The sequence below is a fragment of the Amphibalanus amphitrite genome, unplaced genomic scaffold (assembly GCF_019059575.1).
Source record: "Amphibalanus amphitrite isolate SeventyFive unplaced genomic scaffold, NRLGWU_Aamphi_draft 000068F_arrow, whole genome shotgun sequence".
NCBI classification, from domain to species: Eukaryota; Metazoa; Arthropoda; class Thecostraca; order Balanomorpha; family Balanidae; genus Amphibalanus; species Amphibalanus amphitrite.
Window position 1 is genome coordinate 292,428 of NW_024881564.1, and position 71,350 is coordinate 363,777.

General features: G+C 46.2%; 3 protein-coding genes and 1 long non-coding RNA gene across 12 annotated transcripts in view; all 4 read left to right on the forward strand.

Annotated features, from left to right (window-relative positions):
- The first annotated feature begins 15,456 nt into the window (after positions 1 to 15,456).
- On the forward strand, positions 15,457 to 32,778 carry LOC122378960 (lysine--tRNA ligase-like). Of its 2 annotated transcripts, XM_043360678.1 has the most exons (11): positions 15,503 to 15,686; positions 16,814 to 16,977; positions 18,328 to 18,475; positions 18,838 to 19,080; positions 19,829 to 20,032; positions 20,256 to 20,341; positions 25,066 to 25,225; positions 25,490 to 25,652; positions 26,115 to 26,587; positions 26,966 to 27,109; positions 32,549 to 32,778. In XM_043360678.1, the coding sequence occupies exons 2-11, from the start codon at positions 16,814 to 16,816 to the stop codon at positions 32,633 to 32,635; spliced, it is 1,872 nt and encodes a 623-aa protein (XP_043216613.1). In that variant the 5' UTR covers positions 15,503 to 15,686; the 3' UTR covers positions 32,636 to 32,778. The 2 variants fall into 2 exon arrangements, with proteins under 2 accessions (XP_043216614.1, XP_043216613.1); XM_043360679.1 differs by lacking the exon at positions 16,814 to 16,977 and having other exon boundaries at positions 15,457 to 15,686.
- A 1,213-nt stretch (positions 32,779 to 33,991) lies between these two features.
- LOC122378962 (general transcription factor IIF subunit 2-like) lies at positions 33,992 to 36,644 on the forward strand. Of its 7 annotated transcripts, none has more exons than XM_043360682.1 (3): positions 34,228 to 34,312; positions 34,825 to 34,826; positions 35,281 to 36,644. In XM_043360682.1, exon 3 carries the CDS (start codon positions 35,335 to 35,337, stop codon positions 36,103 to 36,105), a length of 771 nt encoding a protein of 256 aa, XP_043216617.1. In that variant the 5' UTR covers positions 34,228 to 34,312; positions 34,825 to 34,826; positions 35,281 to 35,334; the 3' UTR covers positions 36,106 to 36,644. The 7 variants fall into 7 exon arrangements, with proteins under 7 accessions (XP_043216619.1, XP_043216617.1, XP_043216623.1 ...); XM_043360688.1 differs by having other exon boundaries at positions 34,254 to 34,271; XM_043360683.1 differs by having other exon boundaries at positions 34,299 to 34,552.
- Positions 36,645 to 39,724: 3,080 nt separating this feature from the next.
- LOC122378956 lies at positions 39,725 to 46,692 on the forward strand. Its single transcript, XR_006256105.1, has 3 exons — positions 39,725 to 40,315; positions 41,283 to 41,415; positions 46,506 to 46,692. It is a non-coding gene; the product is annotated as an uncharacterized LOC122378956 (long non-coding RNA).
- Positions 46,693 to 53,637: 6,945 nt separating this feature from the next.
- The window catches only part of LOC122378926 (paramyosin, long form-like), a 26,534-nt gene continuing 8,821 nt past the window's right edge, over positions 53,638 to 71,350 (forward strand). Inside the window, exons 1-3 of one of the 2 annotated variants that reach the window (XM_043360601.1) lie at positions 54,030 to 54,493; positions 68,185 to 68,220; positions 70,652 to 70,708. In XM_043360601.1, the coding sequence (XP_043216536.1) occupies positions 54,380 to 54,493; positions 68,185 to 68,220; positions 70,652 to 70,708 (207 nt within the window). In that variant the 5' untranslated portion in view covers positions 54,030 to 54,379. Of the gene's footprint in view, positions 54,494 to 68,184; positions 68,221 to 70,651; positions 70,709 to 71,350 lie in introns of both variants that reach the window. The other variant, XM_043360602.1, reaches the window with a different exon arrangement.

Sequence of the window (71,350 nt, forward strand, 5' to 3'; positions counted from 1 at the left end):
TCTGACCCTAGCTATCGAATGCGACCATCAGAAATCGGATCGGAGGATCGGTGTAGAAAAAATAGGGGGACTCAAAATTTCAATCCATGATTTGACCTTTAAGGTCAAATATTTTTAATAAGGTATATATTAGGGAATTCGAGATTCTGACCCTAGCTATCGAATGCGACCTTCAGAAATCGGATCAGACGATCGGTGTAGAAAAAATCGGGGGACTCAAAATTTCAATCCGTGATGTGACCTTTAAGGTCGAATATCCGTGATTTGACCTTTAAGGTCAAATATTTTTAATAAGGTATATATTAGGGAACTCGAGATTCTGACCCTAGCTATCGAATGCGACCATCAGAAATCGGATCGGACGATCGGTGTAGAAAAAATAGGGGGACTCAAAATTTCAATCCGTGATTTGACCTTTAAGGTCAAATATTTTTAATAAGGTATATATAAGGGAACTCGAGATTCTGACCCTAGCTATCGAATGCGACCATCAGAAATTGGATCGGATGATCGGTGTAGAAAAAATAGGGGGACTCAAAATTTCAATCCGTGATTTGACCTTTAAGGTCAAATATTTTTAATAAGGTATATATTAGGGAATTCGAGATTCTGACCCTAGCTATCGAATGCGACCTTCAGAAATCGGATCAGACGATCGGTGTAGAAAAAATCGGGGGACTCAAAATTTCAATCCGTGATGTGACCTTTAAGGTCGAATATCCGTGATTTGACCTTTAAGGTCAAATATTTTTAATAAGGTATATATTAGGGAACTCGAGATTCTGACCCTAGCTATCGAATGCGACCATCAGAAATCGGATCGGACGATCGGTGTAGAAAAAATAGGGGACTCAAAATTTCAATCCGTGATTTGACCTTTAAGGTCAAATATTTTTAATAAGGTATATATTAGGGAATTCGAGATTCTGACCCTAGCTATCGAATGCGACCTTCAGAAATCGGATCAGACGATCGGTGTAGAAAAAATCGGGGGACTCAAAATTTCAATCCGTGATGTGACCTTTAAGGTCGAATATCCGTGATTTGACCTTTAAGGTCAAATATTTTTAATAAGGTATATATTAGGGAACTCGAGATTCTGACCCTAGCTATCGAATGCGACCATCAGAAATCGGATCGGACGATCGGTGTAGAAAAAATTGGGGGACTCAAAATTTCAATCCGTGATTTGACCTTTAAGGTCAAATATTTTTAATAAGGTATATATTAGGGAACTCGAGATTCTGACCCTAGCTATCGAATGCGACCATCAGAAATTGGATCGGACGATCGGTGTAGAAAAAATAGGGGGACTCAAAATTTCAATCCGTGATTTGACCTTTAAGGTCAAATATTTTTAATAAGGTATATATTAGGGAACTCGAGATTCTGACCCTAGCTATCGAATGCGTCCATCAGAAATCGGATTGGACGATCGGTGTAGAAAAAATAGGGGGACTCAAAATTTCAATCCGTGATTTGACCTTTAAGGTCAAATATTTTTAATAAGGTATATATTAGGGAATTCGAGATTCTGACCCTAGCTTTCGAATGCGACCTTCAGAAATCGGATCGGACGATTGGTGTAGGAAAAATCGGGGACTCAATTTCAATCCGTGTTTTGACCTTGAAGATGACCTTGAAATTTGAAATGAATACGATATTCGGAATCAGCGTCCCAAACTGCACCAGATAGGTTGGGTTTAGTTGAAATTCGGACTCGACGCTGAATCCGTCGCGGAATACGACGCTAACTTCACGCACGTTCCAACATGAGCATAAACTCATGCGCATCACGGTACATAAGTAACCGATAATTATGCTGTCACAACCTTCTTCCGCTCATCACTTTATTGTTTCAAACAACATCAAAGACAACGCGAGACTAGGGCACACCTGTGTCTTCTGCACAGCTTCGATGCTTTTTTTTTTTGCTGTCGCTTAGTTTTCCTTGGCTTGCAGTCAATGCTGGAATATTGTGCACAGTAAGCACACGTGACCCAGCAGTCACAGGTGCGCGAGCAGCCATTTCATGCAACATTTGTGCGCTACGTTTCAGGATCTTTTTACTATTTCCTGTCTTCGCTAGTGCCGCTAAGCAGGCATGATTGTCCTTCTGAATCGCTGAACGTGCGAACAAGTAGTTTTCTGCAGTGTGTAGAATGCACTGTATTTTGAGATGTTTCTCTAAAATTTATCTTTCAATTTAAACTCTCGAAACTTATTTTGGTTGATTTATCAGAGCCTATGTGTGTTCCCGACCGACTCAACATTGTATACAGCCACGTAGTACGCCCCTACCAAGCTTTTTATTTTATAAATCAAATAGAAGCATTCACTAAAAGTGCTTTTCACCTAACGTGGATAAAATGATTGTTTTTATCGTAACCCTGAGCTCGTATTTCAAAATCTCCCAAAGCCGAGCTCCTTTCTAAGAAGGAATGTTCAGACTCAAACCATCGGGCCTCAAAATGGCCTAAGGTAGCTATTTTTACCCTACGCCTATAGCTGTGCAAGAAAATTTAAACCCAACGTTTTGATCATTTTATGTATGACAGCTTTAGTAAAAATTTTCATTTTAAGTGCAAGCACTAAAATGGAATGACGCATATAAGAAAAAAGCTAACACCATCGAAGTCTTCCGTGCAGCCCAGACCAAAAGGTCACCAGAGATGGACCGAACTTTGGCACGGTCCAGCGAGGACCGCCTATCGATCTGTCCAGCGCCCGGTGAGCTGAGCCAACAGTGTCTGTCGCTACATGCCACGCAATATCGTCACACGCCCGATAACCTGCGCCGCGGCCAGGTATTGGTGTGTGATAGGTTTGAGCGGCGAGCAAATGGCGCTGTAACACAGGTATCTGGTTGTACGGACGACGCATGGTGACTGTGTGTGAGGTAAATACATGTCCGGTCGTGTGCATGTAAAAGGTATCCATGATGCATCACAACGAGCTACAGCGTTAAATCACTACTTAGGCGATAGAAGAACCGTTAGCTTATGCTTTTTTACAACACTTGAAACTATAGCTGTAAACTATATAGCACGAAAAACAGCAACCATCAGAACCGCACAAGTAGACGTAAGCAAAGTGTCTGTTGCGCCCAGGTTGTTGCAAACCAAAATGTGCATAAGAAATATTGTTATCCAATTTTTTTATTTAAGTGATCATCCCACCTTCACATTAGTTTTGAGTTGAGATAGCCAAATTGGGGTCCCTGGCTTGCACTTACCGGTTTGAGCACTCACAACAGCGAGAAATGCCGCAAATAAAAAATATATAATTTCAAAGTTGCAGCACTTTGATATTCAGAGGGGCTAATGCATTGGAATGCCCCCTCTGAATGTGTGACGTCAGCGCAGATCTAACGATTTTAAATCTTTTACTAAAAAGTTTGGTAGCACGCGGTGGTATATGCTGCTTTGCGCGCAACAAGTGCCGCACTTTTAGCTGCCTAAAAAATAAGTCGCTAGGAACAGCGGAGATCCCAAAAAGTAAACAAAAGTAAAAGTCTAATATCTTGAGAACCGGTGAATATTTTTCGGTGAAATTTGGTAGATATTCGTTTTTGCTCTTTCTGAACCGAGCGACATGGCTTTCATGCCAATTCATTAACTTTTTGAAGGTGGGAGGGTCCCTTTAATGCTGAAAAAGCTGATAAATGGAACGCAAAGCACCGAAGAAGCATTGCAAGCCTCTCACAATCTTCTGCTGGGACAGCAATAGCATGGAACGCTGAAGCAGCGGAGGATATTCCTCCGATAACCCATCGGCCGAGATCAAGCTGTAGCACGCTTCCACTTCAACTTACCCTCAGAAATCGAATGGCCTTTTCGTCAGAGTCGCTCTCCCGCCTCAGGCAGGCACGCTCCTCGGCACTCATCCCGTCCGCGCGGTGGGAGTGCCGGACACTCATGCTGACCGCGCGGGCGGACGGACGGACACTCCGAGTGCAGGCTGGGTGCTGAGTGACGTGGGTCAGACGTCAGACAGTAGCTTCACCGTCGGATGAGTGCACTATCGAACTTACAGCAACTGTACATACTATCTATAAGGACATCAACTGCAGTACAGGACAACTTCTGCACTAGACTGGACAGCAACGGCACTACAGGACGGCAACTGTCAACTGCACTATAAAGTGCACGACATCATCTGCACTATCCGAACAGCAACTGCACAATCAGACAGCAGCTGCACTACAGGACAACTGCACCACAGAGTACAGGACATCATCTGCATTACCGGACAGTCACTGCACTAGAGAGCAGCAGTTTGCAGCTGCGCTTATGCAAGGCAGCAGCTTCACACATGGGGTGGAGATCCGTCAAAATTTCAGGGTGAGGGGTCCAGGCCGGGCAGATGGAGGCGGGCTGGATGCAGTACCAATTACCATTGACTTAGAGAGCAGTAATTCGTTTTCAGGAGGGGTCCTGACCCCCCCCCCCCCCGAGATCTCTAACTCTGGTTCCGTGATGAGAGAACACCTATACCCACACTATTGAACAACACATATGTACACTGTTACACTGTTTGTCTTGGAGAAGGCAAGGACTAATGTGGTTCCTAAGCATTAACAAGTAACACTTACCATTCACACGGCTCAGCAGCACTCACCTCACTCCGAAGTGTGCTCGTCGTCGTGGGCCTCATGATGCTTCTTCAGGTTTTAGGCGAATTACACTCATTTGGGGGCTACATAGTTGGACTTTTATGGTCAGAATTACCACTCATATATCGAAAACCGACCCACGTGAGCTCTGCGCACGGCAACAACCACTCGGCATCAGGTGTCAAACGACAGAGGCGCCGCCCTGGTGGCAGGAACTGGAACCTGGCACACCGACGACCCCTCGCCCACTTACCCCACCCTCAGGCCTCAACACTGGAGATAGCTAATGGAACGTGAAGTGTGGTTGTTGTTTGACGTGCTCTGAAAAACTAAGTGTGTTGGTTTTGTGATAAACTAGCTTTTGGGATTGACTGGCAGGTCATAGTGATTGGAAACTGACCTTAGTTTTCGCTTACCTACATGGGTAAGAAAGTAAGTAAACGGTCGGTGAATTATATTGGAGAGCTGGGAACTAACATATGCCAAGCGATGTTACGATCGTTTCGGTATACCTATTCCAGGCCAATAGCAACTTGGTAACCGAAGGTTTGTTGTCAATAGTTAAAACACTATTCGTTAGAATTGTGTTTTTCTATTGAAAAACAAATCTGAGTTCCCTGACAATTTGGCAATAGTTTGTGCATATGTCGAGCATTATATTACCAGCCCATGCTGGACCGGGGAGGGGAGCATTTGGACCTCCCCCATGGGGTGTTCCGCAAATATCTCAAAAACGTTTCGGTGATACACTTTTTGATGCTTTAAAAACAAAGACCTGCCATCTGACTGAGAATAACTAGTGGCCTATGCTATGAGTACATCATCCATTTTGTCATTGCATTCCACACAATCATTCAATGAAATTTAAATTCACTAACGGCCGTTCGCCGAACTTATGATAAACGAACATGATCGCCAAACGGTCGCCGAGTCGCCGCCGGCATTACATACCAAATGCCTATTATGGCGAAGGCCCTTCTCAAATGTGGCAGCACGCGGCAAAGGCAAATAAATTAAACAGCCATCGACACCAGGGCGGGCTCAGGGAAAGAACTCCCCTTTTCTCGCACATCATTTCACACTCACGTACTAGCGGAGAGAGGACGCTAGCTTTTGGCAGTGGCCCTCGTGACTGTCGTCATTAGCTCTCCAGACTGTCATCATTATCATGTCGCGCTAATTAATCTAATGTATAATACCTACCAGACATTGGCGGCTACACGCAGCGGTGACGGTGGCAGTGATGGTGATAGTGGTGACAGTGATGGTGTCGGTGATGGTGATGACAGTGATGGTGCTGACGCGGATCGAGTTAGTGATGCACGGTGACGTGATGGGTGGGCCGCGGGGCATGTCACACTGCCGAACACCGCCGATTCCTGGCACGGGTTCAGTGCGTGGTGGCTCGTGCCAAATGACGCGCACCACCACACCAGCGTCCAGCGACCAATTCATTTGCCGCGGACGGATGGGCGGGTGGGCGGATACGGCAGCGTCCCGGGCTGGTCACACAGGCGGAGCCAGCTCGGCCGGTCGGAAAATGGCTGATTCAGCTGCGGTCAGATGGTTCTGAAATGGTAATCCAGCCATTTGTTCTTCTAAAGAGACCCGTCGAGCCAGCAAGGTGAAAACGTAGCACATAAGTCATGGTGCAGTGCACTCGGCAGCGTCTTTCGCCGCATGAACGCTTGATTACGAAAGCAAAACCTTGTATTATTTGCTTGGCTTATTAGTTGCATTTCGCTGCCATTGTATCCACAGAGTCGATCTGATAGGCAGGAGTTAGATTGATGTAACATTATTTTTATCGTACGAACATCCAAGATGTTTTATAATTATTTTGTTTTTTAATGTAGGTAAATAATATATGCGTGGCGGATGCTAACGAGCTTTGCGTAGCAGCACCTCCTACGACAATGCTAATTGCAACCAATGCTCATTTTCTAGAAAATTGGATTACGGTACTTACATAAGCGTAGTATCACCGAACTATCAAATTCACAACTGTGCAGCTGGTATCCACTGTCCAGCCGGCCGGCGACTGTATGATGCTGTGCCGCGTCACACCGGTGCCCGGCGGTACAGCCTACCAGTCAGGAAGCCAGCCGACGAGACGCGCAAGGGAGGACGAAGCGCTGAATGGAGCTTGTGAGCGATGACCGAGGAGAGTTTGGTGTGTCGTCGCAGTTTACACATGCGGGACACAAGCAGGAAAGAAGGGCAAAGCCCCTAGCGATTTTTTTTCTCGTAAAATTATGTGCAACATTCACCCGTAACATTAGAAGACCTCTCCCACTTCCCAGCATAAAAGAACAAATGGTAATGTCGCCGAATGGTTCCAGCTTTCAGACACGAATTCTGTGTAAGGGGTCTGTCGTGTGCAAGTTTCCAGTCGAATTGATGTCTCCTAATTCTTAACATAAGTCTGGACGGAATGTCGGCTGAGTTTTGGCTGTCTTGAAGAACATGCATCTATCTCAGCGACATTATCCACAACTACTAGACATTAAAAAAAAAAAACATGTGGAACGAACAACAATGCCCAAACAACAACTGACCCGCACCAGATCGGGGCGGTTTACCGCCACAGCCCCCGAGGGAACTCACCTTTCCATCCGATATGCTCGATGAGACCTTCAGCGTGGTGTCAGCTGGAGGCTGCCACGAGCCGTCTCCCACATACATTGTCTATATCTTCGACTTGGTGGTCAAGCGCACAAGATCACATGTAGCTATCGTTTGGCTCCATTACTACGTAAGAGTCATTTTCAATTTAGATCAAAACTTTTCGAAAAACAACGTGCGCACACACGAGCGTCAACTGTTGACCGTTTATCTGACCGTTCTCTCGACGGAGGTGTGGTCGGCTGCCGAGCCTGCAGTGTTTCGGCGTCACAGACAAAGCTCGCCGCGGGCGAGAGGGACACGCTACAGCCCAGTGGCGGCGGAAGCAGGGGGGCAAGGGGGGCAGCTGCACCCTAAAGCTATGGAAAGGGGCGCCTCGAAAATTTGTAGAGGAGGCAGGAAGTTAAGAGGTGCGGCAGCCATAAAGCTGAGCAGTGCGAGGCGACACCGCAACTGATAAAGGCACTTGTGACACGAAGAGGGTGGCAATGAAGTGGGAAAAGTATCTTTTGATATGCTGAAGAGTGGAGGGCATCCTTATCTGAAACAAAGGCAGATGCTGCCGACCCTGTCGAATATAATCTTGCCAGGCGATAAAGGCTAGGAGGGCGCAGCTACTCGAGAAGCGCGCCATGCGGAAGAGGGGCGCCTGCATGCGAAAGAGGGGCGCCTGTGGGCGCCCGAAAAAGAAACATTTATGGAGACGTCTTTGAAGGCGATAGCCTCCGAACGCCAACACGAACATATGAGGGCTTATAGCGTTGCAGGCTCCATGCGACAAAAAGGGGCGCCTGATGGCCGATATGCGAGAGGAAATTAGTTTGTGTAACATTTATCGGGGGCGGTTTGCCGTTTACAACATATGAATGTTAAGGGAGGTCCGAGATTGGGGCCTGTAAAATTGCACTGTCCGTATGGGCGGTTACACCCCTAGTGCTAGGGGGTATTTTGCATTTTTTTTTTTTACTGGGGAGATGATTATGACCAGGAATAGCACTCTGCAAACTTCTATGGGCGCCTGTATAGGGGCGAAACTGATTTTCCAGTGCAGGGACGGCCATCGGCATGGTAAGGGGCGCCCAGCGGGAAGGGGCGCTTCAATATCGTTTGCACCCCTATCCTTGAATACCTTCCGCCGCCACTGCTACAGCCCGGCTCAGACGTCTGGCGCCGCTGGAAAGGCTTTCGGACGCCATCCACCAATCACGGCGCACTCTCTGGTGACGTCATCGCTCGCGGAGACGCCGTCCAAGGCTAATTAGTGAATCGGAGATCCATGGACGAAGGGCATTGACATTTCCTATCGTTAGACTGGCGCCAAGGCGGTGTAGTGGTCCGATCGTAATACATCGTGGCGGGAAAGGCGCTTTCACACTTTCTTCATACTCGACTTTTGGATTACGAAGCGACACGAGATAGGAGACTTTGTAAGTTGGAAATCTAGAGATAATGACTTCTAATTTGCAAAGTTATGGCATTGCAGTGAAATAAGATGGTGGGAAGAAGTTTTTTCTTGGAAAAAAATCATTAAAAACATATTTAAACTTGGCGTCAGATCGACAGCTTATTGGTCTCAAGGCTCAAAAAAGTCAAAAGACGAAATATAAGGTTTTCATGAAATGTGTTTTATTAAAATGTAACAAGTTTGTCGAAATAGATATTATTCCAAAAAATAGTATCATTATCACTGTCGGATCCAGACATAAGCGTATGAACAGGGGGGGGGGCATAGCCCTCCACTTTCAGCCATTTTTTAAAGTGAAATATTTAGTATTGATTTAAATACAAAACTAAGGGCAGAAAATGGCTCGGCAAGGTGAGATGAGCACACAACTTCAAAGACTTTCTTCATAGGGGTTGGGGCTCCCACAAAGTGGCATTGAAGTTGATCGCTGCCCCCACCCCACCCCCACCCCTCCCCCACTTTTCGTGAGGTTCCTACGCCCATGGATCCAGAAGGGCGGTCTTGGACTCTGCGGGGCATACCCCCCAAGAATGTTTTTTCAGTTTCCAAAAACTCCCTTGATTTCGATTCCTTACTCACTGCTGTGCGCTCCCCCGGATCCACCCTCCCCCCTGGATCCACCAGTGCTCTTAATATTCGAAACGTCGATCCGCAAATTTTGATACCTGGGAACGCCTGTGATACAATTGTTGTTTGTCATGCCAGCTATACTCGTGCAGCATTCGTTTTACAGAAAACTGTTGCTGGGAAACCACAAGACAGCCCCCAAATAAAAGAATGAGCACCAAATACAGGGTGTTTCTGAAAATGCTGACACATTTATTTCTCCTATATGTATCTCTCATGTTTATTGACGCACACACATTGTCATTGGCTACAACTAATCAGTCATCATTGGAAATCCACATCCATCGCCAATGATCACTATTTGATCCCCTTCCCGGAACCTAGAGCAGGTGCTCGAAGTGACCACTACTTCAAGCCAAACAGAGTTTGGCCCGACGGCGCACTGCTTCCAGAACTCGGCGGCGCTCCTGGGGCGTCACCGCCCTCAAGCACGCGCAGACCGCAGCCTTCAGCTCGGGAATGTTTCGGGGTTCACTCTTGTAGGCTCTTTCCTTGACATGACCCCAGAGGTAGAAGTCCGCCTGCGTGAGGTCCGGAGACCTCGGTGGCCACCTGGTGGGGGTGTCTCGGGAGATGAGCCCCCCCTCCCCCCCCCCCCCGAAGCGCTCCTGTAGCCACTGTAGGGTCACAGTGGCTGCATGAGCGGGGGCACCATCCTGCTACTCGTTGATGGTGTCCACACACCCGCTGGAGCGCAGTCCAGAACTTCTTGAGCACCTGCATATAGCGCTCTGCCGTCACTGTGAGGACGTCGCCCGCATCATCTTCGATCCAGATTGGGCTGATAATGCCCGTGCTGCTCACAGCGCACCATCCAGTGCATCGGGGCGGGTGCAGCTGATCTTCTGCGACCTCGTCCTGGGCCTTCTCACTCCAGATCCGGTTGTCCAAATCAGGATCCAGATCCAGATCCAGATCAGCGCCATTGTGTCAAAACAACTGAATTGGTTTCGAAGTAGAAATGCACTATCTTAGCCTTTTCCTTCGTGTCAGTAATACGGCGTGATGAATGAAAGCACCGATGCTCTCAAACAAATTTCCAAAAACTATTCTTTCGTCTCGTGTATTGAACACGTGCATTTAAATGCAGTAAATTCCTCCAAATATCAAAACAAATGTGTCAGCATTTTCAGAAACACCCTGTACTGGCTGTACTCCCCAAATATTCGCATTGGCGAATGGCCTCAGTGGGAAACCTCGTAATTTATCAGTATTAGCCCTGGATCAGCCGCTGTTTAAAATGGAAACGCTATTTCTCACAGCGTATGCTGGAAATTGGGACAGTCAGAAGAGAAATTTGGACAGGGGATAATAGTTTGCGCAATGCGCTACTTGTTTTTTAGATATTATCGAAAGTGTAAGATATGCGCAGATTATGCTCCTTTGCCTTCAGGAGGATTACCTAAGACTTTTGACGAATATCTTTAGAGGGCACTGACAAGTTGGGTTTAAATTTAGTAAATACCTTTGCGTTCATCCTCCGAACATGTTGACGTCCCCGGTCAGGTCATGTGTGTATGTACAGGGTGAATGAATGACATAAAGTTAGCCAAAAAAAAGAGCATATCATATATTTAAACATATAAGCTGCACACCGTTACAAAAAAAAATGGTTGGACATTTGACATAATACAAACGGAAGTCAGTTATCCCGCGCCGAGATTCCGCGCCGGCCGGGGGGGGGGGGTGTCTGAACACCCCCCCCCCCCAACTCGGCTCCTGGGCCACGTAGCGACATGCAGTAAGCGGCAATCGAAAGAAGGTCCAAAATAAGGACGAAAACATTTTTTGTCATTTTTTGGGTCAGGTCAAAGGTCAGGTCACCAGAGGTCGCCAAAGGTAAAATGCTGACTATTTCAATATTTTGAAAAATGCCGACGGCTATCTCGGGAACCGATAGAGCTATACAGCGCCTCGGAAAAGCGCATTCGATAGCCCTTTTACAGACCTTTCTGAGTATTGTTCTCAGATTGGACCTCAGGTCAACGGTTTAGCCTCCAGAGGGCAAAAACTCCAAAAATAGCCGTTTTTACGAAAAGTGTTTTTTCGGCAATAACTTTTGACTCAAAAGAGTCATATTACTTTTGCCAGCATCATGTTTCTCTCGTCGAGACGCGTCGAATGAACTATAATTTGACCTTGAAAGGTCAACTTGAAAATTTGACCGCAGGTCAAGGTCATGACCTGACCGACATAACGAGGGGCAGTTGCCATTTTCCGGTTCAGTGTGTCGATTTTACCTACATCTCGATGTTTGAGAGTGTCTAGAAAAACGTTCGTACAAAACAGACGCTTTTCAATTTTCTCACTTTGACTTATAGGTAATGGAGAGGTCGCAAAATTGACAAGACCTTAGGTCACCGATATCAAAATTCCGAGATATACATTTTAATCGTTCAGTCGGTGTTAGTATGACGAGCATTCTTATTTTTGCTGAGGTGAGGTCACTTGGCGTGACCTGGTGACCTGACCTAAGGTGACATGAGTCTGAAATTTTCACAACATGTGCGGAAAAGATGCACAATCAGGCGCCGCCGTTTTTGAGATATCTGCGAAAAACGCAGGAAGGGGTGTTCATGAACCCCCCCCCCCCCGGCCCGGCGCGGGTTATAACCCTCGCCCCGTTCGGCTCTTCAGCCATACGCGCCCTGCTGGGGGGGCAGATTCTGCCCCCCCCCCCCGGTCTAACTTCCGAACCGATGGTCGTAGAAAGACGGGGAAAACGGCAATCGAAAGCTCTCAACAAGGCGGATCTTAAGAGCCCAATTTTTTTTTGCTTAAGTAGGTGAGAGGTAAGGTCAAGGTCAGGTCAAGGGTACAAAATGCAAGTTTCTACATTATCCCGCGCCCCGCTGGGCTATTCAGCCATACGCGCCCTGCTGGGGGGGGGGCAGATTCTGCCCCCCTCCCCTCTAACTTCCGAACGTCGTAGAAAGACGGGGAAAACGGCAATCGAAAAGCTCTCAACGAGGCGGATCTTAAGAGCCCACATTTTTCTTGCTCAAGTAGGTCAGAGGTCAGGTCAAGGTCAGGTCAAGGGTACAAAATGCAAGTTTCAACAGTATCGGCCTTGCACCGTAGTTGCCGAAGAATAGACTGAGACTGATTGCCCAGTGCGAAGTTGGCACTTGGCGCAGACGCCCGTCGCTGCGCGTGATAACGGCCGCAACATCTGTTGGGTCAACAATTTAACCCGCGCCCTGATGGGGTCTGCCGAGCAACGCGGTCTGATGGGGGGGGGGGCCATTTTGTCCCCCCCTAAGATCTCGAGAACCACGCAACATATAGCGACAAGCGGTAAACGGCGTTGGATAGCCCCAACGGGGAACTACCTTGTGACCCAATTTCATTGACCTCGGTCAAACCGATGACGTCACAGGTCAGGTCAAAGGTCGAATTTTCACCGTTTACAGGCATTTCAAGAAATGCGTAGTAAAATCGAGTAAAATGCATTTCATTGAAAATCATCGATGGGGAATTATTCTTCAAACACATATTTTGCTATTTGAGGTCACCGATACCAGGTCAGGTCACAGAGGTCAGGTCACTGGGGGGGTCACATTATGAAAGTGTCGTGTGATACATGTTTTATGGTCCATTTTACATGACAAATGCGATAATGTGGGTCAGGCAGACTTTTGGGCCAGTTTAGGTCACGTTTTGGTCAAGGTCAGGTCAAGGTCAGGTCAAGGTCAGGTCAAGGTCAGGTCAAGGTCAGGTCAAATTAGGTCAAATTTCAAAGTTGATATTTTGCATAAATTGGGTATCGATTCGATGCAGCTGGTCACGGGGAGTTCAATGGTGGTCTCCGTTTTGCGCTACGAGGTCTAGAATTGCTAAAAAAATTGAGTTAAAAAATTTGACGTCATCAATTCTTAACAGTTTTTTCGCTATAACTTGGCCAAAAAAAAGAGGTATCGATCTAAAATTTGGCATGAATATCGAATAGCGCAGGGACTATCACATACCTATAGTCCGGTTTTTCGAAATTCTAAAATTTTTCGGATTTTTTTTAGTTTTTCTAATTTTTATTTTATTTTTTGGGGTCAAAATCCCAAAATTTCGAAAATCCGAGACAGCAGTTTTGTAGCGCCGTCTTTTCTCTACACAACTACATAAAGAACTTTAAAATTGCTTGTTAACTGTAGAATTGGTGAGCGTTTCAAGATGTCATGTTTTTTGCTCATTTTTACTCGAACATGACCTCAGTTTGACCTCAATAACTCCTGACTTGAGGTGACCTGTGACTTGAAATTTTGTGTGAAGGTGTCAAATTGATGCCCGGTAAGGTACCCAAAATTTGGCGGCGCTGCACGCTGCCGTTTTCTCGCTATTTAAGAAAAACGACAAGGGGGCCAAAATGCCCCCTCCCATCTTGGCGCGGGTTAATCACCATAACATTTCTCTCATCAAGGCGCGTGGTCTCCAGTTCATCAATGATATATAGGATGACCGAAAGGTCAAACTGAAAATTTGACCCCAGGTCAAGGTCACAACTTGACCCAAAAAGGTCATGTGCATATCAATTGATTAGTCTTAGCTAGTAAGATAAACACGATGAACTTGTCCTGGAACCTGTGTCTCGCTTCAATCCCGTGTTTCGGTGGCGGCCCCGGTAGCGGTTGCGCAAAAGGTTTTTTTTTTTTGCTTCCGCAACTCGCAACTCCGCAACTTTTTTGGGCTCGGTAGCCGATCCGTAACTCCGCTACCAAGAGGGTAGTCTGCAAGTTGCGGAGTTGCTGAGTTGCGGACTGAAGTTGCGCAATGCCCAGCTCTGCTTTTATGGGTAGGGGAGACCCGGGAGGTATGGGCCGGTTTTGTGAAAAGGCATTTTTCTTCCAGTGGGCAGTGGCTAGACCCGGTTTTTCACTCTGTGCATGTGAAATTGCCTTTCGCCTACAACGTGTGCCTGATATTAGGCATCTGGGACCAACTATTTTGTCTCGAGATAACTTTCAATAACTCATGCGCTTTTTCGATCCATCAAAATACACCGGGAGGTATGGGCCATGGCCCAGGAGGTATGGGCCGGTGCCATGTTTCATATTCTTTTCTCGACAATGAGAATATACTCGTAGCTGGTATCTACCTTGATCTATCTTAGAGCCCAGGAACCGCATAAGCGGCCAACAGCTTACTTCATGGGGGTCACTTGGGTCCATATGTATTTTGGTAAACTCAAGCATACACCATGAAATTAGATCAATAATATTTTTCTGTTCGAATGAAATTTGAAGTTAAATTTTCGACCTTGCGCGACAAAAATAAAACATGTTGACGGAGATATTCAATGAAATCAACATCTTTATTTATTTAGGATCAACGGGGGTGGGTGGCCCGAACCTCCCGGTTAGGACGCCAGAATGTGCGTAGCCTCTCAGCTCATAATCTTGCAAGAAAGCTTCAAATTGTCTATCCAGTCTTAATTTGCATGCTTTAAACTTTATGTTAGCGATGGTCTGACATCATAAAACGAGCCTGGTTCAAATTTATCACGAATTTTCTGTATGTACCGTATTTTACTCGAAGAGGGCAAAAACGCTTTATCACCGCTCATTGCCAAAGAAGACTGAGGAAGATTTTGAAAATCACGTGGGATGTAATCACTGAATGGCTGCTACCAGTTAACGCCGTCAAATGTGTAAAAATACGCAACACTTCTTCAAAACTGCGATGGCCCATACCTCCAGGGGGCCCATACCTCCCGGGTCTCCCCTATCAGGTATAAGGAGTGTGGGAGCGAGCGAAGCCTTATTACTTCTCAGCATTAGGCAGATTTAGCTATTGCATTAGGTTTATCAATATAGTTTTTAATTAGCTGCCACTTTTTCTTTTCATGCCGGCGCAGTTGTTACAATTCTAACGCATAGCTTTCATCAAAGCTATGTAAATTTTCATCCTTACTTCTATTCAAAATGATAATTGACGTCATTGGCTTTTTTCTTTTTTGTGTAAAATTAATTAAAAAACTGTGAAGCAACATTAGTGTTAGGTGTTTAAGGTGAAAATAAATTATTTTAAAGATAGTTAGCCCGGTTGGCTTCTTTGTTTTGTTCATCCAGTGATGTAACTTTTCATTTTCCACAAAAAGCACTAGTTTTACCAATGACGTCAATAATATTTACAGCTTTAATTTTTCTCACTAGCAATGCATTCGCTGATTCCGCTTTTCTCCCCCTTGTGTTTGTTGTATGCGATCTCTCCAAGATTCTCTGTGTAGTTTTGTGTGGGTTGCCATGGGTGTTATACTTGAGTGTTTTCATTTTATAATTTAATTTCGTTATTGGTTTTGCTTGCGCTTTAGTATTTATACAAGATGGGCGATCCAGCAGAGGGAGAAAAGCTGTCAAAGAAGTAAGTTGTGAAATTTAAGCCCATCATTTCCCTCGTTTTACATCAGAACCATATGTTGATCATGATGCATTCACATGATGTTCGATAGCTAAGTGCTTATGTTTATTATGTTTTGTCATTTTATCATAAGCTTTTGCATAAAAATTGAAGATTTTGTTTGGTTGGGTTGCGGTGTTATCCCATTCAGGGTATATTGTGGCGTCGCAATCATGTTAAGGTGATAAATCTATAAGTCAGAAATAATGTTGTTCAACTATACATAATGACAAAGTTTTTAATATCATATGACTTAATGACTTTGCATTCAGTGATCAAGATGTATATGTGATACCAAAGTCCTGTACGTTTGTGTGAGTGAATAGCATCGTAATTTTTAGACAACCTATCCATTGTGGATAACACGCAATTTAATTCAGAAGTACTTTTGGTCTCTGCTCAACATGGTCTGCAATTTAATTTACAATTTATTGATAATATTACTAAGTGCTCGAGCGAGGAACATATTAAATATAATTAGATAAATAAAAGATGTTGACCTTTTCCTCGACATCAAAAATGTAAAAAGCCGAACAATATATTTAAAAAAAAAAACGGTGAGCTTTCGGCCACTGGCCTTTATCAAACCAACGTGCTAACGTACAATTTATTGACATTAAGTTTACCTGCTTATTGATTTTGGTCTTGTGATGAACTTTCAAAGCTGGGTGTTTTAGCCAATAGGGGTACCTAGCCATGTTAGATGCTTTGAGAAAACCTTCAAGTACCTATAATTGCCAGCTCAAACTTTGCAAGCCATGAACTTTGTAGACAACTGACCTAAAACTAAACCTGCGGCATTGCCTAATGGCAGATGTGAACCATGTGACTTTTTGGAATGTCTATATTCTTACATTAGGACGGCTTTCTGATATTTTCAAAGTATTTTCCTTGATCCTGGCTTCTGAAATTTTTAGTGAAAAGTTCCAATAATTATTGGAAATCTGGTACCTAAAACAATTCTTAAGTCTAGGTATGGCAACATTTTTGTTTGTTATGCCTGATATTAGCATTGATGGCTACTATTGTTTGTTAAGCTTAAAAACACTCATAACACAGCCATAATCAGATCCCGTGATGGCGTGTTGCAGATGCCATTGAAAATGTCTTGCCGACTGGGGATGTCTACTTGGTGTCGCCTGAGGCAGATGCACAGGGTGGCTGGCTGGGGTCGGATGGTTGCGGGGTTGTCTGGCTCCACTGACCTGCATTGCCGCCCTGTTGACCTGCAGCGCCGGCTCCTGGCCACCACCAGGTGAGCCAGCAGCGGCAATTCGGCCCTGTTTTATGGCACACCATTATCAGATGTTGATGTTTTGGCTCCCACAGAAAGATGAGAAAAATTACCAAATTAAAAATTATTTGCTTGCATTTCCACCATAACAAAAATGCCAGACATTGTAGTGGCTTGTAGCGGTGTGCCGTGAAACAGGCAACAGGTCGATTTGTCAGCTGATTCTACAGACGCACCTGTAGGTATCCCGTACTCGGTTTTCGCTGCATTTGCTGGAATCTTCCGTACAGAAACACAGTTTGGCAAACCTTTGAGGCTCGGTTTCGTACATGTTTAGGGAATGCATTTTGTGGCTAGGAGGAGTTGTATTTTGCAATGATTTGGTCAGGCGGCGATCGGCTCTTCGGCTCATGCCAGTGACTGATAGTAGGAACATTTTCCATGTCGTGGCTCAGATAAAGGAGCATAAACCCGCTGGTTGTGAAAGTCGGTCCCGAGCAGCTGTTCTGGCGCTCGATATGCTATAGTCACCTCGGGGATGGTTAGCTGTTGGTGCCAGCAACCAGGGCTATTTTAGTCAGCTAATTGAAACGAGCTATGTCTGCCTTTGATTGGAATGCTAAACTTTGTCATCACATTACATACACATGATTCAGCCCGGGACCGGGCTGACGAAGGGGGCCGGGTCCTGCACAAGCTCTACCTCGCACGGGCTCGGGTTGTGTAATTCCATCCATTCAAGCGCTCGAGCTCACTTCATCAGTTCACCTTTACATCACTTCATCTTGTTATTGACTAAAATGTTTGTAGTGCAAATTTGCGAAGGTGAATGCCATGATTTTCAGTCAACCATGTCTCTGGTAAAGTTGATTTTCTCATTGTATCTCACATTTTCACATTCAGTCAGCCAGCGAATGGCACCTTCCCTCCCGGTCCCGGGTCCCACGTCTTCCCGGGACTGTGACCGCAAACCATCCGCCGTATCCGGCCCTCTCACCGCCACGTCAGTCGTCACGGTCGCCTGACCGGCGACTGAGCGCAATGAGCAAATCGATCGGATGTCAGTTGCGCTGTCGATCCGGGTTTCGGCTCACTTCGCTCTCTGAGCTGTGAATAAGCTTTCCCTTCTCTTCGCAAAACGAGATTTGATTCGCAAATCAAAGATGTGCAATGAATCGTGAACCATCACTGCTGACGGGCTGATGTCAATGAATTATAGCTGTCTTGTATTTAACAGTTAGATAAAAACATTACGCACCACGGTCCTAGCAGTAACAACTAGGCTGACCTTGACCATCGTTATTTTTGCAGCAGCATGGTAAGGTAATGCCTCCAAACCTAACCGTGCTTCCGACCCTCTCCGTCCGGCAGTGAGCTGAAACGGCGACAGAAACAGGCGAAGAAGGAGCAGGAGCGGCTGGAGAAGGAGAAGGAGCGGGGGGCGCAGCGTCCGCCGGCCGCCGCCGGAGCCGAGGCCGCCAAGTCGTCAGCCGCCGCCGAGGGCGAGCTCACCGCAAATGTACGTGTCCGGCGGTCATTAACGGGAAGCTTCCGCCGCTGCCGGTGGTAAAGTGTTCCGAGAAACATTCGGGAATGCTCCGAGAAGCGTTCAGCAGTGTTCCGGTGAAATACGAGCTTGTAGGATTGGGAGGAAGCGTAGTTGAGTTGCTAATTGGGCTTTCAGTCGCCTTATTCAAAAGTTCGTATATGGCTATGCGGTCCAAATTAACCACATAGGTGGTTTACGATATACAAATAATCGTGTATCACTGCAAGATGCATCCATAGATTACCTTTATTTCCGTGATCCTGGGCATCTTGTCTTCGTAGCTTAACAGTTCCGATGTTTCACCTTACGCTTCCGTCTCGCTGTGTCATCAGGAGTACTACAAGATGCGGGTGGCGGGCGTCACGACGGCCAAGGAGGCCGGCCAGAACCCGTTCCCGCACAAGTTCCACGTCACCACCAGCCTACAGGAGTTCATCAGCTCGTACGGCAGCATCGAGGACGGCTCGGTGGTGGAGGACGTCACCGTCTCGGTGGCCGGCCGAGTGCACTCCATCCGCGAGAGCAGCGCCAAACTGCGCTTCTACGACCTGCGCGGCGAGGGCGTCAAAATTCAGGTGAGCTGCTGGAGCGCAAGCGTAGTTTTCTTAGGATTGCGAAGTGGCTTGATCAATAAGGTGTATGGAACGAAGGTAAAATAAGCGGAGTTTGCAGATGCTGCGAAGCAATTGCCTACATTTCGGCTTACATCACAGGTACACAGAAAATAAGTTTCCATGATAAGTTGTAAAAAGATGAGAATGCGACCGAAACCAGTAATAGAGTTCGTTGCAGAGAACAGCAGGGTCTTATTCTACTAGCCCTCCAGACCTCGTGCCCGGCATCTGCCAGTAACTGCAGGCCCTAGGCGCGGTGGCGGACCGGGTCACCCCGGCCCCGCCGACCCTGGCGGCCTTCAGGCTATCAGAGGGTGACATCCTGGGTCGTTGGGTGCTGTGCAGCTGTCGTGTGGGTTGGTCTGTCACCGCTGACTGGGCTTTCCCGTATCAGTCGCTATAATTTATGGATACCATTCTAGGTGCCTTTGAAACGAGAAAGGCTTGCTAGAGCATGCATGTATGCATGGCTACAGGCTTGGATCATGTGCGGAAATCACTTCTTATTTACACCTATGCAATATGCATATTGCATTCCTAGGAACTTACCTACGTTGTTATAAGGAGGGGCTTTTTATAAGACGCAATGATTCTTGACGTAGACGTAAAAGATACTCAGCGTCTTTTTATCTGTATCATTCACAATAAGTATCAAAGCAAAGCTGATCGATAAGTTTCGCCCACTAACTCTGTCTTCTGCACACCCCAGATAATGGCCAACTACAAGCTGTACGGGTGTCCGGACGAGTTCGCTGCCGACACGGACAAGCTGCGGCGCGGCGACATTGTCGGCGTCACCGGCCACCCGGCCAAGACCAAGAAGGGCGAGCTGTCCGTGGTGCCGCAGCAGCTGCAGGTCCTCACGCCCTGCCTGCACATGCTGCCCTCCATGCACTACGGCCTCAAAGATAAGGTGAGAGGACGAAGCAATTGGCCGCACAATGACACCAGTGCTTGTCTGAAAGTAAGTCGTGATGCGCCTAAGTCACAAAGTAAAAGTGTTCCCTATTATTGGACTATTTTCATAGACGAGTCTCGTTTCCAATCCCTTGACAATTGTTTACCTTATTCGTGTGGTTATTGAAGCTCGTGTTTACGTTAGCATCCGACGATGATGGGTTTTGTTTACGTTCCAGGAAACGAGGTATAGGCAGCGATATCTCGACCTTATCATGAACGACGATGTGCGGAACAAGTTCTTTGTCCGAGCCAAGATCATCAGGTAAGTGATAAATGTGTTGGAAAATGATGATATTAAGCAGTAAGCACTATGCTAAATATGAATATCAACGTATTAATATTGAAATATTCTGATCTCTTACCTCTGTCTTGAAACGCTATTTCATGTCATTTATTCGGCAGTCAAAATAGGATGCTATTCATTGTAGGTATTGCGCCCTTGATTTCTTATACTAGTGTTGAGTATCCATGACAGGTTGGATGATGATGTAAATAATAAACCAAATTATTACAAATGCATTCAAATATATTCAAAAAGACACACAAAGCTTTCGGTTCATAGAACCTTGATCACTGTGCAAATGAGTATAACAATCGCTGTAACCGTCTAAAAATTCTTTGAAATTAATCAGCCGCGTGTTTTCTTCGTCTGCTGGTCTACCACCGATTTTGCTGCCATTGACGACCATGTGATAAATCCGCTCCTACTGTTAAACGTATCACGTGTGATGATGTGGGCTGCTTCCAGGACCTTCCTTGTACCTTTCTTTATATTGTTTTCTAATATCTTCGTACCGTCCCAGTCAGGTAAGTGGTTATACTTTTCTATATGCAGTACTATTGCATTTGATGTTCGGTGAAATTTTACATCGCTTCTGTGTTCCTTCAAACGAACTTCCACCCCTCTTCCCGTCTCCCCAACGTACGTTCTTTGGCACCCTTTGCATGGTATTTCGTAAACTACACTTTTTTCATCACTGGTATCTTTTTTGGTTTCATGGTGCTTGACTAAATCTTGAGTTTTCTTTCCTGTTACTGTAGCTACTTTGATATCTGACTTTTCAAGTGCTCGTACTATGATATCAATATTTTTCGAATTTGGGACCGAAATCCATCTCTTTCTTTTGTTGGCTTTTCTTCTCGTGTCATCTTCGTGTGCTTTGTTCGCACGTTGTTCGTCTCTTCTGTTGGCATCGTCGCCGTTTGCTTGGTTCGTACGTTGTTCGAGTCTTCTGTTGGTGTCATCGTTTTGCGCTTGGTTCGTTTCTTGTTCGTATCTTCTGTTTTGTTCGTTTCTTCGATTTTTTATTTTTTCGGCTTTTTCTTTTTGTTTGATTAAAAATCCTCTGGGATATTTCAGTTTTTCGAACGAAGTATAAATATGATTGAACTCTTCCTGAATGAATTCATCGCTGCAGATTCTTAGCGCTCTGAGAAAGAAACCGATAACTATTCCGCTTTTCGTCCTTTGACTGTGTGCTGAGTAAAAGTGCACATAATCCTCTTTGTTTGTCGGTTTTCTGTGGACTTTGAATTTGAAGCCTGAGGCTGACTTTACGATGCATGTATCTAAAAAGGCCATCTTTTCTTCTTGTTCTTCTTCAACTGTAAATTGTATGTTTGGATGAACAGCATTCAGTTTGATCAGCGTTTCAGAAATGTCAGTTTCTTTCGGAATGATTGCTAGTACGTCGTCTACGTATCTAAGCCAAGTAGAGTCGTCACCAATAATTTTGAGAAAATGTTCTTCTTCGAGTACTTCCATAAAAAGACATGCTGCTACTGGGCTTAATGGGGACCCCATTGCAAGCCCACTGTGTTGGACGTATTCATTTCCTTTGTATGAAAAGCAGTTGAATTTCATGCATATTTTGACAAGTTCTAGGTAGTCGTTTTTCGGAAGAGGTAGTTCGTCGTCGGCCATGCGTTCGACTACTTTTCCTATCGCCTCTAATGCATCGTCAACTGGGACATTTGTGAATAAAGACTTAACGTCAAAACTTGCTATCTTTTTGTCACTTACGTCTGTCACTTCACTAATTTTGTCCATCATCTCCGACGTGTTCTTGATGTGGGTGTCACTTATGGAACCAAGAGATCTAGAAAGAGGTTTGGCTAGCACTTTGGCTAGCCTGTGAGGTGCGCTTCCGATTCCAGACGTTATAGGTCGCATCGGCATCCCTTCTTTGTGGACTTTTGGTAAGCCTTTCATTTTAGGTAGAGTTGGCGCTTCTTCGAGTAAATGGTACAGTTTCTTTCCTCGTTCTGATTTTTTAAGGATTTTTCTCACATTTTTGTTGAAACTTTCTCCTTGGGTTTTGCCGTGCCCTGGTTTCATCTTTCTGTAGCTTGTTTCATCATCGAGCATTTCTTCCATTTTCTCGTCGTACTTTTTCGTGTCCATGATTATTATTCCCCCTCCTTTGTCCGCTTGTGTCACAACTATGTTTTTATCGTACTTAAGAAGCATGTACGATGCATGTAGCGATGCATGAAGCATGTAGCGAAAGCGTACTTAGAAGAAGCATGCTCTGAAATCAAAGATAATATATATATTTTAAACGAACAAAGAAGAGGGATACGACTGACGAAGACACACGAAGCGAAGCTGAAACGAATGAACACCGAACAACAAAAACGCCTACAAAGAAAACTGAACGATCTCTGCAAGAACAGCAAATGGAAAGACGCCGGAAACATCGACATTGTGCGAAACTTATCATCCCGACAACTCACAGACGATGAAAAAGAAGCTCTTGCGCTGGGACTCAAGTTCGATTCTGGTAAAGATAGGTATACATTGGCAGAACACATTGAACGTAACTATAAATTCAACGAAAGTGATGCTGATAAGGGCTTTATTCAAGGCGTGCTAACCTGTTGCAAGGCCTTAGCAGACAATGAGCCAAGCTATTTACCAAGAAGGTACATGAAAGCCTTGAAAGAGTTGGCTAACGATAAAAACATAGTTGTGACACAAGCGGACAAAGGAGGGGGAATAATAATCATGGACACGAAAAAGTACGACGAGAAAATGGAAGAAATGCTCGATGATGAAACAAGCTACAGAAAGATGAAACCAGGGCACGGCAAAACCCAAGGAGAAAGTTTCAACAAAAATGTGAGAAAAATCCTTAAAAAATCAGAACGAGGAAAGAAACTGTACCATTTACTCGAAGAAGCGCCAACTCTACCTAAAATGAAAGGCTTACCAAAAGTCCACAAAGAAGGGATGCCGATGCGACCTATAACGTCTGGAATCGGAAGCGCACCTCACAGGCTAGCCAAAGTGCTAGCCAAACCTCTTTCTAGATCTCTTGGTTCCATAAGTGACACCCACATCAAGAACACGTCGGAGATGATGGACAAAATTAGTGAAGTGACAGACGTAAGTGACAAAAAGATAGCAAGTTTTGACGTTAAGTCTTTATTCACAAATGTCCCAGTTGACGATGCATTAGAGGCGATAGGAAAAGTAGTCGAACGCATGGCCGACGACGAACTACCTCTTCCGAAAAACGACTACCTAGAACTTGTCAAAATATGCATGAAATTCAACTGCTTTTCATACAAAGGAAATGAATACGTCCAACACAGTGGGCTTGCAATGGGGTCCCCATTAAGCCCAGTAGCAGCATGTCTTTTTATGGAAGTACTCGAAGAAGAACATTTTCTCAAAATTATTGGTGACGACTCTACTTGGCTTAGATACGTAGACGACGTACTAGCAATCATTCCGAAAGAAACTGACATTTCTGAAACGCTGATCAAACTGAATGCTGTTCATCCAAACATACAATTTACAGTTGAAGAAGAACAAGAAGAAAAGATGGCCTTTTTAGATACATGCATCGTAAAGTCAGCCTCAGGCTTCAAATTCAAAGTCCACAGAAAACCGACAAACAAAGAGGATTATGTGCACTTTTACTCAGCACACAGTCAAAGGACGAAAAGCGGAATAGTTATCGGTTTCTTTCTCAGAGCGCTAAGAATCTGCAGCGATGAATTCATTCAGGAAGAGTTCAATCATATTTATACTTCGTTCGAAAAACTGAAATATCCCAGAGGATTTTTAATCAAACAAAAAGAAAAAGCCGAAAAAATAAAAAATCGAAGAAACGAACAAAACAGAAGATACGAACAAGAAACGAACCAAGCGCAAAACGATGACACCAACAGAAGACTCGAACAACGTACGAACCAAGCAAACGGCGACGATGCCAACAGAAGAGACGAACAACGTGCGAACAAAGCACACGAAGATGACACGAGAAGAAAAGCCAACAAAAGAAAGAGATGGATTTCGGTCCCAAATTCGAAAAATATTGATATCATAGTACGAGCACTTGAAAAGTCAGATATCAAAGTAGCTACAGTAACAGGAAAGAAAACTCAAGATTTAGTCAAGCACCATGAAACCAAAAAAGATACCAGTGATGAAAAAAGTGTAGTTTACGAAATACCATGCAAAGGGTGCCAAAGAACGTACGTTGGGGAGACGGGAAGAGGGGTGGAAGTTCGTTTGAAGGAACACAGAAGCGATGTAAAATTTCACCGAACATCAAATGCAATAGTACTGCATATAGAAAAGTATAACCACTTACCTGACTGGGACGGTACGAAGATATTAGAAAACAATATAAAGAAAGGTACAAGGAAGGTCCTGGAAGCAGCCCACATCATCACACGTGATACGTTTAACAGTAGGAGCGGATTTATCACATGGTCGTCAATGGCAGCAAAATCGGTGGTAGACCAGCAGACGAAGAAAACACGCGGCTGATTAATTTCAAAGAATTTTTAGACGGTTACAGCGATTGTTATACTCATTTGCACAGTGATCAAGGTTCTATGAACCGAAAGCTTTGTGTGTCTTTTTGAATATATTTGAATGCATTTGTAATAATTTGGTTTATTATTTACATCATCATTCTTATACTAGGCTGGCTGTCTTGCGGCCTCCTTACCTTTTCGTTTTCCGTGCAGCTACCTGCGGAGTTTCCTCGACCAGATGGGCTTCCTGGAGATCGAGACGCCGATGATGAACATGATTGCCGGCGGCGCGACGGCCAAGCCGTTCGAGACGTTCCACAACGAGCTCAGCATGAAGCTCTTCATGCGGATAGCTCCCGAGCTGTATCACAAGGTACACGTGAGGGATTGGGCGGGGAAGCCGGGGCTGGGTGTTGGGCTTTTTGGGATGAGTGAGAGCTTTGCGTGAGAAATCCAAGCCTGGATATCGTTCATCTACTTATGAAGAGAGCTGCTCTTTTTACATTTGGTATGGCGTATGCACTAATATATCTTCGTTAGAGCGTTTAAACTTGCCCATTCTCCACCCATAGCTCGCCGTCAGTGCCGCTAATGCACCTCGCTAACTAACAGCCCTCCGTGTCCGCCCCTTCCCCAGATGCTGGTGGTCGGCGGCCTGGACCGGGTATACGAGATCGGGCGGCAGTTCCGGAACGAGGGCATCGACATGACGCACAATCCCGAGTTCACCACCTGCGAGTTCTACATGGCGTACGCCGACTACAACGACCTGATGGAGATCACCGAGACGCTCGTCTCCGGTGGGTGACGTAACGGAGCAGTGCGGGCGAGGGTGCTGGAGATGCTGGGGAAACCCTTAGCAAAACAGGGAGGCGATGTCATGAATAATAACAGTAAATATATACATTGACGAGTAGTCGCAACTGATCCAGTAAGAGCAGTATGAGCAACAGCTCAGATTGGGTGTAGCAGCAAGGATTATGAAGTGGTCCTAGCTGGGACGTGATCTTCCAATCGGCACGTATTCTGTCCAATCTGTATAACCAGTTTCCTCACTCGATCACTAGGGGAGCTAGTTTTGCAAGCTAGGCGTGATCGCTGGCGTGACGTGCACGCACGGTGATTCGGATGTAGTCTTTCCGCTGCTATGCAGACAGGCGTCAGCTGTGTAATTATACCCAATTATGAAACTACTGTACTCTGTCTCTGACAGCTGCCTGGCTTGCCTCCCCGAGTAACCGCCGATCCGCCCTCACCCCCAGGCATGGTACGCTCAATATTCGGCGGCACCAAGGTCACCTACCACCCTGACGGGCCGGACGGCGAGGCATGGGAGGTGGACTTTGCGCCGCCATTCCGCCGACTACACATGATGCCCGAGCTGGAGAAGGCTCTTGGTGTCTCCCTTCCCGCCGCCACCGAGTTCAACACTGAGGCGGCGCGCGCGGAACTGGACCGATTGTGTGTGAAACACGAGGTGGACTGCGCGGCGCCGCGCACCACCGCCCGCCTCCTGGACAAGCTGGTCGGCGAGTTTCTCGAGGAGACGTGCGTACAGCCCACGTTCATCCTGGATCATCCGCAAATCATGTCGCCGCTGGCTAAGTACCACCGCTCGCAGCCCGGCATCACCGAGCGGTTTGAGCTGTTCGTCTGCAAAAAGGAGGTGTGCAACGCGTACACGGAGCTGAACGATCCGACCACGCAGAGGCAGATGTTCGCCATCCAGGCTAACGTGAGTGACAGGAGTAGGGTCTTGCTAGACGCTCTGCGAGGTGGGTTAGGAGTGTTATGTGGGGTTTTACGGAGTTTGATGGCATGTCTTTGTCTTCTGACATATTAGTAATTTAATGTTCGATCTATGTTTAATGGGTGCGGATACCAAAGAAGGCATGTGGGATGTTGGGCTTTTTGGCTTTTTGGATTCAATGTGTGTGTCACGTCATTGAACTCATGCATTTGCTTTTGGTGGTAGTTCATTTTTCTAACACACAGCAGTCCCTCGAGTAGTCCCTTTATCGGTTTGCGACGACTCTAAAGCCTGAAACTGCAACTTGCCTGGCCCCCTTGCCGCTTCGCCCCGGCCCGACTGACGGCTCTTCTTCCACCACAGGCCAAGGCAGCTGGTGACGACGAGGCACAGCTGATTGACGAGAACTTCTGCACGGCACTGGAGTACGGCCTGCCGCCGACCGGCGGCTGGGGCATGGGCATCGACCGGCTGGCCATGTTCCTCACCGACTCCAACAACATCAAGGTATGGACTCGGAGGATGCATGGGCGAGGAAATGATTGGTGGCGTGCGTGATAATGATTTGCTCTGATCCAAGGATGAGTTTTCTGCGTTTGATTTGGACTTGAGCTATTCACAAAGTGGCGTAAGATTTTCTGTACACGTGAATTTAGCTTCATATGATGGTTTGGTATCAGGTAGGTACAGTCACCAGCAGTTGCTACCCATCACCCCCGGACGGCGGGGGAGCAAGCTACCACCGCCCCTGCGAGACTAGCGCCGCCATGCGCCAAGAAGTGGAAACACCACGTGACTGAGGCCACGTGAGGGCAGGGTCACGTGATGGAGGGGCGGAGCATAGTAGCTTTTGCGCCCGACACTAACTGAAATGCGGCGCTGTGATTGGGCGCCTTTGCATGAATGAAGCCCCGGCGCCAGAATCAGCCGTTCGCCTTATATGGAAAGTGAGCCTTTGCGTTTCACTGTTCTGTATTGGTTTGAGAGCCACGGCACCATACGAATTGTGAGCCCCTTTGAACGGGTCACCGCCCGAGGCACTGAGGCGAGACGGCTGTGCCGGGCAAAGTCTAGCCTGGTGGGAGAGGTGGGCCAGGGAAAGTGCGATCGAGCAGCCACTGGGACGTGGATTGGTATTATCCAACCGCGACAAACGATGTCAGCAGCCTCTTCTCGTGTCATAGACAGTGACTATGAAAAGCTAGACAGACAACGTGGGCACTGGGCAGTGCCCAATCAAAAGCTACTAAACGATCCAGTTAAGAAGTTGGCGAGGTAGCCAGACCAAATAAAAAGTCTTTAATTCAATTTTGGTTGACAAATGACATACAAGCCCGCCGTGATGGACTAAAAAAGGAGCTGAACAGTTCATACAACTTCTAAAAGCTGAACGGTTTAAAAATTCAAAAGTTAAATGTTAAAATTCAGCCTGCATGTTTAAACTCTGGTCCGGCGCTGGCAGGAAGCTTATACACGTATTGCCACTTGCAATTCAACTACGTTGTAATATAACCAAGAGTTCTGTAAGATCAGCAACTGAAAGCCCCGTTGAGGGGGAGGGCGGCGCGAAACGGCCCCCATCTCCTTTTCAGTCGATAACTCCTAAAGTATAGCAAATGTTGCCGCCAAACTTTCAAGACCCCTCCGGGCATCATTTTTACACCTTGTGACCAAATTTTTCCAGAGCTCTTATGAAAGGTTAGTCACAAATGACGTCAGAGGGATGTCATGTTCTGTCATTTTCGACCCAATAAAAGGTTTAGCGGGAAGAGCTGTCACGCTTACAGTTTTGAAGATAACGAAACATATTCAAGATAAAAAAGATGTAAAATAAACAGCGCTACCAAACTGCTAACTCTTATTTCCAAACAAAAATTGATTTTGACCATCAAAACTATAGAAGTATAACACCCCGAAAATACCAACAACTTTCAAAATTAAAACTGAAATATATGTTATAGAACTATCTGCTCTAGATATGCCAATTTGCCAAACTTAAACTCGATAGCTCCATTTTTAGCAAAGTTATGGCAAAAAAAAACTAGGTAGGTACTCAAAATTTATTACGTAAAATTTTCAAATTCAATTTTTAGCCGTTACAGAACACACAGAGCAAGCCAAAGACCTCCATTGGATTTCCTGTGATGAGCTGCATCGAAAAGATACCTACCCCTTTTATGCAAAATATCAACTTTCAAAGTTGACCTTCTTTGATCTGACCTTGACCTGACCTCCACCAGAATGTAACCTAAACTGGCCCCAGTGGTCGTCTAGCCCACACCATTGAATTTTAAATGTATTGGCCATAAATTGGCCATAAAACATGTATCACACGACCCTAGCATAGTTGGGTCCATATTGCGACCCTTAGTGACCTGACCTCTGTGAACTGACCTGGCATCAATGACCTCTTTAGGCAACATATGCATTAGACAACCAACGCTCCATCGATGTTTTTCGATAACATGCCTTTTATTTGATGTGTTAACTGACTGTAACGCATTCCTTAGACTAAATCGGTGAAAAATGCGACCTTTGACCTGACTTGTGACGTCATGGGTTGCACCTAGGTCAACGAAACCTGGTAACAAGGTAGTTCCCTGGTGGGGCTATCGAACGCTCTTTGAATGTTCAAAATCGGTCGGTAATTTTCCGAGATCTCAGGTGGAAGGCGAAACGGCTGCGCCATCCGGTCAGGTGGTAGGGTCCGCCAATAGCCCAAGGGGGCGCGGATTATTTATTCACATACAGTGTCATTTATTTTGAGAACACCTTTCTCACGCCATGACATGGTCCTCGTAATAAAACGAGATGAGGAGAGTGTTTTCACGCCTCCTTATGCACGGCTCTAAGTGTCATTGAGCTATCAACTGTCAGCAGTTTTCGGACAATGAAGTTCTTAGTTCTTACTGAATCCAATTCTATTTCAAACGATTGTCACTGTGCTAGTTTTCTTCTTATACGTTTTTGAAAAAGCGCTGAAGAAGTCTTTGAAAGACGAAACCGGTCCGCGTATTCTTTTTCCAATTGTTTTTTGAATATATTCGCAGACTACTGGCTCTTTACTACAAAATTTGAGAATGTTTGGTATTACTTTGACCCGAACGATGTGCAGCTGAATTTTCCCTCTTGAATAATCATGGACAGCTCGCGAAATCAACTTCAACCTAAACTACCGACAAGCAGAAGAGTATCCGATACAAGCCCACCTCAATCCTCTCACCTTATTCAACCGTTGAAACGTTAAAGGCATTTGTTCAGTCCGAGTCGCTATGTCGACCACCCGCGCCGTGCTGGGGAAGGGGGGCGTTTTTACGACCTTCCCCCTCAGTTTTTCGCGAATATCTCAAAAATGGCGACGCGACGCGTAGCGTCATTCAAGGTCAGGTCACCTGGTAACGTCAAGTGACCACCTCAGAAAAAAATTCGAAAGCTCGCGTAGCTACACCGACTGAGCGATCACTTAAAGTTAAAACGTTCAGTTATTGCTAGGGTAACAGTATGTATAAAATGGATACCTCGGATTTTTTTATGTCTGTGCCTAGGGTCAGGTCAATTTTGCGACTGCTCCATTAGGTATAAGTCAATGGGAGAAATTGAAATGCGCCTCTTTTGGACGAATTTCGCTCTACACCCTCTCAAACATCGGTCCATAGGTAAACATGACACAATGAATCGGAAAATTGCACCTGTGACCCCTGTGTGTGCCCCTGAGGTCATTTTAGGACATAAAAGGTCTTCAGCAGTTTTTTTTTTACTTTTGACAGAGACGTGCTAGAGCGGTGAAAACACCGTTGATCTGAGGTCAAATTTGAGGTCAATCAGAGCGGTGCCCTCTGGGGGCTACACCGTTGATCTGAGGTCAAATTTGAGGACATGTTGGCGAAAGAGCGTTAAAAGAGCTATCGAATGCGCTTTTCCGCGGCGCTGTAGCTCTATTTGTTCCCGAGTTAGCCGTCGGGCGTTGAAAATCGTTGAAATAAACAAAATTTGACCTTTGATGAACCCTGGTGACCTGACCTTTGCTCTGACCTTAAAATAACCGAGTGTTTTCCTCCTTATTTTTGACGCCCTTTCGATTGCCGCTTACCGCGTGTCGCTACGTGGCCCAGGAGCCGAGTTAGACGGAGGGGCGTGAAACGCCCCCCCCCCCCCCCCAGCACTCGACGGAAAGTTCATGCCACCAACACGGCGCGGGTTACTTGTTATGTTAGTTAGCTCCTGTTGTAAGCTGTGGAGTCGTGGACCTGATCTTGAAGGAACTGGGCCTAACATTTTCATAGCAAATGTAAGAAAATGTTTAATAGGTTGTGCAAAAAATAGCATCTCTTTTATGAAACATTTGAGAAACCTTCAACATCATCCCCAGACCCCATTAGTGCCGAGCTACCAACGACGACCATAAAAGCGTCCCCATCCCGTCATAGGCGGCGGAACGGGGAGGGCACCGGGGCACCGCGCCCCCCTTTGATTTTGGCATTTCAAGTTTCAACATTAGCCCTATGAGCGTTGCATGGAAATAATAGGACCAAAAGTCGGCAGTCCCCCCCCCCCCCTTAATTGAAGGTGTTCCGCCGCTATTGCATCCCGTCAACGTGGGTTTATCATAAGGATGCTAAGATTTAATTTCCAACCCGAAGCTGTAATGATGGAAAGCAAATTTACATTTTACATGTGAAACAAGCTGACGCAACTAAATCTAAATATTTCCTCTCTCGCTCCCTCTCACTGATTTACCCATTGCCCTCTTTCTCATTTTACCCTCTCTGGTTTTCCTTTTCTGTCTCTCTTTTTTATCCTCCCGTCCTTATCCCTTCCCTCCAGCCTTTCTTGGCTCTCTCTCTCTCTGTCTCTCTGTCTCTCTGTCTCTCTGTCTCTCTCTCGCTCTCTCTCTCTCTTGCTCTCGCTCTCTCGCTCTCTCTCTCCCTCTCTCTCTCTCTTGCTCTCTCTCTCTCTCTCTCTCTCTCTCTCTCTCTCTCTCTCTCTCTCTCTCTCTCTCTCTCTCTCTCTCTCTCTCTCTCTCTCTCTCTCGCTCTTTCGCTCTCCCTCTTTCGCTCTCCCTCTCTCTTTCTCTCTCTCTTTCTCTCCCTCTCTCCTCTCTCTCTCCTCTCTCTCCCTCTCTCTCTCCCTCTCCCTCTCTCTTTCTTCACCATATTCTCGACTGTCACAGCGCTGTAGGGCTTGTTTCCAGACAGGTCCAGGCGCTCCCCACTCCGCAGGCCCCAGCCCACACGGCCCAACCACTCAAACACCCTCCGGCGGATGACCTCTGACCTCGGTGACCTGACCCCAGCCGACCGATCGCGTCCCTCTCCACGCCTCCGCCCCGCTTCCCCCACTACAGCTGCGTAGTAATTGTAGCGTGTGCAAATGTCACGTGGCATTATTTACTTCTGCGACTTGTTCGGCTGACAAGAGATGGCACTAGGGGTCTGTGGATCAGAGGCGGGGCTAGGTTCTACGACTTCTTGGGGCACACTTTAGGGCAGAAAAGAGGTTTTTTGGCTCCTCATCCCAAAATGCTTCGAATATACAAAAACAAGTTAGATATTCGAAAATCGGAGGACCAAACGGATCGTTTGACGTATCTTGCGCGACTGAGAATTGATCGGTCTTCAAACTACTGAAGAAAAACGAGGTGATTAGTAGCAAGTGCTGGTGACTGTACCTATGTGGTATGATGGCATGGAGAAGAACATCAACAGCGCCGTGTAACACGTGTTCGATCCGCTGTTGGTGCCGGTGTAGTATGAGCGCCACCTACGCGGGAACAGTCTGGCTTCCCAAGTTCTCTCTCTTTTCGACTCGACACTGGCTCGCTCGTATAGACACGATCTTTTGCGCATGATTGCGCCGATGACATACGGCACGGGCCTAATGCATCAGCATAATCACTGATGCTTAAAACACCCAATAACCTGCTCTTCCTACGCACTTTGCCAACAGGAGGTGCTCTTCTTCCCGGCCATGAAGCCAGAGGACAACAAGCCTGCCGACCAGGCGGCGACAGAGGGTGCGGAAACCAAGAGCTAACCTGCGGCCGCGCCGCCACTAGCTCCATGGGTGTTCAGGGCTCGCTCTAGTTATTTATGATCATCTTTGGTTTGCTGTTGACCCCGGGACATGTCTCCGCGTGACGTTTGCAAATAAATTCGTCTTCGGACGAGTCATCCGGATTGAGGAGTCTGGTGTAGTCTGGGTGAGATCTTTTGTATTCCAAAACATAATCCTACATCCTCTGATGGCGGGAGAGGGAGACGGCTGTCCGCCGCCAACCAGTAGTTGAATGATCGAGCTATCACTCATTGCTGACTCAGGCGCGGAGTGAAGACGAAACTTAACACATGTTAGGTTGTGCAATATTGCCCTGGTCAGCCGTTTGGCGACTGTCTGTGGTCAGGTTTTCGTCTCGTTGCCACGGATAGTCAAATACTTTTTTGTGTAAGGTGTTTGGTGGAATCAGTTATACAGTTGGAGTTATGACGGGGGGACCCGTATAAGGCCAAATTACTAGTAGTGCAAATCAAGGTCATTTATAGGGTGCAAGGGCTTATATTCCTTTTTTGTCCCAGAATCGTTATCCTGTCGGGTCCGGCGCTCGAATTTGGTTCCATTCAAATGTCGCGCTTTTCCTATTCGATTTTTGTCTGTAAATATCGGTGGCGTCATTATGTAAAAGAAAATGTCGTTTAAAGGAAGGGTGCCACCTTCCGAAATTTTTGTTCTATGAATCTATTTTACTTATTTGAATTTTTAGACGTGGTTAGCGCGTCCACAATATACAAAAAACCGAAACATTGCATTTAATACATTAGCCAAAAAAAAAATCGTTGTTTATATCACCACTACAACTCAAGGTCGTTTGATGTGGCAGCTAGGACGGCTGGCATATCCTGTTGTCATGGCAACATATCATTCTGCCATTTGCATTGATGGCGCAACTGAGACAAAAAGATGAACAAATAAAAAGGAAGAAGATAACATGATTTGAACTAAGTTGTAGGTAACCAAGTAGGTAACTGTTGGCCATATTTGCCAACAGTTAAAGAACATCAAATAAGTCGAGTAAAGGTTTTTCCTTTACAATGCTTAAGAGATCTATGGAACCCTTCACCCTTCATGCAACTTACTAGAAAAACTTCCCAATTAAAATTTTAAAACTTAAGTGTATACCATAAAGAAAAAATATACCCTTTCAAAATGATAAAACATGCTTCAAAAGTATTACTTTTATACATACCTTTGCTGATTTAATGTTTTATAAAATACCCTTAACACGACGAGGAAATAGTGCTGAAGATTTTTGCCTGCCCGAATGCTGGCAGCAAAACTCGCAAATGATAACTTCACGTGCGGATTCAATGCTGACCGTCTCGAGCATAGGTAAGTGAAGCCGGTTTTTAGGTTCATGTGAGGCTAATCTTGTAAAAACTGCGTTGTGTCCAAAAGGTGGCACCCTTCCTTTAACCCCGTCAAGTTCAGTAACAATTCAATTTTAATGATGGTTTCCCTCTAAGAAATAGCTTTTTCTCTTTAATGAGTAAAAAACGGCCGAACAACGTTTTTAAAATGTATATATCTATGTTTTTAAACGTCATCAAAAAGTCCTGCGCCATTTTGAGTGACTTCCTAATGTTTATAACAACGAATTACAACCGCCTTGTGCATTGTGCTGAATTGCGCGTGATCGGCGTTTTTGGGTTGATTTCGGTAAGGATGATAGTTTCAATTGTTTTTTGATATTTTTGAACAGCTTAAAAAACTTTCCTTTTTTGCCTCTGGTTGAATTTTTCCAATGTGGTGCAGTTTCCAGCCAAATTATGATTAGGCTGGTAATGTACCTACACAGACGGATCGCATTGCAACTTGGCATACCTAAGCTAGAGTATGCTGATTAATTATTTCTTCAAAAATAATAAATGGATAAAGAAAATGTCCAGGACAATCATTGTAAGACATTCCATTTTTAATTTTTCTAGATGTGGTGCAGTATGTATGTTTTTTCTTGGATCAGGATTGCACCACGATTGCACTGCACTGCGTCCCCAGATAGGTAGGTATGCATATTTATTGTGCTACTTCAGATGGGGTGGGTACCATCAACCATTGTAACTAAGAGGTAAAGGATTACAGTTGAGTATAAGGAGCCCTCCTCTTGCACTGGTAGATGGGCTTAAGGACGGAATCTGGACGATCAACATGTAAATAAATTCACTTTTAAGACGTGCTGTAAGTCAAGCCGGTAATGTCAAAACTCCTACCACAGGTTCAGAATGTGCCTGTTAGTATCAGCTTACCTATTTTCTAACAAGTTCTTTCATCAGGCATGCCATTTTTCATTCCAATTCGATTATATGCTTCAATGACTGAATCAAATGCAAGGTGCACAGCAGTCAGCACCAGCTTTTTATTTGGCACATTTGAGCTTGGCTGACAAAATTTAAGAATGTGCTATTTAGACACTGTTTGATTTGGCTGCCTGCTGGCTGAAAAAAAAGTTTTGATTGAATCAGTAGGTACCTGTAAATTGAATTTCATCAAATTAGCTATGCAAGAAATGCATTTGCTTACTTGACTTAAAATATTTAGTTGTTATTGTCTACTGTTCAAAGAAGATCTTTAGGAAACAAAATTTACACTTTTGTGCCCAATGCTCACAATTCAATTTTGTGTTTCAGAAAAAAAAACTTTCAAAAACAATTGGTTGATGCTGCACCACTGCACCTCTCAACATGTCAACCCAAGTTCAGGAGCACTCAGTTGACTGTTCGAACGCGGCCCGCGGCGTGTGGCTGGTCAAAGTACCTAAGTACATCTCTGAGCGCTGGCAGTCGGCGCCCGGTAGCGTCGAGGTCGGCAGGCTCAAGATCACCAAATCGCCGGGCCAGAAGCCGAACGTGTCGTTCTCCCTGAGCGAGGCCGTTCTGGCGATGGAGCGCGAGCCGATCCCCAAGGAGCACCGCTTCGTCGTCAGCAACGTGGGTGGCCAGACGCTGGGCGTGTTCTCGCAGACGCAGCCGAGCGACCGGGATGCCGTGGTGCCCGAGCGGGAGGCGCTTGCCATCGAGGGCAAGGTGATCCAGCGCGCCGAGTGCCGCCCGCTCGGCGACGCCAGCTACATGCAGCTCAAGCGCGACAAGATCAAGCGAGCCGCCCAGCCCGGCCGGCGTCTGAAGACCATTGGCGACGTGGTGCACATCAAACCGGTGGCGAACCACCAGCACAACATCGACCACCAGAAGCGCAAGAAGGAGGTCGGCAAGAAGATGCGTGACGACAAGGAGAAGGTGCTGGCCATGCTGTTCGCCGCGTTCGAGAAGCACCAGTTTTACAACATCAAGGACTTGGTGCGCATCACGATGCAGCCAGTGACATACCTGAAGGAGGTTCTCAGCGAAGTGTGCAACTACAACATGAAGAGTCCGCACCGGAACATGTACGAACTGAAGCCGGAGTACCGTCACTACTCAGAGGAGAAGGAGGAGGAGGAGGGTGATGAGTAGACGGCTCTTCCGGCAATCCAAAATGGAAATTCGCATGGACTCGGCGCACTAATGGTCGCGAAAATGGTGACGTATACTTCGGTCTTGTACTAGAATTAGTGACGCTACTGTAGAGGTTTTTATGTTTCAGGGCAGCAGCCGTAATCATCGACGTGCGTCACGCATGCATAGCGCTGTATTATTTAATGTACAAATTACTTATACTCTTCGCACGTGCGTAGCTGCCACTGCTTGAGTGGATGACACCTTTTGTGTCCACCAATCTCTCTAAGTACAAATTTACTCGTAACAAATATGTTATAAGTGTAAGCATCAAGTACAACGTGCTTATTTTATCATGTTATGGTTATGTTAAAAAGAAGCAGATATTGCTCGCTTCTTTGCTGTCTCAGATGAACGTTTATCACTGATTCTTTGTACCTGCATCATACTCACCCCATTCGCATTTCATTTTGTTGTTTCATGTCGCTCTTAGTAGATAAGCCGCTTTTATACTTGCTGATCTCTCGTGTACAAATATATAGACCTCCGATTTCGAATGAGATTTTTGACAAATGATGTCGTTGTTACAGCATTGGCCAGATCAACTGATCTTTTAGGAAATGGTAGTTTGCGGCAGCTCCCTTCCGAGGCTGCCGCAAACTACGACCTTGCTTTCCGGACACAAATGCTACTACTTGGACGAGGATGGACCTCTGACCTATGGGCTGTGGGCTGTGAGGGAGTTGAAAGTGGTGCGGGCACCTTTGTTGAACCTTTTCAAGGACGCCACAGCGACAGACGTCGCAGGGATACAGGTTTTGGCTACTTCGAACGAATTCCTTTGACCGGGCATGTCCAAATTCTCTCACGTCAAGATAGATCCTCTTTCGCCGCGTGCTGACTGCTGACCTTTTTCAAAGATGTTCGATACGCTTCCTTACTCGCCCGTATTTTTTTTTTTTTTTTTTGTTGCCAGCCGCGAACTTATACCGGGGGGGGGGGGGGATCCGCTAGAGCTTCGCGGAAAAAACAAGCGTGTTGCCCGTGACGAGAGGAAATCGATGATACGCAATTTTAAGGTCCTAGGTCATTGGTTGACCTTCCAGGTCAGGTCAATGACCGAAAAGTCGGGAAAATCGGGACCTGTTTGGCTGTCATGGGGTTTTCGGGGTGCTGATCACGAATATCGTGCTAGTTTTGATCACAGATGCTTTTAGGCCAGGTCTTGTCAGGTCAGGTCAACCAGTAGGGGTTTTGCCGGATATTTGTAGTAAGTGTCAACCGCCTCTGACAGCTTCGTAACATGTTACACAGACACCAAAACTCACGGGTGGAGAATTGTGCTGGACTGGGGGTGCTCGAGCTCTCCCAATTCCACGCCGGCTTGGCTTTGGAGCCGCGGCAGGCGGCGCGGGTCAAGGTCACCGCCAGGCGGCGGCGGATTTGCTGCGCCCGAGCACCCCCGGCTGGGCACAATTCTTCACCTATGCCAAAACTACTTCGTAAATGTTCGAATGGTTTCTAATTTCGAATTCAGCTTCAAAAGCTAGCCTAGAAATATGTCAAACTCGAAAAAGTGAACCGAGGTCATCAAAACGTCAAGGACCTGACCTGACCTTCAGGTGACCTTGAAATCCACCCTAATGCATGGGAGCAACATGTTTGAACGTTTGAAACCACGAAATGCTTGCAAACGTGCTGCTAATGCGAGCCGACATACGCCGAATCGCGATTCCGGCCAAACATGGTCTTGGAAAGTACCTACCTAGGTCAAAGGTCATTTGGGTCAGGGTCATGAACTTTACAGGGTAGGTGTAAAATTGATCAATTCGAGGGTACTGAAAGTTTCGTCGCGATCGGCCGCTTTTTACGCGAGTTATTCGCGAAAACCTTACAGTGGTTCATGGTTGTAGCAGCCCCCCCCCCCCCGTGCCGGCGAGGGTTGATCTTTTATCAATGGCTGAGAGTTACAACGTAGCTTTGCCGAGCATTATGACTTTCTGAGGTGAGGTCGCCTGACGTGACCTAGTGACCTGGCTGAAAGACCTGGGACATGTGAAGAAAAGATGCATGATACAGTGCAGGTCTAAAACGGTGACGCGACGCGCCTCCTTTTCTTAAATATTCGCGAAAACCCTCATGTGGGGTGTTTCACCCCCACCAGCAGGGTGCGAGTGCCGGCCGAGGGGGAGCGGGACGCGGGTGCCGCCCCCGCCCCCCTAGTTTTTTTTTCGCGATAGCTCCAAACACGCCGGCGATGGAGAGCTGAAACTGGACATACCTGAATTTTGATTCAAGCCGGATCTTTTGACACCAAACGCATTTTCAGGTCAGGTCAGTGACCTATGGCGTCATAAGTGAACCTCTACAGTCTACATGGTCCTCAGATGTCGCAACTGTCAATGGGGAAAATGAAAACTGCCATTTTTGTGCCGGGAACTATCTCAAACTACCTCAAGCACACGGAATCGTGATTAATGATTTCATGCACTCCTTGCAAGAGCTGAATCTCCACTTTTGCATTGTTGACCCTGTGTGACGTCATTTACGATGCCACTTATCCCGCGCCCCGTTGGGCTCTGCCGAGCAACGCGCCCTATTGGGGGGGGGGGGCAATTTGCCCCCCCCCCTACGATCTCGAGAAACACTCAACCTAGCGACAAGCGGCAAACGGTGTTGGATAGCCCTATCAGGGAACTACATTGTGACCCAATTTTATTGACCTAGGTCAAACCGATGACGTCACAGGTCAGGTCAAAGGTCGAATTTTCACCGTTTACAGGCATTTCAAGAAATGCGTTGTACAATCGAGTAAAATGCATTTCATTGAAAATCATCGATGGGGAAATGTTCTTTAAACACATATTTTGCTATTTGAGGTCACTGATACCAGTTCAGGTCACAGAGGTCAGGTCACTGGGGGGTCACAATATGAAAGTGTCGTGTAATACATGTTTTATGGTCCATTTTACATGACAAATGCGATTATGTGGGCCAGGCAGCCTTTGGGGACAGCTTAGGTCACGTTTTGGTCAAGGTCAGGTCAAATTAGGTCAAATTTCAAAATTGATATTTTAGCATGAAATGGGTGACGGCTACCCCATATTCGATGCAGCTAGTCACGGAGAGTTCAATGGCGATCTTTGTTTTGCCCTACGTGGTCTAGAATCGCTAAAAATTGAGTTCAAAAATTTGACGTCATCCTTTTTGAACAGTTTTTTCGCTATAACTTGGCCAAGAAACCAGATATCGATCTGAACTTTGGTATGTATATAGAAGAGCGCAGAGACTAGGTATCACATATATTCCGCTTTTTTCGAAATTCGGATTTTTTTATTTTTTTTTTAAGTTTTTCTAAAAAAAATCAATTTTTTGTATTTCTGGGGGTCAAAAACCCAAAATTTTGAAAATCCGAGATAACAGTTTTGTAGCGCCGCTTTTTGTCTGCTAGATCATATAAAGAACTTTGAAATTGCTTGGTAATTGTAGATTTGGTGAGCGTTTCAAGATTGCATGTTTTTTGCTCATTTTTGCTCGAACACGACCTCAGTTTGACCTGAATGAATAACTCCTGACCTAAGGTGACCTTCAGGCATCGGTAGGATTGCACTGAAAGAAAAGTACACCTTGGTGGTATTTTTGGGTGATATTTGTAACCACTTAACACCACTTTCCAGACTATTTGTACCACCCTTAGCCGAAAATTCAGAGTTAAAAGATGACTAGGTGCATTTTTTACTCAACTTAGGTGTAATCCATCCAGTACTTTAGGGTTTTCTTGCAACTATGGTGTAATTTCAAGTTCTTATGTTTTTTACACCTCAGCTTATTGGTAGTAAAATTATTACCCAAGTGCATTTTTAATCCCATGCGGATAATAAATGGCTAGTTGGTAGCATAAATTTACACTTGCGTGGTTCAGCTGATTATCGCAAAACCTAAATGGAGTAAATTTACACTGTGGACTTGATAAGCGAGGGATTTTTAGGTGTGGTTTTATGCTACATGGTTATTTCAGTCTTCAGTGTTGTATTTTTACAGCTCGGGGCGTTATTTTACTATGGTGTTCCACGTGGCCAATTTATACCGCCATTTTGTACCGCCATTTTACCGTTTGTGTCGAAACTTTGAACTGGATGGATACATGGTGAAGCGTGGGGTGGCGTGCAGGTGAAGCGTGCAGTGTCTACTGGACGACCAAGACCGCGGCAAGCAGTGAACAACAAAGGTAAGACTTAAAATGTATCTTTTGGCCAGGATATTGCCTTATATTAAAGGGACTATTCCACCTTTAACATGGGGTTTGAGTTGAGATAGCCAAGTTTGCGGCGAGGTTCAGAAACCACTATCTAGGTATCTAAGGTTGCAACCCCCGCGGCCTCTTGGTGTTGAAGAAATTCGTTCCCTTCATTTGAAAATGGGCTTGTACAAGGCCCTATCTTCAACATAGAGCGACCGTTAGTGTGACGTCACCTCGTTTAGTCATTCTGATTTAAATGGGTTTGTTCGTTGAAAAATCGCTTAAAACTTGGTCTGAACTTTGTTGTGGTGCCTACAGAGTAAAAAGAATCAGATTTATGACAGTAATGTGGCCTGGGGAAGGAGGTAATTTTGGGCTGTGACGTCACATATTTGAAAGTTTGTGTTTGGAATATGGGAAGCCTAAGATGTTTAATGAAAAATAAATGCCAGAACCGTGTTCCTGGTCATCCAATCTATAAAGTCGGGCACAATTTAACTGGTTTTAACAACATTTTAGAAGGTGGGATAGTCCCTTTAACCCATTTTTGGTCACAGTGAAAGTGACTTGCTGGTCAGACTGACCATTATCAATTTACAGCCAAAAAATGTGATATAAATAGTTTTCCTTCTATTTTTTGCTGACAGCTGGGGTCTTTCTTACCACCTGGGGCCTCCTGTGAATAGCCGATGGTATCTGTGTCTGACCAGTGACCACTAGGGCCCCTCGGCCCTCTGACTCCTCAAAAGAGATGATGCCCTCTAGATCGGAGGCCTTTTGTAGGTAGGAGCCAGCCACACAGGAATTAAGTTAAAATCATGCTCAGCAGGTGGTCACCTGAGCTCGTTCGATGCGACACCAGAGTTTCCCGGCTCCTATAAGATCCCATTTTAGCGACGCTACTGGTGATTGCACGCTCTATATTTGCCTAATATTTGTTTTCCTTCCATTTCAGTTGTGGCACGATCTGACCCTGATTATGGGGACTCGTGAGGAGCCAGAAGAGCTAAAGGAAAAAGTTACGAACATCCAGCAAGTGTGTGAGCAGTATGCGGCCAACGTCCTCCCTGATACGCCAATCACCGACGGTGAGTTTCGATCACTTATCACGCGCACCGACGGGGGGCGGATTCTGCCCCCCCCCCCCTGAGGTTTTTCGCAAATAGCGGGAACGCGAAATTTGGTACGACTATTCTCTCATCAATTTTACACATGGTGTGCAAGTTTGAACCTCCTAACTTTTTTTAAGGTCAGGTCACCAGGTCACTTTGAATGACCCAGCCTCAAGTCACTTTTTTGCAATTTTGTCACCGTGCCAGAGCTACAGTAGATGTCGGAGGCCTTTGAAAGTCGCAGGATGTTATAAGGTCATTAGTAGCTACAATTTTTTTATCTCATAATTTTGATATCGATGACCTAAGGTCAGGTCAATTTCTCGACCTCCCCATTAGGGGAAGTTGGGGGAACGCCGAATACTTTTTTTCTGACGCCCGTAGCACGCAAGGTAGACAACATAAGCTATTCTTGTTGGCGTCATTCGAGAGGCCAGTCTTTTGTCTTTCAAACATACCAGGCGCATTTGATGAATTCGCATACCGTTAAGCGCAAAAACTAAAAATATCAAAGAACTGACTTTTTCGGCGTTGCCCCGGACTGCGGGGAAAGCCGAAAATGGAATAAATGATCTACGAGGAATGCCGACATTGATGTTTTGCCAATTTATCTCAAACTTTATCCAAAATTCATCAAAGCTGACACGCGTTTTAAGAGCTTGAGGACGCTTGGTGCACACTGGAAGTTATAATTGTGTGATATAATAAGAAAATGCCAGGTAAATCATACCTTATAGGTAGCAGGCCGTTGTGCCGGCTGAAAGTGTAATTTGTTTGACTAAAAATACGCGTTGCTATTCTACAGCAGTAAAGTCCACGTAGCGTGCTTTAACGTGCGTAATTGCACGTTTTCGGCATTACCCCAGCCAGCCATACTTTCATTTGCAGGCCCATAACTTTTAAAAGTGCTGTATAAATTTCAAATAGGCAGCACACTTATGCAAAGACATGCTGAAGATTACTTGACCGAATTGGCCAGACAAACGGTAGCATAATGAGTAAGAAATGCAGCTTCAAAGGCGCACGTAGTACAAGGGAAACGTACCTTGAAAACGCTTTTGGCGCCCTCACAGCCGAAGTATTCCAAATGACGGCTCGTAACAAACATGCGATAATTGTAGTCACTTAAGCTTCAGAGCATCACTGAGACGTGGCATCCATGTCGTACGGTTTTAGAAATATCTCGAATTTCGGCTTTGCCCCAACTCCGGCATTGCCCCAACTTCCCCTATTAGTCAATGGGGGAAAAATCAACTCCCTGTTTTTACCACTAAAACGGGTCGGAATGGCCCCATAAACCATACATGACCTCATATACGATCAACCTTCACTACCTTGAGGTCTGTTTTGCAGTTGGGCAGCTGTAAGGTCATGTGACGTCATCAAAGGTCACCAGCGGTTTTTTGACAATAACTCCGTACAGGAACAAGATACAGCCGCGCGGATGGTCTCATTGTGCTCAGCTCGTCAAGGCGCATCGAATGATATGCATGATGACCTCGAGATCACGTGACCTGAGGTCAACCTTTGACCTTGACCTTTTGAGGTCAACATATATATCATTCGATGCGGATTGACGAGAGGATCACGATGCTGCCCTTAGTTTGTTCCTATATTGACTAGTTCGAAAGTTATTCGAGAAAAACTCTCTCTATACCTAGCGCCGCTATTTTGACTTTTTTGACCCCTGTGACGTCATCTTTGACCTGACCTGAAAATGACCTTAGTAAAAATTGTAGACCTTGTCCGTGCGTATCCCTTGCCGCTTACCTCTTGTCGCTATCTTGCTTCGTTCTCGAGATCTCAGGGGGGGGGCAGTCATCCGCCCCCCCCCCCCCCCGTCGGTACGAAGTTGGCGCAGACCCCCGTCGGTGCGCGGGTTATGGTATTGTGATCGTGAGAGGGCGCTATTTTTTTTTTACATTTTCAGATGTAGCAGGCCAATCTACGCGCCCCCCCCCCCCCCGTCCAATTTGTAATCTGTGCTGATAGCTCCTCGGACCGCAAGGCATGCGCCAATCTGATCGATGATTTTTCTCAGAATGTCCGAGGACCGACGAATATCTGTTGACTGTTTATACAACTGTGGGCTTTGATTTCTGGTAGCCACAGCTATAAGGTCTATTGTAAATAATCATTGAGTTTTATTCACGATCGATGGCAACACAAGTCAAATTCCTAAAACCAGACGTTTCGGCCACAGGGTGCCTTCGTCAGTGGATACTAGTGATTAATTAACCCTCGCCCGCACATGGGGGGGGGTGGTTGCCACCCCCCCCAGGTAGTCTTTCTGCTCTGCACTCAACATTTTTAGAGGTAGAGGGCTGATTTTTCGTATGGCTGCTCCTCTATCCTTTCTTGATGTCCACTGAAAATTTGAAGTTTCTGTGACTTTTGGTTTCGGAGATATGACCTTGTTTTTCAGGTCATGTCATGACCCAAATGGCTAATTCTCAACATCTTGCGTTTGCCATGGGCCTTGTGAGCTTTTGACACCCTGATTTCGGCCTTTTTTGCCAGTATTACCTCCCACCTATCATGGATGTACAGGGGTCAAGGTCAGGGTCAAGGTCAACCTAGGTCATCTAAGATAATTGCGTTTTAGGCAAGCGGAATTTACTTTTTGTGAATTTTTTTGACTGCATTTTTGGTAAAAGCTTCTCAGATCATGATTTCATGTAATATGGACCCAAAAACAATCGGTGCACACATCAGTATACACACAGACACACACAGACATACAAACACATATAATTGACCTTGACCTAACTTGACCTGAAATGACCTCAGCAGCAAAATTCTGGTCGGGTAGTGTGACAAAGAGGTTTTAGCTGGCTTGGCACCAGAAAACACCATCGTCATCGGCATTTGATAAGCAGCGCACTTGATATCCAACGGTGACCCAAAACAGCAACATTTTTTAGTTTGACCTGACCTGGAAGGTCAATGACTGACCTGAGAAGGTAAAACTGGGTATCGTTGGATTCGTCTCTTCCCAAAGAATCTTTTTGGTCTTTACCGCTAAGCTCTATCTCCAACAGGAACGAAATGGCGCGGGGGGGGTGGCAACCACCCCCCATGTGCGTTCTAGGATGGGAAAATGGCATGTGCGGGCGAGGGTTAAATTAAAAACACAGTATCAAAAACAATCGGTATAAATCGTTTGAAGTCGACACATCGGGCACAGGTTTCGAAATGCATTCTTTGATTCAACCGAGAACGGCATTCATCACGCTATTGTTCTTGTCGCGTTCTTTTGATATGCTGAAAATTAAATTATATAATGAATGTACCTACAGGTCACAATGTCAATGTCGGAACGTTTAATTCGCTCGCCTTTTCTCAGAGTCTTTCAAAGTTCGCCAATCACCTTTCGTTTAGAAATCGTTTAAGATTTTTTTCCTAGTGCCAACATTGCAGCCGCTTTTGCCCAGGTGAAGAATCCAGGTTTTTCGTTCACTGTATCTTGGAAACAGATGTGAGCTGCTTCCAGAGCTTTTCTCACCGATTTTGACATGCCTTTTTCAATGACATGAGCACTATTCCAGTTTGGTAAATTTTGACATTTTTCGATATGAAGGACGAGTGCGTTCGATCTATTGTGGTTCCGAACATCGCGTTTGTGACTCGACACACGACTGAAGGAACACAAACGCGATGTCCGGAACCACAATAGATCGAACGCACTCGTCCTTCATATCGAAAAATGTGACTCGACACACGATTGAAGGAACACAAACGCGATGTCCGGAACCACAATAGATCGAACGCACTCGTCCTTCATATCGAAAAATGTCAAAATTTACCAAACTGGAACTGGAAAATTTGTAATGTTCGTGAGCTTTCCAAACTTTTCTCATATCATCCATTTTCGTGATCCAGACTCGGAAATGGGTTCAGCTTTTCAAAATTGGGGGCGAAGAAGCTCACTCTATTCACGGAACTGCTGCAAACTTGTTTGTTGAAAAAGTGTCATTTTTTCAACAAGAAGTTTTGAAATATATTACAAATAACGTTGTGGGGCAGGTTAGTGTACGCACTGCCTGGGGGCACATTCGTGCATATTTTTTTAGTTTTTGCGATTTATGACTTTATCTGTAATAGGTTTCACTATAATGACGCTCGCCTGACTCAGTCTCGGCTGCTTGCGACGTCGTGACGAGTAGTTCACGCGAACTTGGCGAGGTCACGGAGGCCGGCACATTCTTGTTGGCCACCCCATTCTGTCTACATATGTTGTGCAATGCATTCTTGTCGAAAGGAATCAAGTGAAATGACCCCCTGCCAATTTCCTTTGGTAAATTTCTGGTAATGCCCGGTAATTTCTCGAACTTTGCACTTGCAGGATGCACGGAAGTGCCCCATCCCTTGCACGAATGTGCCCCATAGGTGGGGCAGTTTCGTGCAAACGTTCAGCTAAAAGTCATTTTTTTCTAATAGAAGCAATAATTTTAGAGGATAACTTTTAAAGAGGAAAAATATCATGCAATAGTTCCTTTCCATACTATAATCAACAATTTTGCCATTGCACTAACCAAAGATAAGATATATGGATTTATCTATTTTTTGCACGAATGTGCCCCACTCTCCCCTACTTTCTCATCCTACCTACGTATAACGCACATGGGGGAACGGTCAACGGTGGTTGCGGAATGCGGGGTCATTGGTTACTTTATGTCCCTCTTTACAGACAAGTTACCAGCGTTGGCATTGTGGCCTTTCTCTGGTCCCGGCGAAATTAGTACACTATGTTCATTCATGACTTGAAGATGCGTAATTATAATTAAAACTTTATGTGATTTATCATTTTGATTCTATCCGTATACAAATATCTGAGATGTATCTTTACTCAATAGTAAAAGTAATGTTACGTATTGCATCCTGAACCGGTGAATACATGCAGACAATTTATATCTCACTCAGTTGCACCACGGAAGGGCAGCGAGCCGCGCTCCTGACGGGTCCCGAAGGGCTGAGGCTTCAACGGGAGTAACCATACAATAATGTTTATTCTCCTGGCTCCGCTGTGTCGGGAAATCATTGTTAATTTATTTTCCTCTTCACAGGTGACGAACTGGTGGCGCTACCCGCCTACGGGCGCGGGGCGACGCTGGACGATCTGAAGAACGAGCAGAGCTCCGTGAGTGTTCAGTCGTCCCGCCTCAACGTTCAGAGAGCGAGTTCGAGCTGCCACAGTCGAAGGTCGGTGAAGTTGCCACAATCCTTGCAACTCATGCCGTGTTTTATCTTCCGTTCTGTTGGCCATGCAAGTGCCTCTTCGAGGTGCTCTACAAGAAGGCCCTAAACATCTATTTCACTAAGTAAAGCATCGTAGAAGATAGTGTGCTCCCTGGCTGAGTAGAGTGCAAGATGCGCGTGCGAGAGTACTGGCAATTGCGGTACGCCACTCTTGTCATGTCGGCAGCTCAGATCTAGCACAGACCCACAGACGAAGAGTGTATACTGTATACTGCGTGGTCTGCGTGCGTTTCATGTTTCAAAGTTTTTCATGTTTAAGCGCCAAGAGTACAAAGTACAGGGTGGCGCACGGAAAACCCCCGAATTGAAACTTTAATACCTTCCATGATTATTAACCAAATTTGATGATATTTTCACACAATGTACATACGTAGATACACGTTTGGGATGATATTCATCCAAGTTTTAGACAAATGCATTCACGCTCAGCTGAGTTGTGCACCTTAACGTGACCACTATCGTTTTTCAGTACTTTCTCGAGGCGCTCGCGGTACGCCAGCGCTGCTTTCTAGCGCATCTCGACGGTGATCTCTGCGAAGGCGGCTCTGAGCCGACCGTGTAACTCCGGAATGTTCGCTGTCTGCGTCAAGTATGCCTACGACTTCACAAACCCCCACATGAAAAAATCACACGCGGGGTGAGGTCGGGCTAGCGCAGTGGCCAGGGCAAATTGGGCGAGTGCGGTGGCCAGGGCAGTTTGGGCGAAGCCCAACCTCACCCCGCGCGTGAATTTTTTCATGTGGGGGTCTGTGAAGTCGTATGCATACTTGACGCAGACGGCGAACATTCCGAAGTTACACGGTCGGCTCAGAGCCGCCTTCGCAGAGATCACCGTCGAGATGCGCTAGAAAGCAGCGCTGGCGTACCGCGAGCGCCTCGAGAAAGTACTGAAAAACGATAGGAGTCACGTCGAGGTGCACAGCACAACTGAGCTGAACGTGAATGGATTTATCTAAAACTTGGAAGAATGTCTTCCCAAACGTGTATCACATTGTATGAAAATATTCAATTTGGCTAACTATGCTGGAAGCTAACTGGGCTAACTATCCCTTAGCCAATTCAAGTTTCAAATCGGGTATTTTACGTGCGCACTGCGCAACCCCATGTACATATAGAACAAAGTGATTGGGTGGTTTGTTTGTGATCAAAGTGTCTGTGATATAACGTAATCAAACTCATCGAGATCGAAGCCAGTGATTGTACTGTGATTGAACTATGATCAATACATGATATGTGTTAAACATGATATTTCTTAATTACTATTTGCATTATTAGCAGTCACGTTTTATTGCACCGACTGGCAGACATCACTGTTTTATTTATTGTACATAATTTCGGATCCCTCGTACCGCGCGTTCACAATGCGTATCCTGCCCATAGCGTATCTGACATCTCATGGTTACACGATACTATCCGAAATGGTCATCGCATGCCATCCGTTTGACTTCATCATGAATTTTGGTTCAAAGTATGTATAAGCAGACGATATACCATTACATTGCAGCCTAGACATAGAAATACACCAGAGGGTAAACTGAAACAGTAGCGTATATTTAACTCGGGGTAATTTTACTCCAAGCCTTTTCAGTCATAGAATTATCTTTTTGAGTTTTTGTTTCAACGTGAATTATAATGTGATTTATTTTTACTCCTTCAACTTTTTTTTTACTCTGGTGTATTTATGCTATTTACTTTTTTTACACTCAGAAGCAGGGGGTGAAATCCGATTTGATATTATTACACTGGGAGTGCAATATTACTCTCGTAAATCGCATGCTTTATTCGCCTTTACTCCCCTACACCGGGGGTGTAAATAATTCCTTAGGGTTGGACTTTTAGGCACCGTACTTTTACTCCAGAGTGGGTGTATTTTTAAGCTCATGGGAGTTATTTGACAACACCCGGTGGTAAAAATAGTCGCTAATCGCCCATGTTAAAGCAGTTTACACGGGGGAGTAGAATGATCACTTAGGGTTGGAGATTTAGGCACCGTAAAATTATTCCAATTTTGGGTGTACTTTTCTTTCAGTGTGTGATTGCAGGATTGCAAAATCCTGATTGCATTCCTTTTTGGTGGATTGCACCTGGATTTGAAATCCATTAAAAAAAAAACAGGATTTGATTGCGGATTGGATTGCATCATACTTCCAATTTTTGCAATTCAATCCGGATTGTGTTTGATTAGTGCTTTGAAATGATTTGTTGTGATTGAAAATTATGAGACCGGCTTCATCGGCTTAATGTACTTTGCTATCAAGGGCTTTACATCGAAACTTGAAATAATTTAAACGCTTTTAATTTAAACGCTCAAAATAATATTCGCTGATGAACTACATAGGAAGGGCAAAATTACGTATTTGAAGGCGAGTTTTAGAAATATAAAACACTGGTAGTGGTAGAGGTTTAAATGTGGGGGTGTTTGAGGCAAAAAATGTTTCCCATAAAATACCTGTGTCTTAGATATAGGAATTACTCGCAAGACTAGGTAGGTACTAGAAATCGGTGATTTGGGGATGGAGGCACGGCCCTATGCCCCCTCCCTCCCCCAGATCCACTAGTGCACATAATAATACAACAGGATTGCAAAAAGGATTGCGGATTTGATCACAATCCAAGTGAAAAAAGGGGATTGCGGGTAGGAATGCAATCCACTTCGGCACTAGGAATGTGGATTGGGAATGCAATCCTTTCAAAAAGGATTTTACCGATGCCTGGACTGACCTTAGACTTGAAATTTGGTGTGAAGGTGTCAAAATGATGCCCGGGAAGGTACTGAAAATTTGGCGGCGCTGCGCGCCGCCGTTTTCTTGCTATTCAGGAAAAACCACAGGGGGCCAAATTGGCCCCCCCCCAACGGGGCGAGGGTTAAGTCTTAACCCTATTAGTGGCAGGCTCCTGGCTACCCCATATTAGTGGCAGGGGGGGCTGTTTACGACCCCCCCCCTTGATATCTCGAGATCTAACGGGCCGATTTTCAAAATTCAAACGGCATTCGATTTCGCTCAACGAGATCTACATTTCTAAAAAAAAATAATATTAAAAATGTCAATAGGGGGGTAGAGGGGGGTAAAAACGGGCAAATTGCAGATACATTTTAAGCTGTTTATCACGGCCAGTTTTCTGAACCAATCTTAACGCAACTTTTGCCGATCGATAGAAAATGAACCAGGAATTCACATGGATCCTAAAAACATGCATTTTCAAAAATCATAGGTGGATACAGATCATTGAGATTGGGGGTACACAAAAAGTATAGTAAATAAGGTTTTTGTTGGTACTGTTTCTAAAAAGGGTGGCAATGGTCTTGTTATCTTACAATTTTCTTATGAGAGAACGACTAAAATTGTATTGGTCATGCATAGGCGGTGTCAGCCCAGCCAGCAATTCGTCCGGGATGCGGTTGGGGACGGTCAGGATAGGCTCCGGATGTCCCGACCTGTCCCTACCGGGTTGGGTAGGCTTGGGTTGTCCCAATCGATACCGGACCTCAGAGGCCGGCGGTAGGGGTGACTCGGGATTTCCGGACCGCATGCTTAATCGGTTGGGACGCGATACGGATAGCCCAATCGAATCCCATCCCATGTTTCGAATCCCATGTTTAGACAGGCTTGTGATTTACGTTGTTATCCCAACCGATCTGAGAAGGCGCTTCGGGCACCATATCCGGTGGCCCAGAAAGCCTGGAAAAGCAATCAGATGGGCCGCGTGCAGGCAGACGCGTCCTCTGAGCGCAGCGGCCAGTCTCGTTGCCGCGTTGGTCAAGTGTCTATCCCTCCTTTGAGCTGCTGCCTCAGGATATTGCTTTTGAACTGGCTCTACATAGCAAGCGGTCGGTTCAACTGTTGTCGTTGCAGGGAAATCAGTCCGTCTTTGAGAACAGGGTGAGTATATGTAGTGCACACTTCATCCGTGATGTAGGGAGCGGGAAAGCTATAGGTAATAAAAATTGTTATGTTCGTTGTGGTTGTACGACATGTGAATTACAATCGTGCTGTCGCATGCTTGATCAGTTATCATGGACAGAAGATGTTTGGTCTCATTGTCAAGTGTCGTTAATGGTTGCATTGTAGGTTTGAAAACCTGAATTACCAGGCATACCATGTAAAATGTCAGATGTGGGTTATTTCTTAGTGATTTTTAGTGTGTCACAGACTTTGATTAATTACCTCTTGGTCATTTTCAGATGCTCTCTTCGCACAGTGGTGAACCGCCCGACCAGATGCCAGCCGTCTACATAGTCTCGCGGTGGCTCTCTGAAGCCCGTGACGGCACACGGACACACTGTCCGCAGAGGAGCCGACACGAACAAGGCGCAGGCAGCTGTTATAATGACTGTGAACACCGGAAGTGAGTCCGCTGTGCCAGCGCCTTGCAAGTTGCAGCGGCGCTAAGATGATGGCCGACGCCACGAATGTGCTGGCCAGGCTGTGAATTTGTAAAAAATTGACCTGTGTGCAACCAGTAAATTTGTGAATATATTTCAGTGTCCAATGTAATTCATTTTGTCGTGCAGGCATTAGGTATAAAGGTTGAATTGGAGAATAATGAAGAGGCGAGGGGGTTGCGGTGGCGCAAGCAAAGTGGTCGCATCTGCATAACAGCAATCTGCGGTTATGAGACTGCGGTTAATATGTCAGATGCCTGCGGTATTCCCGAACCGGCCGTGCGGGCCGAGTTGGGACATCCCGATCGGGATCGGAGTTCATCGCTTGTTAAAATGCCATAAGGCGATCCGGGTGCGTGCGGGATTTCCGAACCGGTTGTGCGGGGAGATTTGGGGAATCCCGATCGGGATCGGAGTTCAGCGCTTGTTAAAACGTGATAAGGCGGTCCGGATACGTGCGGGATCTCCCAACCGGCCGTGCGGGGTAGGTTGGGATATCCGGACCGTTCCAGCCCGTACAAAGTGTCTCATTTCCCAATCCCGTCCCACTCCGGTCCCGATCGGGGTGGTGCGGGCTGAGTCCGAAAATCCCGATCGGGAACGGAGTGGGATTGCTGGCTGGGAGGGCACCTATGTTGGGAGGTAAAGAATAACCCCCCTTTTTGGACGCCTGGATCCGCCTATTATAGCAAAAACGTGTCAAAAGAGGATGCACAATAACTTTGTATATGTTATCACATGATACCTACCTTTCATTCACTGTTCGTAAAACTGGTGCAGCATCGTGATCTTCGCCCAAATGACTCGCTTCACGAATAGGACCCCCCAATTCCCAGTGCTCTGGAGCCGCCCCTGGTAAAGTTATGAACTTGAAATTTTCAGGGAATGTGCCCAATTCAGTTTTAAGGAAAGTCAGAAAATTTCAGCATCATAGCTTCAGCGGTTTCGGAGATATTCCCGAAAAACCTGAGGGGTGGATAAAAACAACCACCCCTGCCACTAATAGGGTTAACCTTCGCCCCAGTGGGAGGGGCATATGTTACCACCCTGTCGCGTTTCTTGCGTGTGAATAAAAATCCGCGGCGCGTATAGCGCCGCGCCGCTTGGAGTAGCTTTTGTACATATATTTTGGACAATGTGTGAAATTTTTGACCCCAGATCATGTCAGGTCAGGTCACCAGGTCAAGTTGACCAAGCCTAAACAAAAGTTTGCAATCATGTCCAGTCTGCAGTGTTTCTTAGAGAGGTTTTAAACTTGGTGAATTGCATGATGTTATGGGCGCCTATAATTTGTATATCTCGGATTTTTTATATCCGTGACCTAAGGTCAGGCCAGTGCGTGGCGTTGACCTGAGGCCAATTTTAATGATGACCTTATCAAAAGAAGAGTTCAAAAGCTATCAATTGCTTTTCCATGCGTTTTTCTAGCTATCATAGTTCTTGAGATAAATGCATGTTTTCTGAAAAATATAATGACATTTGGCAAATTTTGACCTTTGATGACCTCCAGTGACCCCAATATTGCTTTAAGATGAAAAATGACCGAAATATTTTCAAACGCACGCATTGAGAGCTATCGACTGCTTTTTACTGCGTCTTTCTAGCCCTCTTAGTTTTTGAGTTATAGGTGGGTGGTAACATATGCCCCTCCCCCCTCCCCCACTAGGGCGAAGTTGGCTGAGACCACCACTGTGGCACGTGTTAAGAGTTTTTCGTCAATAGCTCCCGATCAAATTGAGCTAGCGAGTCGAGAAAGTCACAAATCTCAGAGAGACCTGCCGAATCGAATGATAGGCATGCGCTATGGCCTCCGTCGACCAACTTAGAGACCTGGGGACTCTGACCTGACCTTGACCCGAGATCAACACCTCAGGTTGACCTCATCCGAAGAAAAAGTATACCATTCGACGCGCCTAAGCTAGGCAAGCACGATGATGATGCCAAAATTGCGGCTCTGCGGCCTTTTTTGCGAAGTTATCAAAAACCGAACCCGTACCCTGGGTCACTTACCTGACCTCACCTCAGAGGTCACCGGTTGAACTGAGACCTTAAAATCTGATATCAGTCGCTGCGTCTCGTAACGACGTATATGTGCGGTCGTTTTTTTTCCGCGAGGCTATAGCTCTCAGGGGCGAAACGGCGAGGGGGTCATACCCCTCCCCCCTCGCCCGGCGCGTATGTAGAAAACCAATAGGTCCGGTGAGGGTTGACTTATAATGCTAAGGTCATGCGGTCGACAGGAAGTAATTAGTCTGCTGTGTCAATGAAACGTCACACGTTGTCGTCGCCCTATAGAAGCTTACAACACTTGTCGAAACACGATGATCGCTTCTGAGCCATTAGGCTTATTCCTGTTAAAACATTTACAAACAAAGCAACAAACTCATCCATGCCCCTCTGATCGGCACGGCTGGTTCAGCCGCTTGTATAACGTCCTAGACCTTGTGCTAATTATGTAGCTGCTCGGCATGGCAGCTCCTCTCTCATGTTCACACGTTCTCGGACCCGATTTTGGAGCATCGACTCGGTGTTGTGAGCGAAATAAAGGACAAAAGGTCGCAGTAAGTGAGGGCTTCGCTTTTGAGGTGAGCGACGTGCTATGAACCATTAACTGTAAAGAAGAAAAACATATTCGCGCCTTATGCCGGTTAGCGAAGTTTCCTTCAATGCAATATGCATCGTATACGTAATGTTTAACGCTTATCACTCGACCATGGAAGTTCCTTTATAGATAGATGCCCCTGGCTAATCGGCTAGCCAGGAGTCGGCAGATAAGATACCGTTTTGTCCACCATACGCGGCGCTCAACTCCTCAACCCATACAGCGCCGGAGCTACAAGATTCAAGAACAACAAAAAGTCCCGCTTGCCACTAAATGGTCAAAATAGTTGGCGTCTTTTGGATGCATTCTCTGTCACGGGCCAGAATGTGACAGCCGGTCACGGTGCGCGCCTGGCGGGGGCGGCGACTGAACCCCGCTGGCCCCTGCAGCGGCGTGTCTGGATGCACCATCAGACAACGGTGTCCCCGTCACCGTGACTCACTAAAGCACGGTGACCACGGGCGCGGAAGCCGCCAACACCCGCACTCTATAAAAGGCTCGCCGGCCGTGCTTTCTTTAGTAACCTGAGCGTGGCCGGCGCATGCGCGGTGGCCGCGCGGCGCGTCGCCGTCGTCGCGTCGGTGGCGGCGCGGCGACGATCGGACACGCGGGCCACCGAGCGACGCGACGGGCCGAGTGCGACGGACGGGAGCGCCGACCCAGCGCGCGACTGACCGACCAACCAGCCAGCCACCATGTCCTCCTCCAAGACCACCACGCGCAAGTACACGTACACATCCTCTGGAGGAGCCCAGTCGGATGTCAAGGTCGAATACCACACCGACCAGATGGCCCTGGCCAGGATGGAGGTAAGTTCCGACACTGAGGGACGGTCCAGCTGTGGTGATTGTCAGTGACTTTGTGTCGGTGCGTCAATGTGTCTTCGTGAAGTCCGTGGTGGTCGTGACGGAAAGTGATTTCGTTCTGGTGCTCGGAATGAGTGAGAATTGAGAAAAACGTCAGTGAGAATTTTGGGCCTCGGCCTCGTCTATTTCCACCTGTATTGCGACATAAAAGAGATACCGGCTATTTTTACTTAAAAAAAGTCCATTTTCCTTCTGTTGGAAGCCAGTCCGGTTGAGTTGTCTGCTAGGATTCAAGCTGTTTTCCACCAGAGTCCAGCGTTTAGCTGTACCCAAGCTCTAATGGGTAGAGCAGGCGACCTATGGGTCAAACACATGTCAGACTTTCGTTTACGAGCCTGAATCGAACATCGGTTACATAAATCAACGCATCAGTTCAGAGCAGTCTTCTGCACCATGTGTGTCGATGTTGCGTGGTGTAAAAGCGATTTGCGTATGACATAATCGTTACCCATTGCAATGATGCAACGCTTTGTTTGGTTTAGGCTCGTTTGTTTGATTACTGGCGATGAAAGCTCATTTTCTCTGACGTTGGAACTCATTGCCAATGGTCTTCAATAGCGGTGAATTTTCAAAACAAACAGTCTGCAGCTTTTGCTGGAGCCGACTGATAGTTTGCCAACTCATTCACACGAACACACGGTTCAGTCAAAGGATCAATGGTGTTGAAAGGACTGACTGTTCTGCAAGTGTAGTGCTATTGCTAATACACCTGGCTTTGAGTATCGATCACATTTAATTGTTTGTACCTAAGTTGCGTAAATGTTAATGACTTTCTTTGCATTGAACCTATCAGGTACGACGGTAAACTGCACCGCCATTTTACAAACTGTGTTTTACCTCTCGCACACAATTAGAACCGAGAACGACTAACTTTGTCATGTCCTCAAGCCACATTAAGTACATAAATGATATTACAAATTGCTCGATTGATCAAAGTCACCTGCCAGAGGCGGATCCAGCTCATAGTTTTTTTTGGGGGGGGGGGGGGCAAACCATAACAATTTATCGATTCTTTCCATGCATCGTCCATTGGCGTAATTATGCCGTTTGGGGGGGGGGGCAAATGCCCATTTTGCCCCCCCCCCTGGATCCGCCACTGTCACCTGCTGAGCAAAATATACCTAATTTTGATGATAAGGAGACATGCCATTGCTTTCAGGTGATAGGAAGTAACTTTTTACGACTTAACTTTTTAACCTTTTACTTTTAACATGTAACTTTTTGCAATAATGCCATTTAGAGTTATTGCTCATTCATTATCACGATGGACAGCTTTCATTCGACATATATAAAAAACATCAATTACTTGCGATGAGGCAATCAGGTAATGTGGTCGTCTCCACCTTTAATCCGATTAGCATTTTGGAGACTTCGGTTCATCACTTAAGGCACACATTCTTCCTTCAAATAGTCCTGCTTTGGTTTGTTATTATGGATCCAGTCCCCCGCTATTCCAGCTGCCGCCCCCTCCCCTCCCCACCTCTCCAGTTCCACCCCCGGCCCAACCAGGCCACTCCAGCCGGGGGCGGCGGCGGCCCGGGTGTGGGCTCTCGCTCTCCGTCCCAAGCGACATCCGGGTCTCGGGGCTGCCGGCGCGACTGCCAAGAATGCCGCCACCGTCAGCTGGCCGGGCCGCCGAGTCGGTAGCACCGCCCGGGGCAGGTCGGCCTCCACCGACCGCCGTCCGCAACACCAGCTGGCACCGACTCAATGCGTCTGCACCCTGCAGGATGGACAGCAGGGATTGCAAGATGGAGGTGGAGATTGGGAGACAGATGGAGCGAGCGCAGGACAGATGGTGGAGGCTGCAGTACAACTTGGAACGAAAGGACAGCCTGAGAATAAGCGATGAACGATTGGAACTACGACACAGACCGTGGGTTTATCTTACTTAAATCTACGGGACAGGCGATGGTAGCCGCGGGGCATTTGATGGTGGGCCAAAGAACATAATTGTTAAGCTCAAACTGAAATATATCCAGACGGACGCGATGAACTATGAAGAACAGACTGGGGGAACGGGGGGGGGGGGGTAAAGACTGTTGACCTCGCACGATGGAAGCTGAAGAGCACATTGTTGGACAGCTCTCCGTGAAAGTGGTGGATTGTTGGCGGACACTGCAGGGCAGCTACCGAAGATTGTCGGGCGGTCGAATGAAGACCGCAGTAAGAAATGTGCCACAGTTGGTGGGGACTGTTGAAGTAAACCGTGCTACACTTGGTGGACGTGGAGAGTGGAAACTGTTAGAGTGAATTATGCTTCAATCGGTGAAGAAAGTCAGAATCGTCAGAGACTGACGAGCAGTCTGAAAAGGCTGCAGAACAAACGATGAACTTGAACGCGAAGACTATTGGCTAGCTTCGTTGGTGACTGAAAAACGAACGATAGTGACTGAAAGTAACGACTGTGATCAATCAACTACTGTGATTTAGCGTAGGCGTTGTCTGCGACAGAGAGCCAGCCCATAATGTGATGGTGTGGCAGTGTGACTCCGAATCGGTGCTGTGGCTGGCCAGTTGTAGTGTCTTCCTGTCTACAATTCAGAACGTTTCCAAACCGTACCCAATCTCACTGACTCCGACTGCTTCATCCAAAAGGTCTTGCTGAGCAAACCAGTTACATTATATTAACTAAACCCGAAACGATACATGTCTTGAACGAGAAGAGAAGTGAAGAGAGAATGAACCAAAACCACCGATAACCTGCGGCGTCACCTCGCATTACAAACAGTGTCAAGTCATCGTAACACAAGCGCCATCAACGTCACCAACGCAAACATTAAAGGGACCCTCCCACCTTCAAAAAAGTTAATGAATTGGCATGAAAGTGATGTCCCTTGGTTCAGAAAGAGCGAAAACGAATATCTACCAAATTTCACCGAAAAATATTCACTGGTTTTCAAGATATTAGGCTTTTACTTTTGTTTACTTTTTGGGATCTCCCTGTTACTAGCGACTTTATTTGGAAGCAATAATTTGGCAGCCTTAAAGGAAATAGTTCACTTTCACGAAATTATTTTTTTTGCAACGGATTTATGATTTTTTATGTTCAAAATAATCAGCAAAGAAAATAAAACCTTTTTATAACAAAAGATTATTTTCTATATTTTGATATAGGAAGAACTTTTCAGTTTCTGTAAGGCACACGCGATCCAGTATGAAAAGAGCATGGGTCCCGAAAATTCTTCAGAAACAGAGAAATTATCGCAGCCACCGGCATTTGGGCGATCTGCTCGATCTGATAATGTTCCCCTGAATGTCCTAATTGATCAGTACGAGAATTTCTCTAGAGTTCTTGTAGATAATTTCTCTACTTTCTGAAGAATTTTCGGGACCCATGCTCTTTTCATACTGGATGGAAATATATGCAAGGCACACATCCTCAACGCAAGACACCTTTGAAATAGAATATCTTTGCCTAGGGTGATCGTTGGGCTGTAAAAGCTCCTGATTTATGCTCGTCTCAGCCCAAGCTACAGAACTGCTATTCCAGTTCAAAACCCATGTTAAAAAGTGAACTATTTCCTTTAAAGTGCGGCAGACGTTGCGCGAAAAGCAGCGTATACCATCACGTGTTAACGATGGTTTTAGTCTAAGATTTAAAAATCGTTAGATCTCCGCTGACGTCACAAATTCTAAGGGGGCATACTAATGCATTAGCCCCTTAGAATCCGAAAACTGCAAGTTTGAAATTCCATATCTTCGAATTAAAGCATTTCTCGATGTTGTGAGTGCCCAAACCGGTATTTGCAGGCCATGGCCACCAATTTGGCTATCTCAACTCAAAACTAATGTTAAGGTGGGAGGGTCCCTTTAACACTGCCACAACACTACACCAGTGCTGGATAAATGTTGTGATGGCCGCTGGGATGGCGCAGGCTTGAAATCGGCATATGAACACATATCAGACTTTCCAGTACTCCTCGTCTGCAACCGCTCGAGCTCGAGTTAGTCCAGCTCCAGCAGTATGACAGCTCGTCGTACCGTAAAGGCAGGCAGAAGCAACAGAAAACCGAACGGTTCTAAATGCCGTCTCTGGCTCGGCTTATTTAGCTGTCACCTTAAAAGCAACTATGCAGTCTCAGTATGAGAATATGAATGTTCAATGTGCATGAATATTTAGCGGAGATGGAACCACAACTGATCAATCCCCAGCACGGAGTCATACAAAAATGAGGGAGCAACTGACAAGTAGTGTGGGAAGGAGGGATGGAACGGCAGACAGATACTGGAATAGAAAGTATCGAGCGCTATATGAATTTGACGATGACATCAAACTGAACTCCAATAGGTTCATCCTGAAGTCGAATAGGAGGATGGCCGTGCTATTACCGGTGATTAGCCCTGCAGTTGTCTACTTGGTTAGGCTACCTCAAGAACCAGCTCTTTTTTCACTTAATGTAATTATGGTTTAGTGTAAGCTTCTAATAGCGTATCAGCAATTGAGTTTTACTCAAGAATCCTAACTAATGTTGAGTATCCATGACAGGTTGGATGATGATGTAAATAATAAACCAAATTAGTACAAATGCATTCAAATATATTCAAAAAGACACACAAAGCTTTCGGTTCATGGAACCTTGATCACAGTGATCAAAGCTTTCGGTTCATGGAACCTTGATCACAGTGATCAAGGTTTCATGAACCGAAAGCTTTGTGTGTCTTTTTGAATATATTTGAATGCATTTGTAATAATTTGGTTTATTATTTACATCATCATCCAATCCCAACTAAACAGCCAATGCCTGGTAGATGACGAGTTTCAGTCCGACTTATCGTGAACATCAGTTCGTGGAATGAAATAAAAATGTTAGCTAAAACATTAAAGGATATTACGGCATAGTTCTCGGATTTATCGGCAACGCGGCCACACTTTATGACATTGTGCTCACTCAGCCCTCACATTTATGCTCACTAATATTCAATGCCACCTGCACTCGTCCCTAGTGACCCGTATTGCCCGTGCCGGTCGGCCCACCTGCTTCTCCCGGCTGGAGGCGCCCCTGCATACCGGGCCGGCGGCTCCTGTTGGCACGGCGAGGCCATGACGCGACCGGTGGCGGCCCGAAATGTCGCCTGGGGCAGCGCCCTGGCGCCGGTCTCAACCAATGCCGCTGCCGTGCTGCTGACTGGTGTGGGGGTGGGCATGCCCGCCGTGCAAAACGATCGTTCCAGGGACATGGACATGTGTCACGTCACCTATTTAGTCCGCTTATCATGCGCTCAACTATAGAAAATTGATATGTAATGCTGCTGTATAAATGGGGCATTCCACGATAGATCGTACCACTTTTTTCCAATTTGACACCCTCATCTCTCGGAATTTGACGAAAATTGGTTTCAGGGGTAATCAGGGGCTCTGAATCTACCTGTAACAATTTCAGGCTTATCAGATAAGTATTTTTTGAGTTATGGCGTATAACATTTTTTGGATCTTGCTTTGCAGCGCTAAGTTTGGCGGGCTGTAACTCTAAGACGGATTATTCAAATGCCAAATGTTAGATAACATTGAACTTGCAATGAAACAGAGATTAATGTGTATTTTTGAAATTTCGAAAAATACGCTATTTTTATATATGACATATCGAGTTTTCTTTCATTTGTATTTTTTGGACTTTGGGACCAAATTTTTTTGAATTTTTATTTCATTAAAAAAAAATATTTTGCTCATTGTTAAGAAGTATGCAAAAAATTAGGAAGGTGTTCTTTCTATAAATGTATTTATTTTACGTCACGATAACGTTTTCGAATGGGTGCGTATTATTTAGGCCAGGGTTCATAATGTCCAGGGCACAATGTGTCCAGTGCTCGAATTGGCCAGTGCCTTGAATTGGCCAGTGTTCACATTGTCCAGGGATTACATGGTCCAAAAGTGGCCAACTGGCTGCAGATAGGGTAAATTCAAAGAGGCCAGGGTTCATAATGTCCAGGGCACGATGTGTCCAGTGTTCAAAATGGCCAGGGTTCATAATGTCCAGGGCACGATGTGTCCAGTGTTCGAAATGGCCAGGGTTCATAATGTCCAGGGCACGATGTGTCCAGTGTTCAAAATGGCCAGTGCCTTGAATGGGCCAGAGTTCATAGTGTCCAGGGATTACATAGTCAACCCAACCCAACCAAACCTAACCTAACCTAACCTAACCTAACCTAACCTAGCCTAACCTAACCTAACCTAACCTAACCTAACCTAACCTAACCTAACCTAACCTAACCTAACCTAACCTAAGGTAATGATGTTTGCCTACCAGGGATAAGGAAATAGTTTCTCGCATGAATAGATTGCAAGCAATAGTAAATCAAATATTTTTAGGTTAAGTGGTTATGCATCAGGCTTCAGGCCTTCGGCCTGAAGCCAGATACATAACCACTTAACCTAAAAATATTTGATTTACTATTGCCTGTAATCTCTCCTAAGGCATTGCCTTCGGCACTGCACTGCTTTGCATTGAGCTGATTCCGTGTTTTTTACATAATGACGTCACTTTCAGTGACTATGTAATCCCTGGACATTATGAACTCTGGCCCATTCAAGGCACTGGCCATTTTGAACACTGGACACATCGTGCCCTGGACATTATGAACCCTGGCCATTTCGAATACTGGACACATCGTGCCCTGGACATTATGAACCCTGGCCATTTTGAACGGGGAACATTCATTCTGGCCAGGGTTCATAATGTGCAGGGTACGCTATGCCCAGTGTCAAAATGGCCAGTGCCTTGAATGGGCCAGAGTTCATAATGTCCAGGGATTGCATGGTCCAAATGTGGCCAACTGGCTGCAGATAGGGTATATTCAAAGAGGCCAGGGTTCATAATGTCCAGGGCACGATGTGTCCAGTGCTCAAAATGGCCAGGGTTCATAATGTCCAGGGCACGATGTGTCCAGTATTCGAAATGGCCAGGGTTCATAATGTCCAGGGCACGATGTGTCCAGTGTTCAAAATGGCCAGTGCCTTGAATGGGCCAGAGTTCATAATGTCCAGGGATTACAAAGTCACTGAAAGTGACGTCATTATGTAAAAAACACGGAATCAGCTCAATGCAAAGCAGTGCAGTGCCGAAGGCAATGCCTTAGGAGAGATTACAGGCAATAGTAAATCAAATATTTTTAGGTTAAGTGGTTATGTATCTGGCTTCAGGCCGAAGGCCTGAAGCCTGATGCATAACCACTTAACCTAAAAATATTTGATTTACTATTGCTTGCAATCTATTCATGCGAGAAACTATTTCCTTATCCCTGGTAGGCAAACATCATTACCTTAGGTTAGGTTAGGTTAGGTTAGGTTAGGTTAGGTTAGATTAGGTTAGGTTAGGTTAGGTTAGGTTTGGTTGGGTTGGGTTGACTATGTAATCCCTGGACACTATGAACTCTGGCCCATTCAAGGCGCTGGCCATTTTGAACACTGGACACATCGTGCCCTGGACATTATGAACCCTGGCCATTTAGAACACTGGACACATCGTGCCCTGGACATTATGAACCCTGGCCATTTTGAACACTGGACGCATCGTGCCCTGGACATTATGAACCCTGGCCTCTTTGAATTTACCCTATCTGCAGCCAGTTGGCCAGTTTTGGACTATGTAATCCCTGGACAATGTGAACACTGGCCAATTCAAGGCACTGGCCAATTCGAGCACTGGACACATTGTGCCCTGGACATTATGAACCCTGGCCTAAATAATACGCACCCATTTTGAACACTGGACACATCGTGCCCTGGACATTATGAACCCTGGCCTCTTTGAATATGCCCTATCTGCAGCCAGTTGGCCACATTTGGACCATGCAATCCCTGGACATTATGAACTCTGGCCCATTCAAGGCACTGGCCATTTTGACACTGGGCATAGCGTACCCTGGACATTATGAACCCTGGCCAGAATGAATGCTCCCCTTTCGAATAGTGATTTTGGGAGGGGAGCTTACAAATGGCGTGGTAAAGCTGCCTAGTGACATCACGGGTTACTGAAATTTCAATTGAAGTCTTAGTCATCTGAAAAAATGAAAAGAGGGCTCATCCAACCCTCTTTCCTACAAGCGCGAGAGTGAAAAAGGCTGTTTGGTTCTGACATTGTTTTAGACGCCAATGACCATAGCTGTCCGAGATAAAAGTTACAGGACGCATACATGGTGTCCTCCAGAGGTCTCACAACTTATATATCTGGGAATTTTTGAAGGTCACATGAGTCACGTGACATCACTGTTGTAAGTCAATGGGGAAATATAAAATCTGTTATTTTGGCGCCGATAATGATCTAAAACTATCTCACGTACATGGTATCGTGATTTCATGCACTCCTTGCAAAGTCCAATGTTTCACTTTTGCATTGTTAACCTTGCGTGACGTCATTTATGACGTCACTAGGGTCGTACGAGTTTTTCGTCAATAACTCCCGATCAAATTGAGCTAGAGAGTCGGGAAAGCCACCAATGGACTCGGGAAGACCTTCCGAATCGAATGATATGCCATATGATACCCTTCGCCCAGCTTCGTGACCTGAAGGGCTCTGACCTGACCTTGACCCGAGGTCAACTACTTAAGTTGACCTCACCCTAACAAAAAGTATACCATTCGACGCACCTGAGCTAGGCGAACACGATGATGCCAAAATCGCGGCTCTGCGGCCATTTTTGCGAAGTTATTTACTAAAAACCGAACCCGTAACTTCAGTCACTTGACCTGACCTCAGACGCTACCGGTTACCCTGAGACCTTAAACTTGGGTACCAATCGCTGCGACTTGTAACGGCACACACGTTCGTTTTTTCCGCGAGGCTCTACCTCTATTAGAAGCAAAACGGCGTGCTGGGGTCGTATCAACCCCTCCGAAACCCATTTTGTTTGCGGGAAAATGAGGAACTTATAAAAAGAACACCTTTCTAATTTTTTTTGCATGTCGATTTGCAATGACATGAAGTTTATTTTGAAAAAATAAAAATGTGAAAAAATTTGGTCCCAAAAGTCATTAGAGGCAAATGAAAAAAGATTAAGGTTTTTGTTCAACAATCAGAATTTTTCTTTAGAATTTTTAAAAAGTAATATCAATTTTCGGTTCATCGCAAGCTTAGTGTTGTTTCCCGTTTGTTGGTTGCATAACCTGTTCTTGATTTATAGGCCATCAAACTCACCGTTACAAACCGAAGTTAAAAAAATGTAATGCAATATAACTCGAAAAGTTTTGATATGAGAAGTCTGATATTTTGCCAGGCGTCTTTGGGGCCTATGATTACCCCTAGGACCGATTTTCATTAAAATCTGAGAGATGAGGGTGACGGGCCTGGTACGATCTATCGTGGAATGCCCCAAATACCAAATCGGTTCGACACTTACAGCAAGGCCACAAGTTAGGTCCATTTGGCTTGTCTCCAAGCAAAACACCATTCTTTCTCTCGCTATCATAACCGTTGTGTCGGGCAGCAGCCGCCTGCCTGGGCGGAGGATGCTGTGCCGCCGAGCAGTCAGGCCGTGCGGTACAGTCTACCTCACAGGCAACTGGTGGCTGCGGCTGGGCTGCGGCGCCGCGCCGGCCGGCCAAACGGTCGCGATGGTTTAATTAATTCTTTTGAACTGCTGGCTCCGAGGAACCGGCATTGGCGACGGTTATAGAATGACTGATACCGAAGAAGATATCACATAGCCTCCTCATCATCATCGTTTGTATTTACTCTATGCTTGCTGAGTGATGAATCAATCACAGATCTTGCGAAGAATCAAGAAATGGTTCCATGATCAACGTGTCTTTCAAAAGAATTACATATATTGCATCCAAAACCATATAGGTACTGTGCAACAGTAAGAGACCTGTGTTTAGAGGCATACGTGCTGTTAGAAAATAATTCAATGCAATGGCCAGTGGCTAATAAAGGAATGATTATAAATGAACTACAAACATGCGTCATGTGCGAATGTGCGGAAGTGTCCTGAATATGAACGCAACAAATCTGAGTGTGAGCGACTGAATGGGGTTAAAAGACATTTTGATAGGTATCCATGCTCAGTATTCCATTCTTTCTGCATCGTATTCGACCACTCGACTCTCGGTGCATCTGAGTGTCGATCATGGGCAATGGCACACGTCACCTGCCAATTCAGGGATGTCAAAGTTATTCCGTTTGTTTGCAATTGTTCCGTCATGACCGATAGCGCTATTATCGTCGGGCTGGAAAGCCGAAGGAGCTCTGATGAGTCTTAGGGACCGGAATGCGATGCGTCCATTTGGTAACAAACCTGAATCCACTCAGACGGCCTGAGGTCCAATAACACTAGCAATGTGGCCCTGAGAGAAGGGGATGGTGTTGGCCCTCAGAGATTAACCTTGCACGGAAGATGACCACGGGAAACTGCTCGAGTAGATGGCGGATGGCCCTCTAAGATAGCTTTTAGGCTAATTCAGGGTGTTGTTCCAACCTCAAAATGTGATACTCCTGCAAACCGATCCTTAATCCTCGCCCGCACATGCCATTTTCCTATCCTAGAACGCACATGGGGGGGGGAGGGTTGCCACCCCATCCTGCGCCATTTCGTTCCTGTTAGAGATAGAGCTTCGCGAAAAGACCAAAAATATTTTTTTGGGAAGAGACAAATCCAATGATAGGTACCCAGTTTTACCTTCTCAAGTCAGTCATTGACCTTCAGTGGCGGATCCAGGGGGGGGGGGTCATATGGGTCATGGCCCCACCCTTGGGCGCTTGTGGTGCCCCACGGGGGCACCACAGGCCTGCCAGGGCCACCACCGACCTATCAATTCCCAGGGGCACTACAGGCCTGACAGGGGCACCACAGGCCCGCCAGGGGCACCACAGGCCCGCCAGGGGCATCACAGGCCCGCCAGGGGCACCACCGGCTTCGCAGGGCCCAGGGGCACCTTGGGCTTATCAGGGGCACTTCAGGCTTGTCAAATGTCAGGGGCACCACAGTCCTGCCAGGGCCCAGGGGCACCAGCGGCCTAGCAGGGGCACCACAGGCCCGCCAGGGGCACCACAGGCCCGCCAGGGGCACCACCGGCCTCGCAGGGGCCAGGGGCACCCCCGGCCTCACAGGGGCACCACCGGCCTCGCAGGGGCACCACCGGCTTCGCAGGGCCCAGGGCACCTTGGGCTTATCAGGGGCACTTCAGGTTTGTCAGGAGCACCACAGTCCTGCCAGGGCCCAGGGGCACCAGCGGCCTAGCAGGGGCACCACAGGCCCGCTAGGGGCACCACAGACCTGCCAGGGACACCACAGGCCTAGCAAGGGCACTGCGGGCCTGTCAGGGGCACCGCATGCCTGTCAGGGCACCTCAGGCTTGTCAGAGCCCAGGGGCACCACAGTCCTTTCAGGGGCACTACAGGCCTGTCAGGGGCACCAGAGGTCTAGCAGGGGCACCACCGGCCTCGCAGGGGCACCTTGGGCCTGTCAGGTGCACCACGTGCCTGTCAGGGACACTTCAGGGTTGTCAGGGGCACCCCAGTTCTGTCAGGGCCCAGGGGGCAGGAAAAAAAACAAAATAAAGAATAAAACAGGAAAAAAACTAAAAATAGGGCCCCACCAAAAATTAAGTGGCCGAAATCCGTTGAGTTTTTAATTTTGGGTATAGGTAGGGTGTCCCACTTCGATTCATGACCCCTCCCTTGGAGTTTTTCTGGATCCGCCCCTGTTGACCTTCCAGGTCAGGTCAAACTAAAAAATGTTGCTGTTTTAGGTCACCGTTGAATACCAAGTGCGCTGCTTACTACGGAGCGAGCGAAGCGAGCGGAGTATGAGGCAACGTAGAATAACGGAAATTTCTGAGTATGAGCGGCCGGCCGTGGTCACGATTTTGCGACGCTTAAATCTCAGCAACCACTTGACCGATTTACATGCGGTAATTTTTGTAGGGTAGCTTCATTCCTTCTACAAAGTATTGGACTATTCCCGATGCATGTGGGTGACCCCTTATGCACGTGCCACGTGCAAAACGAAGAGGTGCCACTTTTGTAATAGTTGCAATATCTCGGTAACTACCGGGCCGATTGCGCTGAAAGTTGGCATGTAGGTAGGCACCCACTAGGCAATGCATATCCATGTGCCAGATTTGGGGTGCTGCTACACGTGCGCACGTGCAGGGGTCGATTCCAGATCTCGAGAACGGCTGGACCGATTGCGCTCAAATTTGGTACACGGTTACGGAGCAGTTAGTAGGGTGCCGTGCACAAGTCAGTTGGGACCCATTTTGCACGTGCGCACGTGCAGAGAGCCGCTTCCAGATCTCGAGAACGGCTGGGCCGATTGTGCTCAAAGTTGGCACATCGCTAGAGACAGGTTAGTATGGTGCCGTGCACAAGTCAGTTGAAGGTACCCCCTCGCAATTTCGCACGTGCAAGGCCCACCCGCTCGCTCGCTCCGTTAGTTGCCCCAAAAGGCGTTATACCTACTGGTCATATACCTACCGATGGCGATGCCGTTTTCTGGTGCCAAGCCAGCTAGAACCTCTTTGTCACACTACCCGACCAGGTTTTTGCTGCTGAGGTCATTTCAGGTCAAGTTAGGTCAAGGTCAATGGTATGTTTTTGCATGTCTGTGTGTGTCTGTGTGTATACGGATGTGTGCACCGATTGTTTATGCGTCCATATTACATGAAATCATGATCTGAGAAGCTTTTGCCCAAAATGCAGTCAAAAAACTTCACGAAAAGTAAATTCAGCTTGCCTAAAACGCAATTATTTTAGATGACCTAGGTTGACCTCGACCCTGACCTTGACATCTGTACATTATCGAACAACATATTCTATGATAGGTGGGAGGTAAGACTGGGAAAAAAATGCCGAAATCAAGGTGTCAAAAGCTCACAAGGTCCATAGCCAACGCAAGATGTTGAGTATTGGTCATTTGGGTCATGACATGACCTGAAAAAACAAGGTCATATCTCCGAAATCAAAAAACCACAGAAACTTGAAATTTTCAGTGGACATTAAGAAAGGATAGAAGAGCAGCTTACGAAAAATCAGGCTTCTAGCTTTAAAAATGTTGAGTGCAGAGCAGAAAAACTACCTGGGGGTGGCAACCCCCCCCCCCCCCCTCATGTGCGCGGGCGAGGGACTTTTAGAGCGATCACTGCTCTCGATAATTTCATGACATGATTTGTATAAGCAATTGGAATTAACGTGACCGCTGCGGATATGACTCAGGCACAGTGCTCTTAACCATTTTGAAATATCATAACCGTGAAAACTGTTTGGGATGGAAATGCTTTTGTTATACCTATGTCTCTCTTGACATGGTTGGTGTGTCACACTGTGTATTCATGCATATGTGCGCATTTTTTTACCTTTGTACGTTAATATTGTCTTGCATGTGTACTCTAAATACAATGCAATATCTTGACTAATGTAAATATATGTGAATGATAATAATTTGACATGTGTTGCCTCATACTTACATAATATAATAAAGGTACTACTTACCTTACTTACTTTCACAATTAAATAGTAATTCTTTACAAAGCTCTTCATTCATAACACACTACTTCATCATTTGCTTTTTTGCTCTGCCTTGTGTTTATTTGTGCGTAAATTAACTTAAAAATAACTTATGCCTGCTCCCCAAACTATCTGTTACGGTAAAACATATATGCATGCTGCATAACACTGACAAATCGGAATCCTCGACAGGCGCATGAAGAACAAATGGTCGTCAAGCGCTTCAACGTTAGTACAATGAATACTGCTCCTTTGGAGATTTCGTTGGTGTTATCCCGTGCCGTCTGTTGATTGAATTGCATGAAACCCTTCAAAAACCAATTTGTTTTGCAGAAATTGAATCCTGGGATAAGTTGGGCCATTCTAGTGAGGTATTTTAGTGAAGTACATAGATTGCATAGAGATTGTTCATTGATAGAGGGTCTAAGAGTTGTTTCAACAGCCCCGTTGTCACGACAGCTCTGCTGTCGTGAATCCCTGAAACCAGAAAAAGTTATTTCAAGCCCCTCACCCCCGCCCGGCCAGTACTTTAGCAGTACCCTACCGATTGTAGCTTTTGTTGTGAAAGCAACCACTCCCCGAAAGAATTTGAAAAGGAGATCAGTTATAACTTTCGCCATTTGGACATGCCAATTGCGCCGTCAATTGCAGCAACGTATGTTTACAATAAATTTGGTGGATGATCTTTCCTTATTATTTCTCCAGCTTTGCGCGTTGCCCACATTTGCGGAAGAAAACTGTATTCATCAAAGGTCTTCTTGGATGATTTGGCTTATTTACGTTGCCAGATAACGTTAATCATGGGAGATCCTATGCGTCACCAAGCCTGTCACGGTGACGCATAGGATGTTATTATGGCGTGGTCAAGCGGCTGACAAAATATCGGACATTTTTCATGAGTAGGCACCGGCCCTTGGCGTTTCGTGTGAAAATTTGATTACATATCAATTGCAAAACGCTCAATTTTGCCTCTTTAAAAAATTATTATTCCTTTGTTGATGTTTTGTGCTTCGTTAAATTATTGGCCACTTTATCGAATAATTGGTGTTTCGTTGTTTCCGGTCTAATCCAAGCATATTTATTGCTACTACCGTGAGAAAAGCCCAAAAGGGAACCCCACAATGCTAGATTTGAAAGTAAATTATTATTTTGTAGGTAGCCAAAAACTTACGCCAAGGTAGCCTATGAATCCTCTCCTGTTCAATATTCCACGCCGCAGGGGCACGCACAACCAGCCGACTCTATCCACATGGATGGAAGGAACTGTGTCAGTAGTGCCACCCACCCACCCGGTACCCGTTCCCTGTTTGTTGGGGACAATCTGACCGCCCGTCCCGGCGCCGCCCCTGCCGCCAGCGGCAGCCAGACGGCTATAAATACACGGCTGCTCGCCTTGGCACGGTGGTGAGACGGCCACTCGACTACTGGGGACTCGGGGCCGCGTCGCAGTCGTCTCGACCGGCCGGGCCCGCCCCCATTTTTCCACCTGGACCCGCCCCCGAGCGACGGCCGGGCTGCCGCCACCTGCTGGATGGCATCGGACACCCCTGGCCGGCAGACTCGCCCCCCAGCGGCACGGGCCGCTCTAATTTAGACGGACTCAGATCTGTGCCAATGCTACCGGAAAATCGGTGTCACGTGTCACGATGGAGGAAGAGCTGCTCTTCACACCGTTCGCACTTGCAGCTGCCAGGATAAGCAACATTCAATGATCTAATTGGGTCAGTCGAACTGAAAAAATGGGTAATGCGTTTATCTTTCTGCCCATTAAACAACGATCCCAGAATAGTTAAGTAATTGCATTCCTGCAAGTTTCCAAGATTTGATACTTATAATAAACACCAGTCGTTTTGCAGCAAGTTCCATCGCTCAAACACCTCCTCATCCCACACTCACGGAAAACTCCATAGCTCGCCTGTGTCGTCTCCGCCACCGACCCGCCCACCTCGTGCAGCCGGGTCGCTGCCAGCCCGGCGGCCCGGCCGGCCGGCCGGCCCGTCTCCGACGTGTCACATAGCGCCCCGAGCCAAAATTACTCGGCAGTGGCGGCCGGCGAGGCCAGCTCAGTCGGTCACCGCCGGCCCGGTCCCTGCCCCCTGGCAGTGACCGAGCGAACGCCGCCACAACCGGCCCAGACAGGGCAAAAATAACACACGGCATAAGGAAAAAATGACAAGTATGGGGGACCAGATAATGAGTCAGACTGCAGCAGGTAACACGGTGCAGCTGCCAGGCAATATCTTACGTCTATGATGCTGGATAATCCAAGTTCCAACAATGTTACAAATACTCGTAAAATGCGATCGACGATGTAAAATCAAAAGAATCCTTTTGAACCATCCACGTATGCTCAGTCTAGTAAATGCAAAAACAGAATAGAAAATTAGCACGAAACGCCGAATAAATTGCATAAAATTATTCGAATGCAGTATGTAGTATGTACCCATTGTTTTGTGCATGCTACCACCGATTATCCAAACCATTATGCCGACAACCACGTGGCAGTTTCCCGCCCGTTTCAACGCGTGTATTGTCTGTTGTTTTCACCCCGCCCTTTTCAAAGTCACCTTGTCCCGCAGTTGTACCGTCGCGCGTGTGTGTGTGTCGTGTGACCAACCGCCTGTGATTCGTCATGTGACGCCGTTCCGTGTCTCCCCAGGACAGAATCAGACAGCTGCACGATGACCTCGAGTCCGAGCGCGAGCTGCGACAGCGGGTGAGTCGAACAGAGGGGTGCTGCGTTGCAGGAAATTTATTAATCCCAACCACGACGTCATAGCATAAGCATTATGACCGTCCACTATGTAATATTCTTTGTAATCTAAGATAGATTAGTCAGTTGGGTATATCAAACAATTAGTTATCAAAGTTATAGGTCTCGGCGCAGTGCCTATAAGTGACTGAAAGTGTAAAATGGAAAGAAATTGATCCTGTACCCAGTGACCTACACAAGCCGGTTAGCAGTATGTGTTCAGAGGCAACATCAATCATTTCCTGGTGGGCTTGAATCAACATGCCCCGTGTTTCTTGTGGTCGTTTCCCGGGCGTGTTGTTTTCTTTCAAAACGTCTGCGCTCTTTGTTTGCGCTTAGAAATTGGCATTGACTACTCGTGTGTCGTCCTTACAAAGTATAAAACACTTTACATTTCTTCGCGAATTGCTAGGACGAAATGAGACAACTACACGCAAACAGACTTGAGAAAGAAAAGGTTAGATATCCCGTTCAAGCACTAACATAAAAGAATAAACACGCAAGGCGATCACCTAAGCGCAAGCTAAACAACAAATTACCTAACCAGTAACCACCAAACCAGCCAAGCACGCGTGTCAGTGCGTTCACGCTTCACCTAGACCCCAT

Coding starts and splice junctions, on each gene's coding strand:
- LOC122378960 (XM_043360678.1), top strand. CDS start 16,814: ATGCCATTGAAAATGTCTTGCCGACTGGGGATGTCTACTTGGTGTCGC. Junction 20,342..25,065: donor GTCCGAGCCAAGATCATCAG/GTAAGTGATAAA, acceptor TTTTCCGTGCAG/CTACCTGCGGAGTTTCCTCG. Junction 25,653..26,114: donor CACCGAGACGCTCGTCTCCG/GTGGGTGACGTA, acceptor CCTCACCCCCAG/GCATGGTACGCTCAATATTC.
- LOC122378962 (XM_043360684.1), top strand. CDS start 35,335: ATGTCAACCCAAGTTCAGGAGCACTCAGTTGACTGTTCGAACGCGGCC.